Source organism: Gasterosteus aculeatus, chromosome 18 (genome assembly GCF_964276395.1).
Source record: "Gasterosteus aculeatus chromosome 18, fGasAcu3.hap1.1, whole genome shotgun sequence".
Lineage (NCBI taxonomy): Eukaryota > Metazoa > Chordata > Actinopteri > Perciformes > Gasterosteidae > Gasterosteus > Gasterosteus aculeatus.
The window spans coordinates 9,608,985-9,669,795 of NC_135706.1; the positions used below are offsets into that span (position 1 = coordinate 9,608,985).

At 48.3% G+C, this 60,811-nt stretch overlaps 2 protein-coding genes across 6 annotated transcripts; one reads left to right on the forward strand and one right to left on the reverse strand.

Moving 5' to 3' along the window:
- Positions 1 to 5,130: 5,130 nt before the first annotated feature.
- Positions 5,131 to 7,404, reverse strand: mrpl19 (mitochondrial ribosomal protein L19). The gene is made up of 6 exons (XM_040160845.2): positions 7,164 to 7,404; positions 6,812 to 6,935; positions 6,592 to 6,710; positions 6,274 to 6,408; positions 5,838 to 6,019; positions 5,131 to 5,636 (listed from the first exon to the last, which is right to left on the reverse strand). The coding sequence occupies exons 1-6, from the start codon at positions 7,339 to 7,341 to the stop codon at positions 5,415 to 5,417; spliced, it is 960 nt and encodes a 319-aa protein (XP_040016779.2). The 5' UTR covers positions 7,342 to 7,404; the 3' UTR covers positions 5,131 to 5,414.
- A 493-nt stretch (positions 7,405 to 7,897) lies between these two features.
- Positions 7,898 to 58,238, forward strand: eva1aa (eva-1 homolog A, regulator of programmed cell death a). Of its 5 annotated transcripts, none has more exons than XM_040160844.2 (8): positions 7,898 to 8,135; positions 22,164 to 22,387; positions 23,790 to 23,913; positions 25,101 to 25,253; positions 31,702 to 31,845; positions 53,603 to 53,737; positions 55,565 to 55,768; positions 56,219 to 58,238. In XM_040160844.2, the coding sequence occupies exons 1-8, from the start codon at positions 8,027 to 8,029 to the stop codon at positions 56,596 to 56,598; spliced, it is 1,473 nt and encodes a 490-aa protein (XP_040016778.2). In that variant the 5' UTR covers positions 7,898 to 8,026; the 3' UTR covers positions 56,599 to 58,238. The 5 variants fall into 5 exon arrangements, with proteins under 5 accessions (XP_040016778.2, XP_040016777.2, XP_077949269.1 ...); XM_040160843.2 differs by having other exon boundaries at positions 53,603 to 53,746; positions 56,219 to 56,733; XM_078093143.1 differs by lacking the exons at positions 7,898 to 8,135; positions 22,164 to 22,387; positions 23,790 to 23,913; positions 25,101 to 25,253; positions 31,702 to 31,845 and adding an exon at positions 41,393 to 41,895.
- The last annotated feature ends 2,573 nt before the right edge of the window (positions 58,239 to 60,811 follow it).

Sequence of the window (60,811 nt, forward strand, 5' to 3'; positions counted from 1 at the left end):
TTTTCTAAATGTTAAATCATGTGGATGTTTGACTGTTTGGAATAAAGTGTGCAGACTTTGACACCAGAATAATATTTTCACATGAATCTGCAGAAGGTGTCGCTGAGCTCACCTTAAATCATGAATGGAAGATGTGTTTACGGACCAGCATGACTCACGACATCACAGCCACTTTAGAGCCAATCGTGCTCAAATACGCAATCAATGTATTGGCTTTTCGTACATCAGTTTACAAGATAGCATATTTTCATACATCTTCAAAACCTTTCAGGGGAGGGGCGTTAAAGTTGAACGTTAAAGTGTCCATGTTACCTCACAAGCTCTTATACGACTTGTTTGTTGACCCTTTTGACCCCGGACCCGGCAGTGTTGGGTTTGCTTGAGTGCAATGGTTCCCTCCCACAGTCACACACACAACTCAATAAAAATATACACTCCAGACAATCTAAAGCGATTGTGATCCTAAACGCCGCTCTATCAAATCCCTCCAGGTAGATCAGCAGCAATTTGGGCAGAATTGCCTCTGAGCGGCTGTTTGATATGAGAGAGGAAAAAAAAATGAGGGGAGGCAGAAAAATGAAGCTGGCAGTACCAAGTCCTGTGAATGCGTTGTTCTGCCTGCATACTTGGCACCAGATCAAGCGAGGCAGAAAGCTAAGGAAAGTGTGTGTGTGTGTGTGTGTGTGTGTGCATTTGCAGCCCTCATTAGAAAACTCCAGCCCCACGTTCACAGTATGAACACACCACTCCCCCCCCCCCCCCCCCCCCCCCCCCCCTTCACTCTCAGCCTCTCTACTAAATGAGGTTAATAAACTCAAGCGTTTACCACCATCACCAACACCATCCCTTCTGCCCCGCTTTCTCCTTCACCCCCCCCCCCCCCCCCCCCCACTCTCTCTACCTCCACCGCGCTCAGCACTCCTCCACATCCCTTCTCCTTTCCTAAGCCTCCCTCCTCCTTTCATCTCAGCTGAAATGCCTTTTTCCCTCTTTTCCTCACCTCCTTTTTTATTGTCATTGTTGCGGGGCGAAAGCTCTGGGATTTCCTCCCTCTGCTTCCCAGGACAGAGCTGCAATTACAGCTCAGGAGAGAAGAAGACCAGCTGTAGGTGGTGGAGGAGGGAGGGGGGGGGGGGGGGGGGGGGGGGGGGGGGGGGGGGGATCACAAAGATGAGGGCGCCGCTCAGAGGAAAGCACATGAAACTGCTGGTATTTCTTTTCGGGGTTTTTTTTTTAGACCCCATTAAGATTTCCCTTTGTTTATGCGCCCGGGCAGGGTCATCGTGACAAAACAGGAATAACTACCTTCCATAAACGGACGGCGTTCTTTGTTGTGAGCGAGCTCCGGAGCGTTGCAACACAACGGGACGCACACGCCCACGTCGGGCGTAGAGGGGGGCCGTGGCTGGAACACGCTGTTACACCGGGGCCAATGTGAAGAATGCCTTAAACAGCCTTGGGTGCTCTTATCTCGGGCCGCATGTGGACGGGGACATACACACAGTGTGATTAAAGAGAACACGTAAATATAAAACACCGGCTCCAACAGCTGACTGTGTGAAGGTACGCTGTTGCTGTTGCAGAATCGCCATTTGGCAGCATGTTTGAATGACGTTTTCAAGGTACCCCCCCCTTCATCTCCATGCTTATGGCCTCCGTAGAATCAATTAAGTATACTGTTTCAGGCAATATAGTATTACCTATTCCCCATGTAGGGCAAGCGCTATAGCCTCTGAGACGATCCATCATGTGACTGGACTACAGCTCAAACAAAAGAATTATTTCCACCTCATGTCTGGTCACCGTGTCCTTGTGATCGGCCGGCCGATGGGCCTGCTATCCGTCAAGGTCGCGGGCTGTTGAAGTGGAAAGATTTCCTCCACTAAGGCGGTGAGACCTCCTCCAGTTTTCACTGTATTGTCTCGTACACAGCAGCGACGGGGAGATTAAACGGGTTTGGATCCCTTCATCTCGTCACTCATCCTGCTATATATATATATATATATATATTTGTTTTATCGTCAACACATCCTGATAAACAACTCTATGCCTTCTTTGATTTAGCTAAACATTACTCAAACGGAGGGGGGGGGGGGGGGGTAGACATTTGGGGACTCTTTTACTTCAATGGACATTTGGTATTTCCGTGAGCAGGCGGGTGTTTGAGGGACGGCCTCCCCCTGTAAAAAAAAAAAAAACGTGCTTTTCACGTCGGTCGTAAACGCAGTGAAGGAAGATGTCAGCCGGCTCGCTGACGTGCGGTTGGACGCACGCTGGAGCTCCAAACTACAACGCGCTGCGGCTGCACGGGGCAACGCTCCAGCAGGGTCAAGCCCTTCTTGGTTTTGCTCGTTTCCTTGACAATGAGAAAATACAAGAAAGAAAAAAAGAAGTCAAATACAAAAAGGGCTCACCTTATTTTTAAGAAAAGAAGAGTATCTTGACTGACAACATGTCGTGAATTAAAGGAGAACTCCAATTTGACTATCAAAGTATGCGTGCCAGGAAGTATGAGGTGTGAGGATCCAGTATTTTCTCCTTCTGTTTGTGTCTCTCTTAAATCCCTCAACGTCGTGGTTGCAGTAAAATCCTGACCTGCGGAAGTAGTCCTTGGACTGATCCCTTTCCTGCCTTGCTCACTCGTCCATGTCCCACTTTGACGGACACTTTTATCCGCACATTTTTCAGATGCTCGCGTGATCCCGTGACAACCCCCCCCCCCCCGCCCACGGTGCCAGGAGCCACCGAATGGCGTTATTAAAACGACTGCGACGTGTTTCCCCCTTCCCGACTTCCAGGCATCAGCTGCCGGCGTCGTAATGTTCCCCAGCAGCTGTCCCACCGTCGGCTCGTCTGCGTGAGCGCGGAAACAAAGAGAGAGTGATGGCAGCAGGAGCTCCCGCCGGGGCCCACGGGACAGTCGGGGGGGGGGGGGGGGAGGAGGAGGGCAGACGGTCGTGTCGTTTCACTGGAAACATATGGTGAAACTCAAGTGTGTAATTTGCCTAAGACTTACGGGTGGCCCCCGAGTAACACGTACACACAACACACACACACACACACACACACACACACTCTCACACAGTGACAGGGTGTAATTTACCTGGAGCCGATGGGTGGCCCAGTGTCCCGTTGCACTTGTCATACACACAGACAACTCAAACTCAGTTCACGCTCCCTGGCTGAGACCAGAGAGGAACTAATTTCCTCAGGCCTGCAGGGAGGATCGTGAGAAATCAAACAGCGACGGAGACGTCAGAGATCAACGCGCCCGAGAGGGCCGAGAGCATTCGGCCCAGTGGAAGACTTTGCCCCCGCCCGCCCCCTCTTCCTCCCCTCCCGGAATCTCCACCTGTGGGAGTCGCGCCGCGCGCTGTATCGCATCCCATTCAATTCATCAACCGGGGCTCCTTTTCAAAGACGCCGCTCTTTGCCTCCCTCGGAGAGAGAGAGAGAGAGGGAGGGAGAGAGAGAGCCGAAGGTCACGGGAGCACCGGCGAAGGGAAGGGAAGACAGATTGGAGGAGTGTGTCCCTCCCTAACATTCCTGCACTGACCTTCACAATGGCGTGGCACTGTGGCTATCATCGGCCCGCCATGCTTTAACGGTCTGTTTGAGGGGTGGGATTATGCCCCCCACCCATCCCATCCCCGAACCTGCATAGCCCCACCTCGTTTCCACGGCAACCGCAAATGGAGCACAAAACTCGTTTGACGGACGCGCAGTCCCAGACATTTACACTCGGCACTGTTTGAGGTGTCTGTCTGTGAAGGCTGATATGATAGCCCGTCTGCGAGTGGCTGTGTGTGTGTGTCAGTGTGTGTGTGTGCGTGTGCAAGAGAGTGAGAGCTGGTGTTTGATCTTCTTTCCCAGCCGAGGGGCTTTTACTTTACTCCAGGTGCAGCGAAGTCAACCTGAGGGCATGGGAGGCACATATAGTTGCGATCACCTACCCTGAAGTACACACACACACACACACACACACACACACTGTGAGGCAGGAAGTTTCCTTGAAGCAGTAACTCAAGACTGAGTAACTTTGTGGTTTAAACTGGTTTACCAGTCCAGTGGTGTCGCCGTGGAGCGGCTTCTGGAGACCCGGCGCCTCCAGGATGAAAACGGCCGTTGCCGCCTCCACGCGTGAGCATCAATCAGCTCCAAACACAAACACTGAGAGCGAAAGAAAAACGAAGAAGGTGAAAGGGCCGGCTGGTTGAGTGGGCAGCGTAATGACAACGCACAGACTCGGCGCTGCGGGTCAGGTCCGATCGGGCAGAGAGCAAACTGGGTGAAGAGTCAACGACGAACAGGCGCACAATATTGGCTACAATAATCAGCAAACTATTAACTGTATCCAATAAAAGGGGGTGGCGGTGTAGCGGCGTTAGAAGCTCTAAGCAGCATTCCTTCCATTCCATTATCGTAAGCGTAGCAGGACTCATTCCTGTGTATCTCCACATGGGAAATGTGTGTGGTCCATAATGAGCTGGGTAAACATCTGCTACTCCTGTATTAAAGAGCATTTTCTCTGCGTCTCATCCTGTAATATGGAGAAATTAGAGTGCAGGGACTCATTCGGCGTGTTTATATACACACACACACACACACACACATTTACAGAGAGCAGACATAACATACGCTTTATGACGCTCTAACATACCACCTTGACACCACAATTTTCCATCCACAAGAGTAAAACTCTACCGGGTGTCCTCGCTGTACGGCCCCCCGAATACCAGGGTTGTGTTTGCAAAGTAAAGTACGGATGCCTGATCGGAGAAGCAGGTTTACTATTTAATTGAATTCTTCTGGCAATCTGTAAACCCAGAAGCTCCTCGCATCTACAACATGCAGGTGTAAAAATACTTCTAAACAAATAACAATCTGGAAGCATTTGTTCAACTGAAATAATACATTTACATACATTTGTTTTTTTAGCTTGGCAACGTTTCCCTCAAAACAGGACAGAGACGTGGTTATGCAACTGCTGATGAATGCAACATTCACAGAGGAGCAGCGCCACCTAGTGTCAAGACTCCACAGCGAACAGATGGCAAACTGATCAGACAGTCGTCAACAGAAACAATCTCCTACGGCGCTCAGGGAAACAAAATGTAATTGAAAACCTTGGAGGGTTTAATGGTTTTATTATGGAAACCGCTTAATGGAGGTCACGTGTTGGGACTATGACGATGAAAAAGCATTTACAGCAGACTGACGAAACAAAAAGGCGGCGGCATGACTTCTCAGACCATTTTCCACGTAGGCTTCGTCTCCGCTGATACGCTGGCGTGGCTGAAGTAACTCAACCTGGCGTTTTTTTTTTTTTTTTTTTTTACATCCATGCCAACTCCGTGTTCCTCTTTCTCCCCCACTCCTAGAAAGTCTGTTGATCCCCTTGCGGAGGATCTTTCTCACTTGCTCATCTCCTGCTGGACCTCGCGGAGGATCCGCTCCTCCAGGTTGGACGTGTCGTACTCCCTCAGCATGTCGTACTCCAGCCACGGGTGCGCCCACTTCTGGGCGTGCTCCGTCTGCTCCGGGGTCAGCGCCAGGTCGAAGCGAATGCCCTGGATATTGAACTTGGGCCGCTCCCAGCGTTTGGACCAAGGTTTCGGACGCATCCTGACCCTGATCTGGTGAATAAACACAAAACGTTAACATGCTGCAGTTCTTTGAAATCAAACCCACTGAGGGAACATTTTTACCTAAATGACTAAAAACATTAGAAAAGTGATACATGCAGGTGCATAAAGATACAACGAATGAGCTCGGAGACGCCCCCCTTTAATCCAGGCCTCTGTTATAAATTAGGGTGCATCTTGAAGACCTCCCACCTTGTTGACGGTCACCTCCCCGGTGGGGGAAAAGGGCACAGGCTTCATCTCCGGGTCCACGGTGCTGTACTCGCTCAGAGCGTCTCTCAGGTACACAAGGTTGTCGTCCAGCCTCTTCTCAAGCTTCAGCACGTCGATCTTCTGGATACGGGGGCTGTACATCTCGTAGCAGATCTCCACCCCTGAGCGACACAGACACGATGGAAAGCTGGTTCACTCCTTGTAAATATCGAGTCCTGTATTCTTCCTCAACCAAGTTACAAATGGCCAACACTTCCACAGGGATGTGTACATGAGCACAGAGGGGGAAAACTCAGGCAGATTTTATACTAAAACGTAATATAACATTTACATTAGTAGAGACAGTGATGACACAGCGTGTGTGACAATTTCCAAACACAGAAAACACTCACACAGAAAATAAATAAAAGCTCACCTTGATTATCGATGATGTTCCTCAGGACAAATGTGGCCCCCAGGCCCTTCCCCCCCCTCTGGATGCAAATGCCCACGAAGCGATTGATTTTCCCGCTGGCGTTGGGGTCGGCCATGGTCACTGCCAGGATGCTCCCTTAGAACAACCAAAAGCAAGTTACACTTATTAAAAATGTGCAAACAAACTTTTGAAGCCGGTGCAGAATTTGACAAAGTTTAGGAAGATCACATAAAAAAAAGAGGATCCGAGGGGCAACTTAATGAGAGGAAACCGGAAGTTTCGTCATCTTGGAAGAGTCACGTGTGCCCGTTTTCTCACCTACGTAGAATTCGGGGATGTGAAGGACTTTCCTCCTGCGGATCATGTCCTTCCTCTCGATGGCGAATTTAAAAGGATCCGTCCTCTGTCTCGGAGGGACAAACTCCGGGCTCAGAAACCTGAGAAGCAAACGACAAAGACAGTGTAAGAACACCACGTTTTACACACACACACACACACACACACACACACACACACACAGACTGACGCGGTTTCATACTTCCGCAGAGACGCCACGGTCTGTGTCTTGTCTATGATGACAGGTTTCGCTGGAGGAGAGAACTTTGGCGGCTCCTCGCCGTTGTGACCCGGAGCCGGACGACACAGCGACGTCGATACGAACCCTGGAAGACACAAGAAAACGCGACGAAGGGTGAGTCAGTCGGTCATGAAGCGGCGGTCGCTCGTCACGTTGAGCGGTGGCTATTAGCTAAAAGTGTCGCGTCGGCTAACGGGACGTTAGCTCGCAGGTGCGTTTTACGTTAAACTACGAGAACAACACGCCTTCAGAGCCCGACGTGGAACCGTGAAGTTTACCGGAGAGAAAGGAGCTTTGTCTTGTATTTGCTTACGTTCATTTTGGAGCCGCGGGTCTCGTAATAACCTTAGGGAGAACGTGCATCTGTGGAGCCCTTTCGCACAGGCTGCCATGTCTGACCTTCCGTTTTTACACGGGAAGTTGTACGGAAGCCGCGTGGGGAAATGCGCGTCTACGAAACGCGATTTCTTATGAGCTGCAGTGACTTCCATCGGCCGCAAGATGTCGCAGCCGCGTCATTTACATCATTCACCGGCTTCCATTTCAAATGCAAGTGCGATGTAGGAAGTAGGTCGTAAATAGTATGCATGTATAACTAAATCCGAGCGTTATTTATGGATGATTCCAAACCAAATTTGTTAAAGTACATTTTACTTCCACTCCAAAATGTATTAGAGGTGTGGGCGATATAACACTTTAAAAACCCTCCAATACAAGAACAGGTCCTGTATCCAAAATTGTATTTCAAAGCAAAAAATATCTAACAACATAGTGCACATAAACAATTAAAAGAAAAATATGATGAGTAAAGGAGGGGGGGGGGGCAAAAGGGCCCCCGTCAGGGTGTTATATAATTGGATAATGGCCTGTGTCTTGGTAGTGAAATCCGGGTCTTTGAGACCATGCAGGGGGAGCGGCGGTGCTCCAGGTGGGCTGCCTTCAGGAACACGCAGTCAGAAGCGCACTCCGGGAGCGGGCCACTGCTCGACGCGCACAGGGGGGAGGATGAGGGAGGACTAGAGAGAGACCCGGGAGCGCACATCTCCCGCACGCGACGCGCCACCTGGAGAAAGAACAACAACAACAAACAACAAAAATAAAAAATAAAAAACCAAATGTGGCTGCGGGACTTTCTGGCGCTACGGAGAAACTCGCGCGCACGTTGAGGCTTCAAGGATGTTCCTCTCAGATGGGACTCTCTCGGCCGTCACTTCTGCGCTCCTGCTGGGAATAACGTGCCTGGGCGTCCTCGGCGATCTCACCAAGGGCTCTGCAGACTTTTCAGGTTGGGGAAATTCTTTTTCTTTTGTTCACCTTCTTGTTTTGGAGACAAAAAAGCGGTCTTCTTTGCACACTTTAAAAAGCGGGTCGATGTACGAGTAAACAATTGGCACCGGAGATGAAACGCATGCACATTAAGCCATTACGCACGCTTTTTGGAAAGCTGGCCACTCTGGAATAAGTGTGCGCAGTGATTTCGGCGCAGCGAGTCTCCCAGGACGACCCGCGGCGTGCTGCAGCATGCTCACTACTATGTTTGTTCCAGAATGAACAACTTTAACACGGGAGACGGGGGGGGGGGGGGGGGGGGCTGTGCTTATCTTATGGCCAATTCTGACTCACGTTATGGGCACTGCGAACAACAGGGGGTCCCCTTTCCCGAAGCCACCTGGCCGCATACGGGATTAAAGGCTTGGTCTGTGCACACACACACACACACACACACACATCTCATTGATGCAATGCAGATAGGTGGGGTTAATGTGTTACTATACATGATGGGAACCATCGTCGAGACCAAGTGCACGGATTTATGGCTCAGAGAATAAAAAGCAAACTTCAGAGCAGTGCCCCCCCACACACGCCCCTGCTCTCATACAATCAGTTTGCAAGGTGAAGTCAGTGTTAGTCATATCAGTGCCTGGATCCCGCCAATTACTTCAGGTTTATGTGCAATCCGGTGTGACGGAATCCACGGGCTTTAAAAGGCAGCATATTGCAGAACTAATTGGGTTTTTTCTTTTTCTTTCTGTGTTGCATTAAAGGCCTCCGAGCTCCGTTGAACCCTGAGCCGGCCTGCGGGGGGGGGGGGTTCTGTTTACTGTGCCATAAAGCGGGAAGGCAGCGTTGTGTCGGTGTTAATTGGCCTCTAATGGGTCTAATGGTTGGCAACAAGCGGACTAACACTCTGGGGAAAAGGTGCTAAAGAGCACATGTGTGTATCATGCCGTGTGTGTGTGTGTGTGTGCGTGTGTCCAGTGTCTGCTCCTAATGAGCGGCAAAATATATCGCGGTCCTGCAAGTCCACTTGTCCTGGAGGTGGGCAGGAGACGCTGCTGTCATTTGCGTCACCTGCACCTGAGATCGGTTTTGTCTGCCGTCCCCAGGTTCGGTTCGTCCGTCAAGAACCGTGCGCCTAGAGAAACGCTGACCAAGCGCGCCCCCGGGTGAATGACGCCAGAAAGACGACTAAGAATACCTCAGGGACAAAGAAATCCTTCAGTCCTCACATTCTTGGCCGGCAGAGTCTCCCTGGAGACCGAGGGGAGGGTGTTTTGATTGGCAGGTGCTGCCAGGCCGATGGAAGTGGTAAATTCCCCCGTGGCTCAGGCCTCTTCTTGGGGACGCCGGGTCGGACCGCTGGTGGTGGACAATCCGGTCAGGCGGGTGAACCTGAGGGTGAAGTCATCCAGCCGTTGATTTTTATTTTTTCCCCCTGTTCCCGCCTCTTTCTGCGTGTCTTTGTATTTGCACCGTTTGTTGACATCTGGAGCAATCGCACCAACCGTGCCGTCATGTCGCCGGGTGTTTGGATTCTGTGTCTCTCCCCCCCCCTGTTATCATGTTCTATTACACAGCTGCCCCAACGGGTAATTACACGTGTGCAGCGAGCCGAGCCACACTTCGCAGCCCCCGGGCCAGCGCGGCGGGGCGAGCTAGTTGTGCACAATGTTTAACACGTCATAGATTATTCGCCGTCGGTGTCGTTCGTGCGAAGATTTCCTGCTTTTGTTTCTTTTAAGCGAGAGCGAGTAGCATCGTCTTTTTGTGTCCGTTGGACAACAACTTAGTATTGTTGTCCGGGGGGAATTGGTGGGATGTGTTTCTTTTTTTTTAATGACATTAATGAATAATTGATAATAATCGCTGGTTGCAGACAGCAAATGTGTTCCTGTTCATCACTTACTGGGGATAGAATTGGTTCTCGGTGCATTGTTTGTCTCCTTAAAGCGCAGAACCTTTTTGGACGCATGTTGTTCGTTATATACGACGCTGCCGACGGGGTTACAGTGCAGCAACTTCTCTTCGGTTGAACCCCTTTAGGCAAAAAAACCCTATTTAAACCCAGTGAATGGGATGCGAGGCTGTTTAGGGGCCAAGGGGGTCAGCTGAGGTCATCCCATGGTAACTCTTGAGTGTGTGCTTAGGGGGAAGTTATCATCCGTCTTGCTCTTTGTTCCCCCTCCTGTCGAGCCTCATCACACATGTCGACCACTGTCGGGAAGGAGAGGTCATGAATTTTAGATTGAGTTCAGAAGGAGGGCTGGGAAATGTTTCCGGGATCACTTCTACCGAAAAAATGAATCACTATTTTAAGTCATTTATCGAGCGGAAATGGTTTGACTCTGATTGTCAAATGTGATGATTGGCTGTATCCTCCTGTAAGTCTGAAATCATTGCAGACTGAGTATTTAAGGTTTTTACCTGGGATGGATAGTCTTTTAACAACCGCTTGCACTTTTGTAGATGAAGTATCTTATCTGAGAGCGGGGAGAAATGGAAAAGTGGAAAAGTACCATGTCAAACAATGTGAATGGCGCGTGTCGTGTATTCTGCAAGACACAGCGCGCTGCCAGTCAGTCGGGAATGAATTCACACAAAAGCCCCCCCCCCCCCCCCCCCCTACCCCCACCCATGTGAAGCGGTGACGTGTGAGCCGCATCTCGCTGGTAGTTTGTTCAACGTCCCCCGACCCAAATAATCAACTCGACCTCCGGCAAAGAAGCTCGGGGAGCTCCATCCTCCGGACGGAGGCCGATCAGCTGATGGCTTCACTGTGGGCAAGTGACGCCTGACACTGCAACACACACACACACACACACACACACACACCTATGCTTTTACCCCGTGTGCTATCGTCCATATCACTGAGCGCTACCAGAGGCCCCTCACATCTTAATCCGCTCTGCTCTCAGCCCACGCTCTCCTGCCCCCCCCTGCTCACACACTCCCTCCTCTCCCCCGCCGCCCCCACTCCTCCCCCCGGGGCTCGGCTGATCACTGTTTCTGTGTCTGTGCGCGCCAGGTGAGCGCTGTCTAAACAAATCCCGCCTCCCACTTGTTTTGTCTACAGTGGGGGGGGCTGGCATAAGGCCGCCTTTCTCCGCGGCTCAATGAGAGAAGGGGGTGGTGGGGGGGGCTGCCGGCGTTCAAAGAGCGTTGATGTGAGTGAGTCCCGAAGGAGAGAGAAAAAGTCAAGATGTTGTGATTCGTTGCGCGATCGCTTCAAAACACTGAGTTGTTGGGCGTCAACGGATGATGGGGGCAGGAGGGGGGCTTTAATTTGACGTATTGTTTGGAGACGCGCTGTGCATATAAGGCACCCATTCTTGGTCTAGACTCCTTATTCATCAGTCAAATCCACTAAGTTCGCTTTGTAGACGGGGCAAATGTTGCAGAGGGATTTTGTCAGGAGTTTCAAAATGTTTTATCAAATCTGAACCTGGTTTTAAATCCGCTTATGAAATCTAAATCCTTTCAAATCCCTCCCGAAACCCATTTAGGTGATGCTTTTTTTTTTTTTTTACAATATTTCAGTAACACATAAGAGTTGAGAACCAAAACCCTGAAGGGCCGCGAGGAGCTTTCAGGTGCACGTCATGCGGATAACGTTGGCGGCACAGAGGTCGCCCTGCAGTGGCAGCGTGCGGTTGTGTAATTTGAAGCGGATGTCTGGCACGATGGCGATGAAAGGCTGTGTTAGTTCTTCCCCCTGGATACAATAAGCACATAAACAAACGCGCACACACAACAACGTGGGGTTGGTGAGGAGAGGTGGAACCGAACTTCAGCGCGAGGAAGTGACGTCACTTTACCGCGTGAGGTACGCGAGCTGCCGCTTTTTGGACTTCAACAACACCTCGCTGGAGGGGATTCAGGACAAAAGCTTTTAATACAAACGTGTTAACAGGATTCGTGTGGAAATGTGGAAACTTAGACGTGGCTTTAAAAGCGAGCTTTTGTATCGACTGAGTCAAGTCTCGGCACACATATGACACGTTAACGTGCACCAATAGAACGTCTTTGTGTCTCTGCCAAGATGTGTGTGTTGCTGACGTAATGCTTGATTCATGATTTAGTAAAGTCCCTGTGTTGGCACTACTGAAGTCTGTTTGTCATTATGAAAACAAATACCATTTTACAAGCTTCATTGCAGAATTTGATTTGAATTTGTGGACCTCTTTTCGGGCGCTTTTGCGGGCTAAACGCCTGCACCGAGACCTGCAAACGTCGGGTGAGAAGGGCCGTGAGTGCAGAGAGGGGTAAGCTTAGTCTGTACTTGCGCTGGTGGAGCGCGATGGCAGCCGCGGCGCGTGTTTGCGCGTTCGGGAGGAGGCCCCGCACGTGGGTCGTGGCGCCTGGTTGTGCAACCTGGAGATTTGCCTAAATGGTCTCGCTCGATCACGGCTGTCAAAAATAATTCCCTGCTAAAAGCTCAAATTAAGCCTCTTCGAGATGCTTCAGAAGCTTCCTCAGATTATACATTTGGCCAAACCAATCAAATTGTTTACAGGACATCCAACCTCTGCTTCTTTCAAATGGCCGTGATGCTGAGATGGAGTCTTTCAGAGGGCGCGCACACAAGCAATGCAGTCGGCCGTGAATGTGGGACGAGCTTCCCTTGTTTGTGGCCGTGCTATTGCCTTTTTCGCTGTACTATTTGTCCGTACGCCGGTTTACAAACGGAGTACAAAGCAGCCCATCTGCAGAAACGCTCGCGCCGTGTTACTGTAAGCGAAGCTTAAGTGTTTGTGTATCGGCTTTGCCCGACTGTGGTTGAGACAAGGAAGAAGAAAAGGGCTTCGTAAATCCCAGTTATGGTACCAGTCCTTTCTTTTCCTCCGGTTTCCTTTTGGTTACAGTCCCTAACGTGTCCGAGTGGTCATTTCATTTGATTTTACGACGCGTGCAATTTGTAAAGAAGAACAATCAAATAGAAAGTCAACAATTCAGCATTTTCTTTTTTTCTCTAAATTAAATAAACCCAAACTACATGTGTGAAGCCGCCAATGTGCTGTATTTACGGCGGCGTTATCACTATGTTGACCTGGGGATTTACACAGCCTATGAAATATCACTGCAATCTGGGGGAGAGCAGGCGTCACCTTTTCCAAGTGCGTCTGTCTCCAACTGGAATTTTAGGGGGAAACTCCCAAAATTAACTAAAAGTGACCTACGTGGGCAGTGGATAGACTTCCAACCACCAGCCGAACAAGGCATTATGCCTTAATGGAGGCTTAAAATCAGCCCATAATTTGATAATCATCATTTTAGCAAAGATCACTGTCAATCCCTAAAACCCCCCCACATTTCTGGTAATGACTGTAATTGGGGAGAAAAGAAGGGTCTCATTCCTAAAGCAGTTAACTGCAAAGATGTATGTGTTTGTGTGTATGTGTGTGTGTGTGTGTGTGTGTGTGTGTGTGTGTGTGTGTGTGTGTGTGTGTGTGTGTGTGTGTGTGTTTGCACTTGCCCGCTCTCGCTCTCTGGCGAGGTGTGAGAAGCCCCAAAGAAAACACCCATGAAACATGTGAGGGCAATTCTTGAGTGACACCCCGAGCTCAGTGAGCTATTCCCACCTCTCGGCTCATGCAACAATTGAGAACGCAGCCCCATTTGTCATATTCGGAGCACCGGCGGTGTTTTCTGGGGGGGGAGAGTTTGTTTTCGCGTCGGGCGGGGGGGATCTGATAAGTGGCGATACCTGCCGCAGCAAGCACGAGAGGGCTGCACCAACCATTTAAAGGATGAAGCTAAGCCGTAAACAGAAACAAGTGTTGAGAAAGAGGCCGGTGGGCGTGTGCACATGTCCTCCCCACTTATGTGCAGGCTGCTAAATTGTGCTCTCAGCGGGCCACATGACACACACACACACTGAGAACCAGCGCACGCACACACACACACACACACACATTTTTTGTTCCTGCATCTCGGAGAATGTCAACCATGCTTTGATGCCCCTCCTCTCTTTTTCTCCCCGTTTCCTGGGATCTGATTTATGTTCCGTTTCGGAGTCAACTTGTCCGCCTTGATCTGGCTTCCTTTTTTGTATCCTTTGTTCCTCCCTCCCACTGTCCCCCTCTTCCGTCTTCACCTCATGCTTTGTTAGGGAAGGAGCGTTTTGAACGCCATTAGTTTTTTTTTATTTTTTATGGTTAGATTAAACCCTCCGAGAGGAGGGAGGGAGAGAGAGAGACAGCGGGGAGCGATGGAGAGGTAGAGAGGTGGGGCATGGAAGGGCCAGTCTGAACAAGGAGGCATTGTGTAGCCCCCCAACTGTGTCGGACTGACAGTCTGCATTACAGCACGCTACAGCGGCCCGCTCCCCAAAGCACCGCTAATCGGCTGCTTACGGGCCTCTGTGGCCAGCTCAGGTAAGGGGGGAGGGAACCAGACATTTTCTCTCTTTGTCCATAGTAACCTATTAACCCCCCCCCCCCCCCCCCCAAAAAAAATGGACAGTTTTCTTTCCAGATTTATCTTGAAAAGTCACCGTCCTGTTAAACTGCACTGTTACGTGGCCCCGGAGCTGTTGGCCGATTGGTTGGTGGAACTCCGGACCAGATGTCATTGGTGGTTTTTACCATGACAATAAACATCCTCGTGCATGTTGTAGCTATCGCCCGTTTGAATTGCATCACGAGGACATTTTGGTTGGTGGGCATCGAGCTAAAGGCTAACCTCAGCATGCTAACATGGTCACCGGGACATAAATAGGCTCATTGGCAAGTCTAATGTCTTCTGATCACAATGTGGTTTAGCATGTTGGCATTTGCTTGTTTGATTAAAACGACACTACATAAACTGAAAAGGTTGGATGGCTCAAAAAGTCGCACAATTCATCGTCAATGTGTGCACCAAATGTAACGGTAATTCATGTAATTACAAGTGTGGCAGTGGATGTTATACAAAATCCAGACTGTAGAGTCCGCGGCCCCTTGGTAGCTACAAAAACAAACGGGCACAGTAAGCTCTCACATCCAGTCTGTTCACTCCTGAAGATGTGTCTCTCCCTGCTAAGTCCCATTGGACACACATCAGGCAGCTTTTCCCTCCCTCGGCTCCTAAGGAGCCGTTCTATTGCTTGTTTTCACGGAACAGTCCTCCGATAAGCTTGTTAATTCCCGAAAAAAGCCCGGCCTCCCGATGCCCACCCACTCCTACCTTTTCTTTTTTTTTTTTTACTCAGAGGAAATACCTTTATTTTCTCACAGCACATGCACGAACCTCCATAGAGGTATGCCGCCTTCTGTTATTGGATTAAAACCCATTAAATTAAGGGAAAGAGGAGAGAGCAATAGAATTGCTGCCAGGGTGTAATGGAAAAATAGAGCTTGCATAGTGTGAGAGTGTCGGGTTGTGGGAGGTAAAACAATGATTTTTCTGCATCAATAACGTTTGCTGACTAATTATAAGAAATATGCTACTTTAATTTATAACTTAATTATGAATCATACGGTCAAAATTCTTAATCACCATCATTATCCTGACATTTCAGGATTCTTCACTCTGAAAACAACAAGTAGAATTAAAAGTCTACAGAATGTTGGACTTTGTGTGAAACACATTGTAGATTGTCAGATGATTCTCCAGTGACGACGGATTCACGTTCTGATCCTGGTTTGCTCCCTCAAAGAGATCAGCCTTCTCCGACTTCAAATGCATAATTTACAGTGCGAATGAGTATTCGCTGCTCGTCTGAATTAATTGCTCAGCAGCAGAGAATGAGAAGTGAAACGGGATCCTTCCGTCTTGACCCCTCTCTGTCCCCTCTAAGCCTCAGACTACCACCGCCCCACCCAACGATCACTTAAGCCCAATCTGCTGATGAGAGGACGCCTAAAGAAAGGTGCATCTGCCCGTCACGTTGGGACACTAATTCTCACACACTCGTGCGTCTGTCTGCGGTCTGCCAGACTGCGGCCAGTGATGAGGCCGTCTGGGTGCCACCCAACTCTCCCAGGCCATAAAAGTGACCATTAAAATGACAGATTCCCCTCCCTCCGGCTCTCTGTGGCCCCATCTCACTCCCTCTCTCTCTGGGCCTTTCTTTTTGACTCTTGTGAGCGTCTGGACTGGCATCCAAACATCAGGGAGGCTGAGCCCCCCCCCCCCCACCCCAGACCCCACCTGAGCCATGGCAAGGAACGCACACCTTCAGAGGCTGTGAGTAAAAGCGTCCTCTCACCCAGTGCCCTTTGACCCCCCCGGGGGTCGTAAGGAGAGGCACGTGCTCACGGAGGTCACGAGAGGGCTTTGGGTGGGACCAGTTTTAAGGGGAGCCGGTCGGTTAGACTCCTCCGTCCAACCGTGAGGCCGGCAGATGTTTAGTACCCAATCACCCCCCCCCCCCCCCCCCCAGGATGGTCTTAGACAACAGACCCACAGGGGGACGTCCTCCCATTGTCTGCAGCAGTAAGCCGACGCCGATATCCACACATATGTCGACCGCTGCCTTTTTGCCACCGTGGCCTCAGATTCTCTTTCATCCAGGCCAAAAGGATTTATTTATGTCCACTTTGGACTATTTGTACCTGTCATTTTGAGTCCAATGCAAAGGCTCATTACATATATATACTTATATATTATATAAGTTGTGATTTATTGTCTTGTCTGTGATTTATTGTCTCAAATGAAAATATAGATTTATCCTTTCAAGTTCTATTTGTGCTAATACACCCGCTCCATCAGAAGCCCGGGAGACTCAAAGAAAGCTGAGGCCTGAGCTCAGGGTGGAAGTTTGTGGATCGTGTCCAGCAGATTGACATCTGTGGGCCTCTGCATGCCTCCGTGGGCTTAAGTGCATATACACATGTGTTTGTGTGCATAGGTGTTCGAAAGATAAGCCATCGGGCAAGGACAGTGTTTGTGTCTCCGGTTTAATGACTTCAGCTGCTCGGGCTGCGGCCCCCCTGTCTGTTGGGAGAGGAAGGGGCACGTCTGTGCAGACTAAGGAGACCCATCACCTGTGGATCTTTATGCACAGCACACGACAGGCCCTGTTTAACAGAAAAAAAGCGTTGTAATGCACTCACGTTCGACGTCTAGATGCGTATGAGCTGCTCCTTTTTTCGTTCGCCACGCTATTCGCAATTATATGAGCTGTTTGTGATGTGACGTTTTAGAGCCATGCTGGTCTACATCCCGGAGAGGAGGGGAGGAAACTCTTCAGTGTGAAGTCAAAGAGGAAAAGCAATGCTGGGGTTAAATCCAGGGGACCGACCTCACGTCATTAAGCCCCCTCAGCTGAGTGTGTGTGTGTCTGTGTGTATAGTAAGTAGTCTAGGAACCCTGCACCTCGCTCACTTCTTCAGCCGTCACGTGCCACCCAACGATGCTGCCAATGCCACACGAGCCCACTACTCACACACGCTTCCCCACTGCGCCTCGACGTGCTACCAACGACTGAGAGCGCATGAATTCTGAGTTATCGCAGCTCCCAAAACTGTGTAGGCGCTCCCTGCTCTGATCCACCGGCAAAACAGCCTGGTATTCTCATCCAAATCCAGCTTTTTCCATCTAAATCCTGCTTTGTGAGTAAGGCAGAGACCAAAAACAGAGAAAATAATTAAACTAAACAACAGCAGGAAGGCCGCGTTCATAATCCTGCACCATAACAAACTGAACGATGCTGCTTTTCTGATGTGAGCAGCATGTTCGTTCGTTCACCCAATCTCCAGATCACAACATTTCATTAAATATCATCTCTTAGCCAAAAGGGCAGAGGGTGCATGTTTGTTCAATTTCATGCACAAAATTGTCTTTTTAGTCGCTCAGCACTTATTGCAACACTTTAAAAAACGGTTCTGCTCAGCTCAAATTTAAGGTTTGAGCAAAATATCTCCGTGCTCTTTCTCTGCCTTTTAGCCGAATTAAGTAGGTAGAAAGTAGGTTAATCCAAAACATGACTATAGCTGCACGACTAATGCATTGTAAGCAGAGGAATGCAGTGCATTTTAGGAATGCATTTTTTTTTTTAAACCCAAATCTAAAAGGCTTAGCAGTTTTACAGCAGCCGTTGGCCGTGGCTTTCTCTTGACGTTGTGTCCGTCGTGCAGCGGTGTGTCCTCCGCGGCGTCCACGTCTCTTCACGGCGGCGGTCTCATTTCGCGTCGAGGCACCTCGTCAACGCGGCGAGTCTTCAGCTCAAGTTCAGGTACGAAGAGGTTGAATGCGTTGAGTTTTGACGACGTGCCGTTTAGAGTCGGTGGTTGTCTTGTCCAAGCGCCATGTCCCCCTGTGCCGCCTCTGCGGTTGGAGGAGGAATGTAATTACTACGAGGCCTAAAGCCACCAACTCGGGCCTTTTTAGACCTCTGCTGCCACATCCTGTGAGCATTGGCTTCCTTTTTATACTTTCCCTCAGCTTTTTTTCATTCAGAACAATACGCTGGTTTCTCTCGTCCAATCGAAACCAATGCCCTCTTGACCTCTGGATTATTCAGCATGTCTTTATCTTCCGCCTTCTTTCTCCGTCACTCGTCGTCTTCTTTTCATAGTCCCCTTTGTCTCCTCTAGAGTGTTGCCAGAAAGCGTCTTTGAGGGAAAACCTTCGCTCTTCCCAGTAATCACCAGTTGGCGGAAAAGGCTCCTCCTCCAGCGGCAATCCTGCATCTTTGAACATTTGATGGCTGTAATTTGCCTGAAATAACACCAATAAAATCATGAAGCTGTAAATGCCTAAATAGCTAATGTAGCGAGATGAAACGTGATCCAGCCTTTTGATTTGGTGATTCTTAAGAAGGTCTTGGTTTTCGTTCTTTCTATGGAATGTTCTTTTGATGCATGATCTATTTAAAAGTAGCAGTTACAACTCTTATTCCGTCCTGCTGATCATCACTGCAAAACAATGTGAACTGGAACCTTTGAACCACTAGGCTAAGATTGAATTTTCTACACTTCCTGCAAGACCTCATCATTCTTTCCACATTTCAACAGGCTTTACGAACCTCACAAGCGACATAAATGGTTGTTTATTTTAAGTAGTGGAATAATAAGCAGAATCAAGCATGTGCTGTTATAACCCCTCAGTAATGCATTGTTCCTGCTCCAGCCAATAGGAGGAGGTGGCATCTTTCAAATGCAGGGGAAAGCCCTGACTCCACCAGAGCTCCACCTGAGCACCTCCGCTCAGCGGACCATGAAGACCTGGAATAAAAGAGCTTCCCTTTGGTCTGATCTGAAAGGAGACACCGGTTCTATTGCATTGGGAGGTCCGGTTGGGGAAATGCACGTTATGTAGAAGTAATAACGAAGCATACGTACCCACAATCTGCAATGGGACGTGACCTGCACCGGGGGGGGGGGTGTCTTTGCCAAACAGGCCTCTTTGTTTGTCATGTTGACACAACACAGCAACCCATCACTAATCCCCATCATACCTGACCTCTCAACCGGCGGGTCAGACTTCAGGGTCACCACATGACCACAAATGAGGAGCCGGCGATCACAAGGGGTCTCCCATTCCAGCGTTGCTTTACAGAAAACCGTTGCCTCTCGCATCGTATGACAAGCTCCCACCGGAATCACGAAGCAGCTTTCCGTCGCCTTGCGTTTTCAACCAACCGCCAAGCTGCTTGTGCGGAGAATTAATCGGGCCGCTTCCGAGCCGCTTCGCGACAAAAGCCTTTTACCGCTCGTTCCCGGACATCATCATCGCGACCGCAGCCTCCTGTCTTTTTAATGAGGGAATAAAGAAACCAGCAGACATAATACAGCGGTGCCTTTTGTCAAGGCAAAGGGCACGGAGCTAGTTAAGGGAAGGAGTCTGGCCCCACATGAAAAGGAGCGGGGAGGACAAGAGAGACGCCTGGGTGTTCCTCCCCCTGCATTGTTCGGCCTTCTGCCTCTGAGGGACACCTGTCATTGGCTGGCCGAGACACACAGGTGCCTCAACCTCGCCTGATTTGTTCGGCCTTGAAAGGAGTCTTCAGTCAACAGGTACAGCGGGAAGGGAACAATAGTGATGATCCTGAAGAAGACAGAGAGAGAGAGAGAGTGGGAGGAGGATTTCTTTAGAAAGCACCTGAGGGGTTTGTGTGAGGTAATCTGTTTGGCTTCACCCACCGTCTCACTTTGTGCGGCAGGAGGGAGGCGGATCCGTGTTTTTTTGTCGGCGCTCAGCGATCCCTTTCCCCGACGACGCCTCCCAAGAAGCGGCATCTGCAGAATCCACCCAACCTTCATAACCCGGGGGCCATTTCCACGGTCACGCCCCTGCAGCCGCGTGGTTTCTCATGGCACGGGCGCGCTGCCAAGGATCAGGTCTTAATAATGTGATAAAGCGCGTTACCCCCGGACGCACCGCACACCCTGGCCTCAGGAACCGAGCGCCATGGCTTGTTTGTTTTCACGTTTTCTATGCATGTGTGTGTGTGTGTGGTCTAACTGCCGGGGGGGATGCCTAGTTCCCTCTCGCCCCGGGTGGAATGTGGCAGACCTGCGTGTGTGAGCCGGCGATCGCTGTGGGAGGGAGAGAGACTAGTTAAGTCCACAAGACTGTAAGAGAGAATCTAAATTTCAGTAAGTGACGGCATAAGTGCAGCGGGAAAAGAAAAAAAGAAAAGGGTTGAATTGGGTCACTCGCACATGAAGTCGTGTAAAGAGTGTTTCATTGTTCAAATACAGACAGCCGACATGTTCTCTCACCAGATCTTATCTCAGGGTTCCAACTTCTTTGATATTAAACCAGTATGACGGATCGGACCTAGTTTGGATCAAATAAAATAAACAATTTTGCTGGTGCACCTGTCGTCCATTTTCACAACCCATAATTCCATAACAGGTGGAAACCTGCTGCTGTGAGCTTTAATACGCATCTCCGTTCAGAGGCCGACCTTTCAAAGCCTGAGAATGTTTCCCTCCTTCTGTCTTTTATCCGTTGTCATGGTGATAATGTGTGTGCTTTGCGTCCACGCGTGTGTTTCCTCTCACTCTACCCAAACGCTAACCAAATACAGATAATTGAATCACAGTGTTTCCGCTTTCTGTGTGTGTTTGCGTTCACTTCTCTTTAAATGTGTTTGCAGAGCACTTAGAAGGAAGCTCGAGCTCAACCAGGAAGTGGTTTTCAGTTGAGAAAATGGTACAAATCGTTGCACTTCTTTGACTTGTCTCTGTAGGAGTTCAATTCATTTACAGTAACCTTGATGAATTTGGAAAATTAGACAAGAAAAGTATTTCCTTCTGCTCTTTTAAAAGAATGAGCGCTTTTGTGTGATTTGCACAACAAGCAGCTGCCAATGCTCTTTCCATTAAATGGTTTATATAATGTTTTTTTTTATTGACTACGTATATTACCAGCTGGTTGTGTGGGCAAGACAAATATACTGTAGTTGCTGGCAACATACTAAAAGAAATAGAAAATGTGAGCATGAAGAAAGGCCGCTCCATGATGTGGCAGGTGTATCCGAGGCACCCGGTGGCTTCGTAGTGGCAGCGCTCTGCAGAGCTACGCCTCAGAACTGTGCAAAGCGCCCAACGAGGAGGCATGTGTGTCTCCCGGTAACGAGAAAGTGTAATAAAGTCGGGCTTTAAAAATCCTCCCTGTCAGGTATTCAGGTAATATCAAGGCAGATACGCGTGGGTTCCACAGGCATCACCGCCGGGCCAACGACCAACGGCAAAATAAGCTCCGGCTTTTACCCTCTCTGTGTTATTGGGGCATTCTGGGCCTGGAGGGGTCTTCTAGATGTAAGCAGTGATCTGTCGGGGCTCGCTGAAATGCAGCTGCTGCAAATGTCCGCGGAAACACGTGATTTTGCAACAGAAAGATCACCAGAGACCCTTTAAAAGATCACACATATGATGCAAATGAGGGAGAGGGTGTCGCGGGGGAGGGGGGGGGGATTAAAAGGTTATTTAGCTTAGGCAATGCAAAGCAGTGGTGAGCTTTAACTTGCTAAGTAAGGATTTTCTCCTTTATTGGTTCCACTTTAGTGAAATAAACGCGCAGCTTAAAGATGTCTGTTGATGTCGATGGGCTCCAGAGATCCGACGTAACGGCTGATTTGGCGTTTCTTGCTGTCTCCCAGGTTACCTGTCCAAAGTGTTGAGGAACTACAGCGAGCAGGCGTGTGACGGCGACTTCCTGTCTGTTCGCTGCCCGCCCCGCACCACCATCACCGTCCAATCGGCTTTCTACGGGAGGAGAGGCGCCTCCGACCTCCCGCAGTGCCCGCCGACCTACCAGGCCCTCCTGAGTTCTTACACCGCCTGGGAGGATAAGCGATACTGTTCTGTGTCCACCGCACTGCAGGTCGGTGACCTGAAAGAGTTTGTGTCAGAGAATAATCTTTCTGTCATCACTTTGGTTACTTTTTCTTATATTCCTCATCATTGGTGGACTACGCCTCTGTTAATTAGTCCCTTGTGTCCCAGACCCTTTCTCTCTCTGTTATTGGCTTTTATTCTTCAGTTCGTCCACTCTTACACACAAACACACACCTTCAAAATAAAAGCTCCTCTTGAGAGAAAGTGTCCTGTAAAATTGAGCATGGGTAATATTTTCGAGGACCACGCTGATTGCGTAATGCTTTGTGAGGACGTTTTCCGGCAAATTACACCCGCTAAAGAGGAAGCATGCTTGTTCCCGTGAGACAAAGAGATTTCACGGGGTCTTTGCCTCAGCATCCTCTCCCAAATTGGGATGCGGCCGGAGTAGAACCCTCCCTTTTCAGCGTCAACACAAAACGCACATACAAGCACACAAGCATCCTGTTCAGCATTCACTGGGTCCTTTGGTTTATTCCTGGTGCCCCTGCCTTCCAGCATCGAACACCCTCCGTTTCCACAAGGGGCAGGGCGGCCATGGACGCACAGGCACAGAGAGAGCTTTGTGCTGAAGTGAGAGAATGACTGACTGCTGCGCCACACACACACACACACACATTAGTACGACCCTGAAGAATCCCACCATACGACCTGTTTGTGACCCCGGGTCGGTTGGTATTTTATGTATCTCTCCATAGGAATATATATATAATATTCTAGGGTATCCCAATTTATATCCCAAAATGCACATCTAAATATTGTTTAAATAGGCATTAAAAAAAACACATACTGTTCTGTAAGTTGCATTATACAAAATACAAATAGAAAAGTGGTTGCCGATTGATGTTTGGGAAATCTAGTTATTCATTAATTGACGAATTGTTTCTCTATTACAGGTAATTCTTAATGAAAAGTCAACTAGAAGCGGTCAGCATTGTGGTACTTTTATATGATTTTATATGAACGATGTCTTTTACCTTAAAATATTAAACCTGCTTGAATCGATTTTTTTTCTTCATTTTCTAAATCATTCTTCATTCTAAATTCCCCCGTTTCTGTAAAATGGTTTTATAGTATATTTCATTGAGTCATTCCCATTGAGAGTGGGATTCCGGCAGCGGGGAAGCTATTGTGTTGGAATGTGCTCACCTGTGTTTCCAGCCGGCTGAAGATGATGAAACCAGAGAAGCCAAAGGATGCCAGGAAATGAGTGGCGGTGCTTTCTCTTCAGACGCTCCTCTCCTCCTGATTCCCATGTCTGTACGCAAAGCCTGTTTGATGTGGTTTTAGAGTTTTTTCTGATCTTGGTCTCTTTGTTCTCCCCCCCCCCCACCCCCCCTCCCACACACACACACACCTACCTGCTGTCATCTATTGTCCTGCTTTAGAAAATGCTGGACGAGTGCCAGGACAGAAGGAGCTGTCAAGTCCTTGTCAACAGCCGCGTGTTCGGGACGGACCAGTGTCCCGGCAGCAGTAAATACCTCATTGTGTGGTACAAATGTCGACCTAGTAAGTCCCTCGCCGCCTCGTATCTTGACAGCGATACATGTTTGGGTCTGTTCTCCCTACTGGGACAACACGCTTCTATGCTTCTCTTTCCTCACACACCTCCACATGCAATCAGAAACGCACCGGGGGAAGGTTCATTTAGGATTATTATATATATATATATATATATATATATATATATATATATATATAATAATCAACGACAATTGTTATTGGAGCTAGAAGTTCAGTTCTTCATTCTTTGCTTTCAGTATTTGAAAAGAAAAATGTAGGAATTTGTCAATGAGAAGAAAAATATTGTGTTTTGACAGCTATACCTTTTAAAATTGGGATTGTTATATAATTTTCTACACCGGATTAAGCATTGCAGTATCTACCTGACTCATTTCGGTTGCTTCACTAAAAAAAAGTCCAACTCCTCACTCCTCTCCCTTCATCCCTCCCCTCCCCTTCTCCCTGTGAGCCAGGAAGCTAAGAGTATCACTCCAGAGGGGAGCCACAACAGTGCAGTAATCCCACCCAGCTTCTGCTCCCCATTCACGGCTCAGTGCCGCTACAGCGACCAGAAGTGGGCATTAACCCCCCGCCCCCCCTGTACCCCCACCCTCCCCACTTTTGCTTCTCCTACCGGACCCCGGGGGCCAATCAACAGATCTTTGTTCCCCGTCACTTAACCAGTGACTTGTCAGTGAAAGAGAGAGAAAGGCCTGCGTGGGGTGTTAGCGAGGTGCAGCGGACAGGTGTCGCTGCCTCTGAAAGGAAAGGGCAGGTGGGTGGAGGACAGAGGAAGGAGAAGGAGAAAGGCGGTGGGGGGGGAGAAGGGTAAACCCGCCACCAAGAGATGCAACAAACTACGCCGTGGCCCCTTTTCTTTCTTTTTTTCTGTCTCCTGCATTCCTGTTCCCCTGCTCCCCACGTGGACGCGGAAGTGTTTCCGTCCGCCGGCCGGTGGAGCAGCTCCTGCCGGTCACAGGTCGCTGTGGCTGGATGTGTGTGAGGAATGCACCCTGCGTGGCTCTACACGTCCCACTGAGCAACTCCACCTGCCTATCAATGGAGCCTCGTCTGCCGGTTCCTCCGCTTCCAGAAACGCGTGCTGCTTCGTTTTGTTCTTTTCTGTTTTTTGGGGTTTTTGTTTGTTGTTGCTCTCAATCAACGCGTGTGTCCTCTGCTCTTTCTACCACCAGACGAGTATAAGAGCAAGGTGGTGTGTGAGGAGGAGCGCATGAGGCTGAGCTGCAAACCGGGTATGCAGATCGCCGTTTACTCCGCCATGTTCGGCCGAACTCAACAGGGCACCCTGGAGTGTCCCCCGCACCACAGGAGGGCCCCGTCAGTAGGTGAGGCACCTCGTCACTGGCCCGCCGGTGTTTGGCGAGAGGGGAGGCTGCTGTCACATGATCGGTGATAAGTGGGAGGGGTAAAAGATTTAATGTGAACTGAGGTCAACGTGACTGTTGTACCAGCTGTCAACCATGCACACGTGCACACACCCGTAACCAGTAACCAAGGTGACCAAGTTGACACCATGTTTGTGATGCTACAGTGACTGCGTGTTCACATGCAGGTCGCCGCGTGCGACACTTTCTTTGACAGCTTTTCAATTTTAATGCAGTCTTTTTAAAAATGATCTTTGATTGAGCTCAAAAGACCCGTTTTCTCTTTGTCATGACAACTAACTGTTCGCGTACTGACAGGTTCTGTCAGAAAGAGCTGAAAGCCTCACAGCAGAAGCCGGCGAGACATTCCCGCAGTGCCTGAGGCTCAGAGGCCTCGGGTGTTTTGTAGTGAGAGGGAATCATAATATCATCCATACTATTGACATTAGGAGCATTTGCTCCATTCACAGCTCCGGTCTCGGGGTCAGCGTGAGGTCAGGAGAGGAAACCGGTTTCTGAAGACACCAGCTGAGGATGCAAATCGAGCCAATTTGCTTTTGCATGATGTTAAAATGAGTCTCATTGTCAGGCTAACGTTCTCATCTCAGGCTTCAGGTCCTCTCGGCTTTGACTTTTTTCTTGTTGCTAAGATTAGTCGTAGCGAATACAATAATCAAGCATCCATCCGATCTTTATTTATTCACAAAAAGCCCGAACTCCAAAGGCTGCCCGACTCATAACTAGTTACATGTCCTGTGTCATGTCATGTGACTCTTTAACACGTATTCCTCTTGTCATCAAGAACGCCGAGGGACACGTGTGGAACCACCACTGAAGCTCAGGTCGGTTGGGGTGGGATGTAGATCAGGTGTCTCTGTCGCCCAAAGCACAGAGATCGGCCCGTAGAAAAGCGACAGTATTGAGTTCCCTCCAAGTATGTGAGTGTGTCTGTGTGTGTGCGTGTTATTTTGGGGAATGTTACAGGTTTTAGTAAAACCACAGCTCCTCTATTTGGCCTTAACTTGTTCTGCCTTTGTTTCATTAACGTGCAGAAGGAAACGTGAACTGATGTTAGTGCTTGTGAATATACACAGGCGTCAGCCACCTAATAATCAGACCCATATAAAGAATGGCATTGTGTGCGTGTGTGCGTGTGTGTGTGTGTGTGTTATCGTATACTCTATAAGCATCCAGGTCTGCTCTGCAGGAATCTCTGCCCTCCTCCTCATGCAGGTGGACCAGGAATGTCTACGTAGGGGAGACAATCGTGTCCTGATATCTGGTTTCACACTCGGGATTAAATACAGTATAGTAATCCATCGAGGGAAAACTCTACTGTTACAGATAATGATTGTGTTTGCCATCAGATCTCGTGTGACTTTGTGACTTAAACTGTTTTCGCAGACTTTACGTACACAAACGCCTCGTTGTTCCTGTTGAGCACGTTGTTATTTTTTATTCACACACTCCAAACGCCTCCTCAGGCGCTTCCAGACTGTCGGGACGTCCCTTTGTGGGATTTCCCCCGTCCACCGTGTCTCTGATGTGGCTCCCGTGTCACCAGGAGTAGGAGGTGAAGCAGCACGCAGATGGTTTCATATGAAATGACTCGCAGGCCGAGGTGGTTCGGCGGTTCGGTTCCTCACTCGCTTGTTTCCATTTGCCGTTCGCGTGTCTTGTCGATGAGGTGAGAGGTCCTCGGCTCAACGCGCACCGCGTGGCTGCACCTGCCCAGGTGAACTGTGCGTGTATGCAGTCAGATGGACGTTACCGTGTGCAGCAGCAAAGCGGGGTTCATCCCGAGGTTGCAATTCAACACCAGCCGCCTGTCGCGTACAGATAGATTCTGTTTTTGTGGCCTGCTGGCGACCGTCTGTAAAGGAAGCCTCCTTTTTTTTTTTGCACAACAAAACATATTTAGCTTGTGAATTCTGCAGCATGTTTAAAAACACGGAGAGCCATAGAGAGCGGTTAATCTTGCTTTACCGTATCCAAAGGCCCTACGGAAAATATGACCAGTGGCCACGCTGGCATGTGTCCCCAAAAGTAAGACCTCTTTGATCTCCTTTGCCCGGTTCTAGGGTGGAGGGGGGGGGGGGGGGGGGTTAGGGCAGGTCTTGGCGGCGATGGAGAATCCTCAAAGCAAAAGCTCCTCTCTCATCTGTCCCATTACCATCACACACACCTCTTGACATCTAAATAGAGGTGCTCGGCATGCAGGGTCTCAGGTGGCTTCTTCTTCCTTTTTTTTTCTTTGAAGGCCATCGCGCTTTCACTTTTGGGTTTGTGCTCCGGACAACAAGGCTCAAGATGTTTTGAAACCGTGAGCACGGACGGCCCGCCGTCTCATGTGATCACAGCAGCTTTTAAAAGCCCAGCATGCACAGCTGCAGGTCAAATTTAACGCCTTTAGGATTCTGCTCCAGTTGTCGGCGTGAGCGCTGCTTCTCGGTTACTCTATCTGCATTTCTTTCTGGCTGCGTACGGAGCAGATAGGACTCGATTAGATCAAATACAGTTGGTTGGGTTGAAACCTGTCGCGCTAAAGCAATAGTTATAGCTGGATTCTTAGGTGGTCGTTTTTTTTCTTCTAAAACAACAACCCTGACGTTTATATTCCAGGTACCAATGACTTCGGTCTGTTTTCGAGGATGACGCGTTGGTTTAAGGTGTAGGGCAGCGGCTCCCCACTGGTTGGAATAGAGATGTGGTGTTTGAATGTAAGAAGACTGTTTTTGTTCCAAGTGCCTCTTACTCTAGAACAGCGGTTCCCAAACTCAAGAATGCCGCGGCCCACTTTGAAATCTGAAAATCTTTTGCGGCCCACCCAAACCTTTTATCACAACTCTGATGGTAAATGGTAATGGTAAATGGACTGTACTTGTATAGCGCTTTTCTAGTCTTCCGACCACTCAAAGCGCTTTAACACTACATGACATCATTCACCCATTCACACCCATTCATACACTGATGGCAGGAGAACCATACACAGTGACACCTGCCATCATTAACTAACATTCACACACTGTAGTCGCAGCTACAGGAGCAATGTTGGGTTAAGTGTCTTGCCCAAGGACACATCGACATGCGGGTTAGCCGGGCCTGGGATCGAACCGACAACCCTCTGATTGGAGGACGACCGTGCTCCCCACTCACCCACAGTCGCCCCATGTTATTATGTTATGTTATGTTATTCAAAACATAAACTAGGGATGATTAAATGACCTTAAGAATTGAACCAATTAAAAATGTATTAACCGACAATGAACGTTTTGCATACCATTTTCTCCGGAGCTCATATACTTTTATTACTTTAATACTACAAGAGGGCGCCCTGTTTGACATTATTTTGTTTGGCGGCGCCTTTGGTTGAATAACGACAGCGAGAGCCTTATTGTTTTATTAATCTGTTTGTGCTTCATCAATTAACGTTTCACATAACTAATGTGCCGCTAGAATTGTTCAAATAATCTAAATATTTTATATTAATTTCAAACTTTTCAAAATTGAAAATTAAAACCATTTTATTTATTTATAGTAACTGACCTCTCGTGGCCCACCTGCAGTACCTTCGCGGCCCACATTTTGGGAATCGCTGCTCTAGAATAAACCTGATCAACTTACAAACAGCTGAAGAGGATCTCTGCATGTGCTCCACGTTTAGACTGCGTACGGTAATACTTAAATTAATGCAATGCACCCCTTCATATCACAGCATCGAAGGTCTCTTTTATGTCTCTCGACTTAAGCCGCCCCAGCAAATGATACGCATCTCAGGTGAGTGGCGGTAGAGGACGAAACCAGTGCTTTTTTTTTCAGCCCGTTGTCTTGTAAATTCCAGGTAAGTTGTGAGGAATGTTGTTGAGCGTCGCCATGAGGATTTTCTGGGAAAGGTTGCTTCCTGCTCCTGTTTTTATATACAAAATCAGGGCTCGGTGTCAAGGTAGAAAGACCGGAGGATTCATTGAGCTCTGTTGTTCGATAGGGTTTAAATGATCATATGTGTTTTTTTTAAATAGACTGTTAAATCTCAATTAAAGCTGTTTTAGTTTTTAGCATTTTTTTGCCATTTTTCATACCAAATATTTGCCGGTTCCAGCTCGTCAAATGCGAGTATTGTAATGTAATTTTTTGTCGTGTGCCATCAACACATGACAGTATGGACAGTGAACTGAGTATCTTTGTTTTTTCTGGGACTAATAAATAAAAGGTTATTCAGTTAATGAGAGAAAATGCTCGAAGCAAAAGCGGCCTGCAGTTACAGTCAGTTACAACCTTGATATCGGCCTACGCCTTTTTAGAATATTAGACTTATAAACACCCAGACGTCCCCAGTCTGCAGGGTTAGGATGCTAAGCAGAGTGATATTACAGTGATATAACGTTTTGCGCTCTTGCAAAAACTGATGCAGTGACGTTTTAAGACATGTTTCTACTGCACTAAGCAAGCAAGCAGAAAGGTGTGTCTGCATGGGGAGGGGTGCACCGCAGTAACCACAGTAACTGGAGACAGACAGAGACAGAGTGGGTTTTTTCCCTGCACCAGAGAGTTAAGTTGTCCCTGTGGTTGTGTAAAGTGACAGCGGGAGCGGTGAAATCGCTAATCGCTGTCTGACCAGTCATCCAGTTGCACCCACTGGTTCCCACATCACCACGTCCCGGTGGTGAATTCCAGCGCGTCCGGTGGCCCCTTTCGGACCACATCCCAGCGGACAGACGTTGATTCACGTTCTCAAGAAGCTTTCTACGCGCGTTCTTTGATCTGGTTTCGCTACTAACAAAGAAAATAAAAGGGTCGCCCTCGATTCAGGTGGTTGTAATCCAATATGACGGGACTGCACAGTCGGACCGCTCAAGGAGTTCCCGCTGTTGACACTGTGCATGACCACTGGATTGCTCTCTTTTCTCTTCCCTGACTGAGATATTTGACCCTTCTGACCTGTGCCATAAGTCACTGTGGCCTGTTGACGTGCGAGCCGAGCTTTGACTGGCCTTTCCTCTCTACCTGTCTGGTCTCTGCGTCTGTTTCGGGGGGGCCCCACCGGGGCAGACGATGCCCAGTGTCCACTTTCAAAGGCTCATCTCCTTGTGTTGTTTTTAGAGGGGAACCTGCGGGAGTCGTCCACGTGGAACCGCGGCACATCCACATTCCCGCAGGATTCAGCGGGAGGTTCTTTAGGGCCTAATCAGCGCCAACCAGCGCGCCTCAGTTTAAAATGCTGATTCGAGGGCGCCAGGCTCATTGTTCAAGATGTCAAACAGAATCTGCGGTAGTAAAACATCCACTTTGCAGCCACAGATTGGAGGTCTTTATGAACAACACATTACACTACACTGAACCACAGCTTTTATACGTGGACTACGGGATGTTTCATGTCCCGCCCCCTTTGCCCGTGTAGTTAAAGTTAAATTGTATTTGGGCCAGCGACACAACGCTGGATTCAAAACAAAAGAGTTTTTTAAAAGACAAAAAAAACACCTAATTTCAAAATCATTTAAATATATTATCTCTGTAGATTTAATCATGACCTCAGGCTCCCCCAGAGGATCAGACCTGCTGGTGCTTAGCGATGACGTATTAAAGTTACAACCGTAACTAGTTGTCCGGTCTGCACACACACACACACACACACACACACACACTGGATCAGGTAACCTTTAGACAATGCCAGGCCCCGTTGAGGTTTCACCTAGGAAGCTGAGGAGGCTTTCGTGGGAAGGAGTGTGTGAGATGTTCCTGCGTGTGTGCGTGTGAGTCTGTTTGTTTCTAAAGTGCTTTTTGTCCATCAAACCATCTACAGTAGCAGCAGCCAGACCCAAAACAAAAACATTTCAATGGGACAAAATGTTCCTATTTAATAAATCTTTCATTAGTGGGTCATCCCTCTGTCTTGTGAATAAATACACTTTTAACTTGTTTTGTGTTTTTATGTTGATGCATGTATTTTTGAGCACTATTCTTTTCAAATTGGAAAATGAAATACATTTCATAATACATTTTAAAATCCCAATTATACAGATACGGTGGCAGTTAGTAGCAGCTGGAAACTTTATTTTTCATATTTCTTGCCGGAAATTTACAACTTTTATTTTACAACTTTTAACTTCAAATTTATATCCATTTAAACATTAGTGATTCCTTCCAGATCATTTAATTTACTGATAAATCTAAAGAAATCCCACGGTACAATATACAATTTCCCAGAGCCTATGATGAACTAGACATGAGGTTAGTTTTGTCTGACCAAAAGTGTACTATGATACCTAAAAAAACACATTTTTAAATTTAAGAAGCTCATACCAGTGAATATTTGTGTTGATTCATGCATTAATTAGCCCATAATTATAGCTTTTCAAGAAACCTTTTGCTATTCCTGACTAATACTTCCTCCTCTCCATCTTTCTGTCAGACTGCCAGTCGTCGGTGGCTCTGCAGGTTCTGACCGCCCGCTGTCAGGGAAAGAAAAGCTGTCTGGTCCGAGCCTCCACCAGAGACTTTGGAGATCCGTGTTACCCCGGCACCAGGAAGTACCTCAATGTCATCTACACCTGTGGTGAGTCCCCCCCCCCGCCCCCCTCAGTCCCCTTCCTGCCACTAGGGGGTAATGTCCTCTCACTAATATGATCTCCTTTAACGGTGCACAATAAAGGGGGCAAGTTTTGTGGTGCCAGCAGTGGGAATATTGCTCCATTAGTCATTTGAAGGACTTTTCTATTTACTTAAAAATAATATTCAAGGATTTCATTGAGGGTCGTGATCCCTTTAAGGGCCGTTGATGGTTTCTGATCAAATGCAGGGTTAGTTTCTTGGCAAGTGAAGTAGTTTATTTAGGAGGATTCTGGTGCTATATCTTCCATGTTGACCTAATGTCTGAAGAAAGATAGTCTTCCTTTTTATCTGTTCCCCACCCATGAGCTTATCCTGACTTGTCAAAGCTGTAATACATTAACCTCTTCCTGACACACACACACACACACACACACACATGCCATCCAGACTCCTCCAACACCAGGCGTTGATCAATCAGCACCACGGCCTGGAGAGTGTGATACTGGCACATAGACCTCGCTCTATGGATCACTGTTACGCTTGACGTTTTATTCTGATTTTTGAGTTCTGAATTTAAATCGTGGATTTTTACAAGATATATTCTCCACTCGGCTTGAAAAATCAGTATTATGTTTCTCGTACGACTGTAAATGGACCAAATCGTGTGTGTGTGTGTGAGTTGCTATTTGCGCTCCCCCTCCGCAGCCCTTTTGATGCCTGAATTTGCGCACAAGCTAAACTATAACTCTGAACCGGCGATCGCACTTTATGGCCGCAGCGTCTGGTTTTAAAGATCCACCGCCGTAAATCCTCCGACTCCAAACCCCCGTGCGCTGCTCCCGAGAAACCATCCGTCCTCCATCTCAGCAACAACCGCTCTGCACCCACGAGAACTCACGAGACTCCCCAGCTGTCGTTTACTGAGTCGTTTTTTGCGCCGACTGACCTCCGCTTATCGCTTACTGATAACACCGCCCGCTCTCCTCGCAGCTCCGGTGCTGAGTTGGGTCAGTAAATGTGCCTGTAGGGCGATGCGGGATGGTGTGTGTGTGTGTGTGTGTGTGTGTGTGTGTGTGTGTGTGTGTGTGTGTGTGTGTGTGTGTGTGTGTGTTTGTGGGGAGGGGGCGGGGGGTTCGAGATGGAGGTTGCTGGCGTTGGTGGAAAAAGGCCGAACGTGAGTAAATCACGTCCGGCTGCCGCAGACACAAAGTCACCGGTCGCTCCGGGCTCCGGCAAAGTGGTCGTTTTCAGGAGGGGGGGGGGGATCCTCTTTCATTGAGTGTGTGCAGAGTTGACCCTGTTTGTGTCGGAGTCGGGGGACGCAGGATGTCTGTCTGCACATGATTGGTTGCATTACTGCATGTGTGTGTGAGGTGGTTGTTGGAATGTTTCGTTCCGACTGATAAAAGTGGAACTTACACAAGGAAATTGATGGTCCAAGATTCATGGACTTTTTTTTTGAAAAACATGATTGAGTTTTGCTCTAAAATGCGCAAAGTAAACTTTGAGTGGATGGGTTGGCGTGATTTGCTGCAGCACTAAATTAACCCTGCTGCCCGAAGGATGTGTTAACCCTCCCAAACTGTCCCTGTCTAAGTGCTGTTTTAGGGGCTTTTGCAGGCTGCCAAGTAGACAATAATTTAGTCTGATTTTGTGTTTGCACAGCACGCACACTTCATACTACTACTACTACTACTACTAGTACTACTTGTTTGCTCCACATTTTGAACTATACTTATAAAGCCGTCAGCCCTCTGAGCTCCGTCTTTTTCTTTACACGGCCTCGGGGGTAGACTCGCTCTTGAGCAATAAGACTGCAACAAATGGCCCGGAACACGTGCGCCCCCCCCCCCCCCCCCTTCCCAGGAGGAAGTCTTTATGGTTCGTTTGTTTGTAGAAATAAAGCACTTCAGCCAAGAATCCGATCATAGCTGGAGATATTTGACATCTCTGTATTTTAGCATGATGACGTTGAAAACAAGCTCGCAGCAATGAGTTATGTTCTCTGTAGTTTGAACCTTTGAACCTAGTTAGACCTTCAGGGGGGGTAAAAAGGTCATGGAAAGCCTAATGAGCAGGTCTCATTTCTACGTAGGAAATGGATTGATTGTGGGCTGTTAGCTGGTTAACGCGAGGCCTGGTTTTGGAGAAGGGGATTCTCGACCGGCATTTCATAGTCTGGGGTCGTAACCTCAAAATGGAAGTGGAATCTCCAAGAAAATCCTCATGAAAGTATAATGAGCCCAATTGATATCCTATGTCTGTCTTCAAATACGAGACTTCTACCACTACTATGGCTTTTGGATAGGATGCAGGAAAAAGATATGCAGTCTAGCTGCTGAACCTCAACGTGTCACGGTTTCACTAGCCTTTCTGAGGCCTGTGGTGTTATCACGAAATATAATCAGCCAAGAGATATTTATTTCCTCTGGTAATAAAACTAGGATATTAACATTTAAACATGATTATTTTTATTAATTCAGTTCAAAAGTTCAAATATTATGCTATTGCATTGACGAGGCTTGTCAGTGCTGCTCCTATGATGAGTTGACTTGATTATGTATGCCTTATTATCAACTTGTGATTGGAGAAGTTTCCAGGAAACAATGGTAAAAAAAATGAGGGCTGTCAAATTAACACATTAATCTATGCGAAATTATAGTGATAAAATATTTTTTTTGCGCCGTTAACGGATCTTAGCTGGAAATCTGAACAATAAAGATGTGAACAGTGACCACCGTCTTTCTAGTGGACTGAATTCACCAGGAGGAAAATACAAAAAATTCAATAAAAAATATGAATTTAACTTCTATTGTTTATATTTTGAAATATTGAAAGTGTTTGTATTTTTTACTCATATATCCTGATATATATATGACTTTTGAAGCTTAAAAAAACTGATTTCTCTTTCATGACCCCCCTACCTATGACATAGGTAGTTGCCAAGGCAACCAGCCAGTGACATCATCATGTCTAACATCAAAGGAAATAGAATGTGATGTCACCGTAATCTGATCTGAACAAGGTTCCACTTGTCACTCATAACTTCACTGGACTTCGTGAGAGCTGCATGCTTTCTCGTCTCAGTCCTCTATCAGTTCATAACCTTTGATCACTGACAATACAACGTTTTTAAGTTGCATCGTGTACGCAGAAGTATTTTAACCAGCATTTAAATCAAACAGGAGAAATGGCTGAAGGACATTCAACGAATCTGCCGTTTTCAAACCAAGGACCAGAAGAGTCATCTGAACAGGTCAACGCTGAATATATGAGCCTGAGGGAAATCAGCGAAGTTCTTAAGTCTATGCGAATGAAAATTCACATGAGCGGAATAAAGGTTGCAGGATGGGAATCGTTGAAGGTTAAAAATGATAAGTTTGCCGATCACAGGAAGGAGGAAGGCATTGCTAGGAGAAAATGTGAAATCCTTCAAAAGGAGGTGACAAGTCTCCTTAATAAGGTCAAAAATCATCAACATTTTGACTCAATCTACAGAGACCAACAAGCATTAAACAAAGAAACGTTGTTGAAACATCAAACGCTACAAGTGGAGCTGAACATGCAGCAGAGAAAGCTGGACCACTTAAAACGTGTGGAGTCTGACGCTACATCCATTACAAAGGAGAACGAAGAGTATGACCAAAAAATTAAGCTCCTGGAGACCGCACTGCAAAAGGTAACCTATGAATGTGACATTTTATCTGAGGCCAGTAAACGAGGTGCCCAACAGCTTGATGAGATGAAGTCTTTGGTGAAGAACTTGGAATCCAAAACCGCTTTGACTAACTTGGATTACACACTTCTGCAATTCGAGAATAAGGAATTGGTTGCAGAGACACAGGAGTTAGAAAAACAGGTTTTGGCTCAGCGGGAAGAAAAACGCCAAATAAACCTGAAACTTGTAAACCAACGCCATCAAAATGAGGACGCAATGCACCGTAAGGACGCTTTGGAGAGAACAACCAATGATTTAAAACAGCAAATCCAGGACCTCAACGAAGAGCTCACGTCCAGAGAATCTTTGGCAGCGCAACTGAACGTCCAGGAGACTGTTCTGGAGACGCAGCAGCGACAGCTAATTAAGGCCCACACGGAGGCCACCAACAAGCTACTCAGTGAAAAAGAATGGAAGTCTGGCTATGACGCACAGAGGGAACTAAAAGACACCTTGGAGCTGAAGAACAACGACTGGAAAGAGAATATCCTCAGTCTAATGAACAGTCTCCAACATCTGGACGCCTGTAAGGCAAACTACAACTCAATGAAGACGGATATAAAAGTTGCAACCAGACTGAATAAAACTCTCAAAAAGCAACACAAGGCCCTGGAAAACAAGTTCTCAAAAGAGCAGAAGTATGAGGAGAAAAACAACGCAATACAGTCAGAGAACGAAACCCTGATGGGTGAAAACTCCACTCTTCAGCGTCAGGTTGAGGAACTGCAGAGCAGCCTTCAGGGAACGCATGGTAATTAGCGTCCCATAGCGTCCGCGTCCCCCCCGTACCCCTCCCCCTTGACCGGAGCGCCCCCCCCCCCCAGTTGACCATAGCGTCGGCGTCCTCCCCGTACCCCTCCCCCTTGACTGGAGCGTCCCCCCCAGTCGACCAGAGCGCCGTACCCCTCCCCCTTGACCGGAGCGCCCCCCCCCCCCAGTTGACCATAGCGTCGGCGTCCTCCCCGTACCCCTCCCCCTTGACTGGAGCGTCCCCCCCAGTCGACCAGAGCGCCGTACCCCTCCCCCTTGACCGGAGCGTCCCCCCCCCCAGTTGACCATAGCGTCGGCGTCCCCCCCGTGCCCCCCCCCTTGACCGGAGCGTCCCCCCAGTCAACCGGAGCGCCCCCCCCCCAGTTGACCATAGCGTCCGCGTCCCCCCGTACCCCTCCCCCTTGACCGGAGCGCCCCCCCCCCCCAGTTGACCATAGCGTCGGCGTCCTCCCCGTACCCCTCCCCCTTGACTGGAGCGTCCCCCCCAGTCGACCAGAGCGCCGTACCCCTCCCCCTTGACCGGAGCGTCCCCCCCCCCAGTTGACCATAGCGTCGGCGTCCCCCCCGTGCCCCCCCCCTTGACCGGAGCGTCCCCCCAGTCAACCGGAGCGCCCCCCCCCCAGTTGACCATAGCGTCCGCGTCCCCCCGTACCCCTCCCCCTTGACCGGAGCGTCCCCCCAGTCGACCGGAGCGCTCTCCCCCCAGTTGACCATATCGTCGGCGTCCCCCCCGTACCCCTCCCCCTTGACCGGAGCGCCCCCCCCCCCCAGTTGACCATAGCATCGGCGTCCCCCCCGCCCCAGTCGACCGTAGCGTCCGCGTCCCCCCCTTACCCCTCCCCCTTGACCGGCTCGCCCCCCCCAGTCGACCGGAGCGTCCGCCCAGCATCCGCGTCCCCCCCGTACCCCCTCCCCTTGACAGCCCTGATATGAAAATTGAAAGAATATTGAACTCGGTGGACCAAAAGGAAGCACCAGGACCAACCACAGAAGGACCAGCAGCCCAGAGCCGGACCAGAAGCAAGACCAGCGTCGTTCTAGGAGGACCAAAAGCAAGACAACGACCAATCTAGAAAGTGTCCCAGCAAATCTCCCGGTCTCCCTTTTGAAGGACAGCGCAGTTCCCGGACCACCTCACACTAATAGAACGACAGCCCAGCAGAGGCATCAGACCCATGGGTCACATCAGAGCCATCGATTTCCAGTGCAGACCCTTCCGAGCCCCTAAGAGATCAGGTCAGGTTGAGGAACTGCAGAGCACCCTTCAGGGCACACAAGGTAATTAGGCATCCCATTGCAGTAACAGCTATGGTTTTCTCCCGGTGCATCGGGTTTTCCTTAAAAACGACCGTACATGGGTGTCTACTGTGCTAATGTAGCGGCATTTGACATCACATTCTCCTAATCGATTCACACATTTGTGACATTCGTAATGCACATTTGGGCAGTTGAGTTGTCCCCTGCAGCAAGTGTTCACACCAAAATCACACTTGACAGAGGAATACCTAAAAACTCAAAATCGCTCCATTAGGAGGAAAACTAAAAATGCTATGAAAAGGCTCAAGCTTCATTCTTAAGAAAACTGATAAACAAAAATTCCCTCGTAAGGTGGCGGGGCGAGGCAAGGAGAGTGTTGTGTTCAAAATGAAGAAACGCCGGACGGACAAAGGACATCGAAGATCGAAAGGTTAAAATCAAATGTATTTAATGAAAGAAGTTCTTAAGTCTATGCGAATGAAAATTCAATTGAGCAGAATAAAGGTTGCAGGATGGGAATCTTTGAAGGTTAAAAATGATAAGTTTGACCATCACAGGAAGGAGGAAGGCTTTGCTAGGAGAAAATGTGAAAGGCTTCAAAAAGAGGTGAAGAATCTCGATAAGAGAGGTGAAGAATCTAGATAAGGTCAAAAATCATTTTGACTCAATCTACAAAAAAGCATTGAAAGAAGAAAAAGCGACGATGGAGATAACTGGAGAGGCGTGATTGGGAGGAATGGCCTCTCTGAACCCGAGCGGGTGTTTGTTACTGGACTTCTGTGGCAGTCACGGATTGTCCATAACAAACCCCATGTTCGAACACAAGGATGTTAGTGTACGTGGTACCACAGTACCACAGTACCCTAGGCCAAAGATCAATGATCGATTTTGTAATCGTATCGTCTGATCTGAGGCCGCATGTTCTGGACACTCGGGTAAAGAGAGGGGCAGAGCTGTCAAATGATCACCATCTGGTTGTGAGCTGGGTCAGAGGACGGGGGAAGACTCGGAACCGACCCGGTAAACGACTTTCAACTCACACCTCAGTGATCAGCGATAACCCTGAGGTTACAGCTGCAAGTTGGCTGGTTAGTGTACCTGACTCGATGAGCACATGTGAGCACAGTTATTGGGAGGGATTGACTCATGCAGCGCCTATTGCCATAGTGACTTTGAACTGCAAAAATGTTGTGGCATTATAATTGTTGGAATGCATTAAGCATTCCAAGTATTGTTCTTCTATTCTTTATTCCGCCTTCTTCTTCTTCTTCTTCTTCTTCTATTTCTTCCGTGGCACCTTTCAACTCCTTCACACTTTCAGCTATTAGCTAGTGATGAGACCTACCAATTAATAACTTAGTTTGAATAACAAACATTCTGTCTCCCAACCCCCCCTCACCCAATTCCATCATTTCAAAATAAAAGCCTCAACGATTATCTGTACCATGAAGCTCAGAATGAAGCGGTTTTTGTTGAAATACATATTTCTCAGCAAATCTATTGAAATTCCTTTCAACTTCTCCCATTTCTATATTTTCAGCAATTTCAAAGTAATTTCAGCTTTTCTAATATCTGTCAGCAAATTTATTAAAATCCTGTTCAACTTTATGTATTTTCAGCAATTTTCTGAAGTTCATTTTAGCTTTCAGCTTTTAGCATTCCAACGCATTTTCAGCAGGAAATGCATTTTCTAGTTTAATAATAACTAGCAGACGGCCGCAGTACAGATATTTCTTATCTATGTGTGGTAAACAAGTGTAAAATAAAGTCCACAGAAATAAAGTCCACATCTCCTCAACAAATTCCTTAATGTGAACTGAACCTGTTCTTGTCTCTTCTTGTCTCTTTTCCTGCTGATTGTTTGGGATCCATCACTGTTCACTTTTTTTTTGCTGTGTCATGGTGCCAAAACTTAAAAATGTCCCCTATCTAATGAAAAAAGGAAACTAGGCTGCGTGCCTTTTAATTCCACCCTCTGCTTGGTAAACACGGGGAAGCGACAACAGAGAGCTTTGCTGATGCAGACGGATAAAACAGGTGACTGCTGGTAGACGACCAGACAAGTATGATTAACTCCATTATAACCTTTGAGGCAGTCAAAAGGCGCTACCACATCATTTGGTCCATGCTACTATTACTAGATTATACTACTACTGTACTAGTATTAAACTAATCTACTAGACTAGAAGTTTTCTTTACTGTTCATATCGTTTGCTAATAATACTTTTCGACCTTGTCACGGAGTCTTATTTTTTCATATAGCTAAATTTATTCGAAGGAAGAATGTGAATTTTAGGTCATGTTAAGCCCGTCTGGCTCCGTGAGCATGAACCATTTCGTTTTGGCCTTACTTAGGAGACAGAAGTAGATTGTTGAATCTCTTACCGGTGGATATAAATATTGTGGTCCTTGCTAAGTGTGTGCTCTCGGCCTCATTATGTCAAAATCTATAGTAATCCCTGATGATCTGGTTCCAATTCCAATTAGCAGAAATGCTCCCCGGTTAGATTTCCTTTTCCTACTGGCCTCCCTTTATCTTCATTCTGCAGAAGGCCTCCATGACATTGCACGGAATCAAAGTCTATATTTTCCCTCGGCTTTGCCCTGCCGGCTCAGTACTGACCGCTCACCCTCTCTGCCCCTCCTTTAGTTCTCATTAGCTCTGGTCTGTGTGGGAATTGGAAAAAGAGGGGCCCCCTGATGGTCATTTCTGGGGCCCGTCGCTCCGCTGCTGCTAGTTAAAGCCACTTATGTCCCTGTAACCGTTCCAGGCCCCAACATAGCGAGCGCTTGCCTTCCAGAGCCGAGGAATGTTCTGCGCTTGGCTGTTTGTCTGCTTTTCGAAATGCAACTGCCTCATTGTTGGGTTGGAAACTGCAAAACAAGCAGAATCTCCCGGACGGGAAGTTGCTGCCTACTTTGTCGGACTCGCAGAGTCGTAAACCGTGCACGCAACCCGTGTCCCCGAGTCGCTCTGCACTCGCATTGAAAACTCAAACAAACTTATCCATAGTTCTTATGATGGGGGGGGGGGGGGCGTAGAGTAAAGCTTTCCAGTCTGTGGCTGGTTTCAGTTTTCCTCCTGCGGTGGACGGGGGGGAGGAGGGGGGAGAATTAGTGCAGGGGCGGCCCAGCAGGGGGTGGGAACCGCCGGCAGAATTTCCCAGGACATCATAAGCTAGAATTATAGTTCTGCGGGGTACATTTAAATGTTCCTGTGGGTCCGAGCGGAGAACGGCGTTCTGGGTATATGACTTTAGGTTCTGAGACGAGTCAACGCGGGAACCTCGCAATTATACTTGATTCCTGGAGAGGGGGGTTTTAGTGCGCGCGCACGCACGCGCGCCTGGCAACGCAATACACATTCCTGATGGTGATGGTTTCCCGCTGTTCCTGTTCACAGCCAAATAATGCAAAGAAAAGGGAAGAAAAAGACTGCGAGCTACCCAGGTGGATGCAAACAGATTTGAATAAATACAAATGTCTTTAGTCAAGCACAACCTGAGCGTGCACGCTGCCTCATCTGCAGCATCTGGAGCAGCACGTTCTGAATGAAATCCTCAGGTCATTTCCTGTAGCTTTCTCTCTCTCTCTTCCCCCCACTCTTGCATGCACTCATAGCCCCCTCCTCCTCGTTGGCCTGCTCCCTCTCTCCCCTTTCTCCCCTCACACACACACACACACAGTACTGGGCTGTGTAGGTGGACACAACATGTCCCGGCTTCTGTCTCCCTTCTCGCCCCCTGCCCACCCCACTCTCTCTCCCTTACCTCCTCGTTCTCTCTCCCCCTCGCTCTCTCCCGCTGTCACATTCCAGTTGTCTAAAGCCGGGTTTAACTTTCTCGCTGCCTGGGAGCAGGAAGGAAGGAGGACCTAAAAGAGGAGAAGCATTAGAAAAGCGTTGCTCTCTGTGGATGAAAAGAAGAAAAGGGGAGAGGAAACACTCTTCATACCTCATTAGGCTTTAAAAGGGGGGGAGTCATCCTACAGGAGCATGCCTTTTAAAAGGGGCTATCCTCGTTCTTTTACTCCCTCCCTTCCGCTCTCTTTTCCTTTTTTGGGGTCGTAGTCGCTCGCTCGGGTCGCACACGCGCTGGACTATTCACGTGAGCGCCCTGTTTCCACGGCGGAGCTACTCCCACCTCTCCTGGCGGGACGGAGAGGAGGAGGAGGAGGAGGAGGAGGGGGGCGTCGGCAGCAGCATTTGACAAGACAGACACACGCTCAGAGAGAGAGAGCGAGAAAGAGAGAGAGAGCGAGAGTCCTCGCCTGGACCCCTCGGAGGATTTCCCGTTCAGCGATGTGTGTGTAAGTGTCCCCTCGCCTTCCGTCTCAACACGCTTTGAAATCTCCCTGCTTTGATCCAGCTGCTTTGGCCCCGTTGGTATCGGCGCTGGTGTTTTCTAAGGGCTTTTGTGTTACTCGGGGAGTTGGAACATCCATTCCTGTCGTCGCAGCTTTTAATGCTGAGGCATTTAAACTTGAGTTTAAATGCCTCAGCATGCGTTGCCCCTCAGGAATGTCCTTGCTTCAGCTCTCGCTGTGGAGCCTGATTACTTATGAGTGGATAACGTGGTGCCAGTGTTTGTTAATTATTTGGTAGAGTGTGTGTGTGTGTGTGTGTGTGTGTGTGTGTGTGTGTCTGTGTGTGTGTGTGTGTGTGTGTGTGTGTGTGTGTGTGTGTGTGTGTGTGTGTGTGTGTGTGAAACGTGAGAGGGGAACTGAGCGGGATTCCAGCAGGTTGAGTGACTGGAACTGACTGCGACACCGATCTGTATTTTTCATTCGTGGACAGACTCGGATACACACAACACTCGGATACACACACTTGCATACACCTGAATAGAGCGATACCTGACCACACCTCACTCACTGTGTGTGTGTGTTTCCCCAGAGACGGTCGGTGTGTGTGCTCCTAACAAGCTGCTGGTAGAGGGGCGGCTGTGCTGACGGGAGTTTGACTCCACTGTAATTGACCACCGAGTGCAGAATACAGTAAAACCAACAGCGGCAGCACGCATGCAGGCGGGAGCACTCCGAGTCTGCTGATAGTTTCTGGATTAATTGAATGTTTGGTACATTCAGTTTTTTTTTTAACCAATGCAAGGTCGGCCATTCGTGGGGCCAGAGGTGAGCCCAGTGTCACGTTCATCTCCAAACCCTAAAAATTAATAATGTGTGTCTGACAGTGATGTTTCCTTTCTGGTGCCGTCGTACCTCTTGTATATTTTAGTTTGGAAGTAAATATTGTAAGGACAGTTAAATATTCTGCACTTCTGGGCCAGAAATTCGGCCCGCATGCACCATTGTAGCGCCGTGTTTTTCCCACCTTGAGCTCAACACAACTGCAGCCGCACAGCAGCTCCCAACAGCGCGTGACCACCACCCTCATGCGCACACGCCGCTCCCCGTAAACAAGATGGAGGGCAACCAGCGGTTCCTGCGCTCCCAAATGACAAAATTGCTCAGATGGCTTCCAAATGGTGTGTGTTGTAAACATGTGTATGCGTGTGTGTGTGTGTGTGTGTGTCTGTTGCAAGTGTGTGAGCCCGCTTGTGTTTCTGCGTCCACACCTTCGTCTCCCCGTCGGCCCGGTTCCTCTCTAATGGACACGTAGCCGTTCCGCTGCAGCGCTCCCTCCCAAACCACAAGGGACTCTTTGTTTATAACTCGTGAATTAGTGTGCGGTTTGGGTTTCGAGGGGGGGGGGGGGTGCGGGGACGGGAACGTTCGGATTAGCCCGGCGTTGACATTTAGTCGTACCGGGGGAAAACCGCTCCAGTGCCATCGCATCCACACAGAGACTTGACTTGATGTTTGACAATGACGTAATGGTCCATGTCAATGTGTGTCGGGGGGGGGTCAGGGTTGTAGTCTCTAGGTCCTCTTTCTAGGTTGGTTTGACTTCAGTCCCCCTGCTCGGGGAACTCTTTCTGAGACCCATTGGCTTATGTTTTAGTCTGTTTCATCGTGTGGGTTCATCACTTGGTCTGGTCTGAATGGGACTTGGCGCTGCGCTAAGCTTTGGCCTGGTTCTCTCACAGAAAAGCAAAGCCCCCATTTCCTTTCCAAGCGCCATTTTTTGTTGTTTACTGGCCTTGATTTGGTTTTGTATCCTTTTCTTCTTCTCTGTTTTCTGTCTTTGACGCATGCATTCCCAATGGTTCAACTGACCTGCGGGGGACTTTCTTTTTTCCTTTTTCCCCAACATAATACCTATACATCATCCCAATATCTGCATGGCTTTGGCCCCAGTTTCCTTCTCGTCCCCTGAATGTCCCCAGTTACTCTACTCCCAAATCCTCGCTGACGGGAAGTGGCAGTCTCATTATTATAGACCACCAATTCTGTGTAAGCTGACATTACAGACTATAGTTCCGCTTTCCTTGTTGGCTAATTGTTTTAAAAATGCATCACTCCAATGACATCTGTGTTACTGCCCGGAATGCTCCTGGATGGAGGGATTTGAGGAACTTCTGTGGCGAGTAAGTCATGTCCAAGTGAGATGGTGGGGTTAAGTCCCATGGATCAGTGCTGCAATCCTGCTGGATTTAAAAGGTCAGCGAGGTGTGAAAGTTGAAAATCTTGTGTGTGCGCATGGACGAGATGTGAACACCTGAAGACCCAAAAACACACGCTTGTATCCAAGCTCGCACGCTGCTGTGAAGCCACGTGACTGACTCTTCATTTTACACCAGCAGTCGAAACAGCTCGAAAGTCAGTGACGGGTTAAATATCTCTACCATACATTTAAAGTAGTTAATCATCGGCGTATAAGTTTGGATGTACGAAATGTTGTCGACAGGCTTTGGCCATGAACTTGAAGGGCCTTTTAAGACGTCATAGATTTAAAAGAGAAAGAGACAAAGACAGATGGTGAGAGGAGAAAAGACAGAGGACTCCTGTCGTATCAACACAGTGTTTTATGTTTGGCTTGGTTGACTTGTTATTAGAAGTCTGGAGACTAAACAATCCTCGGCAATCTACAAAGACTTCCAATTAAGGTTGAGATGTTATGCAGCAGGATTACTGGGTGCAAAGTTAATGACAACTCAACATCTCAAACAAGACTCTGGGAGGAGGTTTCTTTATAAACATGTGTTTTAAGTGCATATACTTAGACGGTTTTAATATACAATAAACATGTGCGTGGTGTAAGAATTAGCAGCCGTGCTTAATGATGTCTGTGGATTATACAGCCGAGGGTTTTTGAATGAAGCGGCAAAGGACCAGATGCAGCTGTGGCCAAGTTTTAAGATGTCAGCCAGTTGAAGAGAGAACATCTGCTGTGAAGTGTAAGTGATATCTCATAAAGCCGCTACTGTTTGTGGCTGAATTCTGTCTGAACTTCACGACGTGTAGGCAAAAATGATACGTAACAAATAGCTAGTGATGGTGACAAAAGTTTGGAAGGGACTATTGTTACAGGGTATTGGCTTGATTTAGATATTCATACTACATTAGTACCTTATCTGTATCTTTAAAAACATTTCTGTGCTTTTTTGAGCCTTTTATTAAATCCTCCAGTTGTAGTTTGCAGTACGTACTCAAATAGCCCGACATCAGCCACATTAATTGACTGAAGTCCTTTAGGGTTCCTTACTGAAGACTTTTTCTGACGTTGTAGATGATCATACATGCTCTCGGCATGAAAAGCTGCACAATGATTCAGAGTCAGACCACCAGGCAGGTTTTGAACCTTACTTTCAGGTCGGAAAGAATGTTCTGCTAAATGCAGTATCCATCGGTGTGCATGTGGAGGGACTGGCATGATGTCTACGGACTGTAAATTTGTGATTTTCGGCTGTACAAAAATGGAAAGGGCGGGGATCTTCTCTCTAGCTTTCTGCAAGAAAGCTGTTTGGGCATTTCTCAAAATGTCAACGTTAAAAGCACCACTCAAATGGAAATACTATTACTTGGAGGCTTAAAAATATATTCTCACTGATTGGCATGTGTCCTAAATAGCCGGCGGGCTCTGCGTCCCAGCCTACAGCGGAGCCATGCTGGGTTGTTATTTAAAAGTCTCTGGGAGAACTTCATCACTCTGATCTCCAGCCAGAGGCCTCGGATCTGGCCTCACTCTTCCCTTCCAACCGAGGATGAAGGGAGGATAGGAAGAGGGAGAGAAGCATTCTCTCTGGCCTTCTTGGGCATAGTCTTCTTTTCTCTTCTTTTTTTTTTACCCAGCACGCCATCTGTTTCCTGTCTGCAACATGACACCAGCGTCCAATTGGGTTCTGCTACTCTTGAGGTGTGTGTGTGTGTGTGTGTGTGTGTGTTAGTTTGTGTGCGTGTGTGCTAGGCTTTATGATTACTACTATCCCAATACAGCTGGTTTATTTATGTTGGTACAAAGTGGCCCATGCAAACCCATGTGATTTGAAGTCTGACCCCCGTATCATTGATTTGGATAGTATTTTAGTTCGGCCAGGTCTTGTGTAGACCTGAATGGGGAAGTCTCTGTTGGGATCTTATAGAGGTGGAAGAATGAATCTGCATAAACTCCACTCTCTTATTTCACTTCTTATAAAGTGTGAAAGTCATTCAGCTTAACTGTCATTTCATCTGCACTTCAATTGGTGAATTGGCATCTTGGTATTCAGACAGCAAAAAAGGGACATCTCTGTCCATCAGCTAAAAGCAGCCTTAGGCCTCAGTCTGCCTGTTTTTTGTTCCCTTTCTGACCCATTCAGATGGGGATTTTCCACCTCTGGGCCGACACCGAATGGTGGGATATCTCTCCGCGCCAGCGTGTTTGTTTTTAATTGACGTGCATAATGACGTCTGTCAGCTAAAGCGAAGCCAGACCTCCAGGTTGTGTTTGTTTAGCCAGGCCACTGTGGATCCAGGCCTCCAAGGCCAAACCAGACACATTTTGGGATGCTACTCATATGCCATCCTAAATGTTGGTAGTTTGCCCGGCTGGGGAGGTCTGCAAGCACACATCAGGGCTCTGTTGTTGTCCATGCCCAGTTCCCTGTAGTTTAGAGTATAGGCAACAGCTTTATTTCCATTGCTTTTCCATAGCGTGTTACAAATTCAGCCAGCGAGAGAAGCAGTTGTGATATCAGAACAAAGGTTGCGTGATCAAATAGTTAGGAGACCCACAGATTCAAACCCCGTGCTCCATGTTGTGATCACAAGATTTCTACTCCTTCGTTTGCCTGATCTGTTGGTGTTAATGGGACAGAGGCGGTGAGGGCTTGTTCGTTTGTGGGTGGTCCTGCAGCTCTGGAGAATCCTTTCAGTGTGAACTGTGGCTCGTCAGACGTTGGCGTATCCTAGACGCTGCACGCGCGATACGCCACACTAGAATAGCTGTCCCATAATAAAGCATTATGGAGCTGTGTGAATGGAAGAAAATCCACTCGCCACATAATCCACAGCTCAGTAAATCACCTGTGCTATCTCACTCTTTTAATCCGTGATTGCCAGTCAAAATAAACTCAGCAAGAAAAGCATGTGCATTTATTTTGCCAGGCTACTGCTTTAGATCGCTGCCTGCATGATTTCCCAGCGTGTATTCATCAGGTCAAACTATTGGTCCTTAGTGGTGCTAAGGACCAATAGTCCTTAGCACCACTAAGGAGAAGACCAGGACCAAAACTCCTGGTCTTCTCCTCCGTTACATCCCACACGTCCCCCTCAGCTCCACCGACGAGCCCCCTGTTTGCCCGTTTTCCCACCAGCCACATGTTTAGCTGCGTTGTCAGTGCCGAGGTGCCGACGGCTGGAGTCTCCTACTTTGAGCTTCACAAGTCGGTGCCTAATAAAGGGTGTGATTCTCACCAGAGCTGACGTAGCATTGGTTCTATAACGCCCTTAATCCCTCTATTGTTTGTGTTGGCAGGACGCGAAAGGTGTCGTATCGGTCACAGACCACACGGTCCTAGAATTTGCCAAAGAAACTGAGAGGCAACACCGTTTAAAGCCACTGACCGGTGTAACGATTGCGTACATCTTGGGTGGGGGATTGCATTTTAGAGGAGGACAAACCGCTTTATTATGCTTTCAGTAGAGCTGACATGTGCATTTGTTGAGGATATCCAACCAGGACTTTAGAGAGTTTGTAACGTTGTAACTGTGTTGGCTCAGTTCCATCATCTAATTACGGCCGTGCCGGCACAGACTCTCTGAGGGTCTCTGAGGTCCCTCTTCAGCGCCGGCAGCAGGTGTGTTTTGTTTCAAAGACTGCCGTAAAAGTGTCTCTGGCAGCGTCCGTGTCTGTCGCTCGTCTCTCAGGGACAAGCCGGCGCATCCGTTGTGGCTCGAGCTCTTTCAGGACCATCGCTAAGTTGACAGGGGAAGAAGAAGGAGACAGGACACAGGAGGGGGATCTAGAGACGGCGGGACAAACGGATAACCAGCTGTATTCAAACGCCGAAGCTTTGGGCCTCACAGCTCAAACCCTGAGGTATATCGTCATCCGTGGTCCCAATGAGTGTGATTGCAAAGGAACAGTGTGTTTTTGTAAGGAAGGGAAATGTTTAGGGAGCTTCTCGTACTCTCTCCTCTCCTCTCTCGATCACAAGCTGCTCCGTCTAGCATGTGATGGCACTAAACTCTATTTTCGGAGCCGGTTTTCTAATAATAGCCCCGAGCAGAGAAATGTCAAAAGACTGCACAGAGGGAACAAGTTTGGTTGAAGTTTGGCTCGCTACCTTTTTTTTTTATTATTCATGGGACGTTCTGGAATGGCTGCTTATCTTTAGACGGCATTGATTTCTTCTGCAAATTAAATACTGATTTGTTTTGGCTTCTTCAGCAAGTCTCAGTCCTGAGTCCAGCTCTGACGTAGCGTGTGTGCCGCGCCCAGGATGACCTTGACCTCACCGTCTATTCTCCGTCCAGGCCTGGCTGCTTATATGGGCCAGAACGCTGTCAACACGCGGAGAAGATACATATGAGACCACCCCAACGCACGCACACACACACACTGTACAGGCTTTGTCTCACTTGTCTAATTACCTGACAATGACGGGACTCACGCTTATGATGGACACGCGCTGGATGAGGCAGGTGGGAGTGTTTTACTGAAATGATAAAGAGGGGATGTTGCCGCGTGCATCAAATCACAGAGCGCGTAATGACACACACAAGCTGAAACCAACTCTGTTGTCATTTTTTTTTTTTGCGGGTTTATTCTTCGGCATTTTGCACAATGGCTTCCAATGTAATGTAAAAGTAAAGTCAACGTGTCGCGGAGCTGTCGTGGCTATCCTTCCAGTCATAGACTGGACCAGACTGTGTGGTCTGTGACCGATATCATTCCAAATTGTGAAGGGATTGTGAAGCTGTTTGCCGTCTGCTAAAGATAGCACCATTGTTTAGACCGGCCGGCACACATGTTGGAACATGCTGGCTGAATGTGACAGACTCTCTAGAACAATTCGGCCACGAGCTGTTCCTCTTTCCGTCGGCAACAACAGATCGCGATCTTTTCACCACCTCAGCAGCTCTCCGAGCCAATCAAAAACCCAGCATCCCGTTACCGCACGACGCCGACATGAAGGAGTGCGTTCAGGCGGTTTGATGATTCAGCGTCGGTCACATCCTTGTTGACCCAACGCGACGTCAGATAACGATGAGGCAGCGCTGACTTCCACAATGTACGCGCCTCTCCCCCGTCCGGCCCATTTACCGGCGTGGAAATACAAACAGCGGAGAGATCTGAGGGCGGCATTTCGGGGTCAGAGGTCAAGCCCGGCTAAACAGCTTCATTTTTTAATGAAGAAAACGGTCGACGAAATGATTTTACTTCTTGACTTTGTCCAATGTTCAATGCGTCAAGGCTTTGTGCCCGTTGGGCACTAGGTTGTGTGTCAGTGGCATCCTTGTCTGTGTGGGGTCGGAGGGAGCCCCCCCCCCCGCCCTGCAACCAAGGGATTTTCTCACTGATTGTTATGATCCCCCGTTCTGTCAACACAGCGTCTATTCGCGTCCCTGCGTCCATGTTAAACACGCCAACTGTGTGTGCACGTGTGCATGTTTTAAATAGTCCAAACAGCTGGGATTCTGGAGTCGTCTAACTGACGGTTGTGTTGAAGCGAGAGTGGTTACGTTCGCTGCCCGTGTTGTGGCATCTGTGTGTGTCTGTGTGTGCGCGTCTCTTTTCTGGCAAACGCAACCTCCTCCCCGGCTGGATTTCTTGAGACCGCTGATTTGATTACGCATTCAAGAGACTAAAGAACAATGCTGAATTGTTCCCGGGCCTCCAGAATTGGAGACTTAGTTCTCATTACTTCCTGTTAAGAAAAGGAAACCACTAGTGAACTTTCTAGTCGGTTTTCCATCGTAAAGGACACGTTAATGGCTGTTTGTTTTCTGCTAATGTTCCCAACTCATTTATTTTCTCTAAAGACTTTAAAAGGCAACCACAGGGATTTTAAACTGGACCTCTTGAAAGTCCAATAAGTTGAAACATCTTCCATATCTGTTTTTTCTGTCGGTGCTATTCAATGAAAAAGGAAAATCATCCAGACGTCTCGCGCGTAGTTTAGTAGAATGACTGTAAATCAAACCGTATGTGTTGGGAAATTGTTGTAACTCTGTGGCAGACACACACACGCACGCACAAGTAAAGCTAATACAGAAAGAGGTTAGACTGCCCACACTAACATTAAAATGCAGCAGAGCCAGAAAAAGCCCACAGCGCAGACCACCGGTCCCTAGAGTTCACATTACAAAGTCTGGTCCCTGCACACGAGTGTGTTAATCCGGTCCTACGGCACGCATGCATTTAGATATGGTGCGCTGATCAACGTGACTGTAACGGCTCGGCTCGGGTCGGCTCGGGTCGGGTCGACTCGGGTCAGTGGGGTTTGCGGCTCTCTGTGCCACTCGCACGTTTGCGTCCTCACATATGTGTCATCCGCATCCGAGCGATACACATTTGTATCTGTCCGTGGACGACACAACCCGTCTGTAAGGCGATGAAATGAGCTCATGGTTGCGGTCAGCCGGATACTGTGAGAGGGGGAGAAAGGAGAGGAGAGGAACCTCATCACCTTCAGCCGGGGTCGATAGGCCTGTGAATGTGAGCTCGCCTGAGTGGGAAGCAGGAGAAAGAGCGAGAACAGAATACATTTTGCGAGTCTTAAGTGCGTCTATAAACAGTGATTTTGAATTCTTGAGGCGCTGCCTGTATGTGTGTGTGTGTGTGTGTGTGTGTGTGTAAGTGGTGAATGTTAGATCTCCGACTGCGCTCTAATGCCGTAGATTAAGTGAGCTCTGGATGTGTGCTGATTGAAAGCAGACGCTTTTGCTCAGACGCGTGCCCACATACGCCAGCACATTGTTTCACTGCACCTTTTTTTTTTTTCCAAAATGCTCTTATTCCATTGGGAGAAAATAATTACCCAGAGGCGATTTAATTTGTTTTTTTTATTCAGATTTTGAACAATACCTCTATGTATGTTTGCCATCTCCGGTCATGAGTGTGTGTTGGAACGCACTATTTCACACTCCTTCTCTCTTACAGTAAATCTCAATGACTAGTCAAGTTGCAATTCTTGATTCACCCAAGATAAAGAATCATTTAGACGCCCCCCCCCCCCCCCCCCCGTTGAGACTTAAGCTCACAGAGAATTGGCTGTCTGTTTTTTTGGGCTAAAGCAGATCAAGCATCAGAGTCTTGCCCTGAAACACTGACCCAGGTCTAATCTCACCTCGGGTTTAGCTCTGTTTAATATTTCATTATACCCATGGCTGGTCCATGGCTTTGTCTCAACCCTTTTCTGCATGGGTCAGCACATGTCCCACACACACACACACATGCTGTGGTCTGCAGAGCCCAGTGAAAACAGAGCCGGGCTCTGCCAGTGTAAACACGGCCCATTGTTACGGCCGCTCTTTTCCCGCCTCGTATCTCCGCTCCCCGTGGCGGCCCGGGGCCCTGCGAGGCACGGCGCCGGCACCGGTCCCGTTTTGGCCCGTACGTTTATGTGACCGTGTCATTGTAATGCAGTGCTGCAGAGTGTGATTTATGTGCTTTGGTTTCTCTCCCCTTGCACTCCTCCGTCTCCCCTCCCACTGCTTCACATTTTTACAGCTTGGCGCCGTAAGTGGGGTTGGCGGCCTTGTTGGCTTCGAGAGGTTTTTTCAGCATTTTTTGACAACTATTTTTAGACGAGCAGAAAGCAAGTCTTCTGTAATGTACCAGCTTCTCCCAACAACGTAGGAATAGAGAACAGGAACCACACAGAACACTTGGGAAATGGCTGTTTAGAAGGATGGATATTCTAATGCGTGTGTGGGTGTGTGTGTGTGTGTGTGTATGACGCATGCGTTCGCATGTGCGCGTATCAGGTGGACTTGAGTGTCTTAATTCTAGGTACCTTATTTGTGTTAAAATGCGAGAGAGCGTCCCGTCAGCTGTGACCCCCGGGGCCACATGTGCAGCCAATTAGGGCCAATCAGAAGGCTGTATTCGGGGTGGGGGGGGTGGTGGGTGTGGGGGGGTTTAAGACCCGTGATTACTGTGTCAGACTGATGAGGAAGGACAGGGGAAGCTGCCGGGCCCAATCCCATTGCAGCATTTCTCTGCGTTCTTCACGTCCACATATGGAGCAGCTTTGTTTGTTTAGTTTGTACCAACTGGATCCGTATAAAAGGGGGGGGTCCAAATGTGTGTGTTTTTAACCTATTTAGGCAACAGATTGGTGTGGTTTGCCACATGAGCTGATGGAACTCCAGAAAGGAATTTAAATGGCGACGTATAATTTTTTACAGCTGGCAACACACCTAACGCCATATGATTTCTCCTGAAGTGGAAAGTCAATGTAAGCAGATTAAAGCAGCCCGGCATCATTCTGCTCCCTGTGGTGCTGAAGAGGCAGGAAAGCAAAGGACGCAACCACATTCACCAGCTATTCTCTTATCTGTCTCTTATCTGTGTGTGAGTGTGAAGGACTCCCATTTACTCGATAATATGGCAATCAAACGGGGGGGGGGGGGGGGGGGTCAGGGCTATTATGATACCGACGGGCACCTGCCGTCCACTCGTATACACTCAAGTTCTCTCATCTCTGTCATTCATTTTGTTGTTTTGTTTCGGCAAGATGCAACATCTACCTAGTCCCCATTTTTAAACCGCTCCGTGATGAACGTGGTCTCATCCTCCGGTCTCTACGCTCACCAATCCACCCAAGCGTCGGCTTCCTGCACGGCGTTTCCATCATCGCTTGCATTTGATAATAACATTACATTACATTACAGGTCATTTAGCAGACGCTTTTATCCAAAGTGACTTACATTACACTTTAAACCCATGGCTATTTCACATGTTTGCCCAGGGAGCAATTAGGGGTTAGGTGTCTTGCTCAGGGACACTTCGACATGGAACATGGGGCAGCCTAGAATCAAACCAACAACCTTGTGCTTCCCGGCACACCTTCTCTAACCCCTGCGATGCGGCCACGATGACCCCAATGGGTAATAAATGGGTAATGTGTCCGGGGGTGCAAGTAGTTTCCAGTGTGGGAGGAGGGGGGGGGATCACAAAAACGTGGCCGACGGGGCCCGGCGAGCTGTAAGTCGCCACGGTGACCGGAGCGTTGCCCCCGGGCCGCCTAAAAAACCCCACATGCGAGCGGGAATGCGCGGCCCACTGCATTGTGGGGTTTGCGTGTGTGGAGAGCAACGCACTACCTGACTCACGGGACGCTGGGAAGTTGGGGGGGATGGGGAAATGGGGGGAAAAGGAGCATGACATAACTTTCGGGAATTGGACTGCAAGGTCGGAAAGGAGTGTGAATCACGGCCATCCAGAGTCTCATTTATTGCTCCTCGCTCCTCCGTCTGCAACGCGCCGTCAGTGAAGTACAGACCGTGCAGCTGAGTGCACACCAGGGAGGGAAAGGTCTCCTCACCTCCCGTTAATGCCAGTGTATTTAACACGTACGGACTGCTCATTCTGATATTGTGTAACACATGTGTAGGCGAAAACATATTGGTGAAATGAAGATTAGACATCGCCTAACTACGTTTTCTTTGAATCCCTTTTCTCCCACAGTCCCAAAGAAGTTGCTCCAGGAGCCGGGGCCCCGGCCGCCGGTGTACCCGCGTCCGCCCAGCGCCCGTGACCCCAACGTAGTGGGAGACAGCCCCCCGGAGGGCAGCTCAGTCAGAGGCCCCGACGCCGTGCCAGGTGAGCAAAGTGAGGAACGCCACCGCTCTTCCCTCCCCCCTCAACCCCCCGTGGAGAGCAGTTAACACTAAACAGCCTCGGTAATGCAGCTCTCACATCGGGGCATTTCTGTCAGTCTGTTTGAAAAGCCACGCGGCTTCAAATGTCTTCCACATGTACATCCAACCGCATCCGTCCGGTTTGCCGCATTTGTGATTCTTTGTGATTTAAAAACAGCGACACGACCGGCATGTAAATCCGTCCGCTCTGCCGTCTCAACACGGACAGAAAGAGGGACGAGGGAATGAAGTGGAAGAGAAAAGGAAAGAGATAAACAGGGCTTCATTCGGGAGGGGGGGGCGGCACAATAATTACTCTGCTCAGCTACCGGCACCGTGCTGATTAGGAGGGCAGACGGATGGATGAGGAGCCGAGAGAGGGAGGGGGACGGGACGTGCACGGCTTCCCCTCCTCGTAACCCATTCAGACGCTGCACTTAAAGCTCATCTAGACAAACCTGCTTAAGGTTCGACGGTGGAACACGGGATATTAAACTGTAGCCAGATCGTCTGATAATCCTTTGTCTGTGGAAAGATCGGATCTTTCTGTTAGTTTATAAAACAGCTGCATCACCAGTTGCTCTTGTTGTGTCGGTTCTTGACACGCCATGAAATACTCGATATCAATCTCATAAATCATGTTTAGTTCAAGGTTTAAATGTCTTTGAATTGTTTTTTGCTAAAATACATAAATGTATTATTAACATATATTTCCCCTGGGGGTATAATGATAAAATATTCCATAAAAAAACATTTCAATCATTGTGATTCTGTTTTTTCTAGAAATCTTTGTCTTACATTGACAATTTCCCAATTTGTACATTTGTTACTTAATGTCTGTGGGTTGAATGTTCGCCGATGTGCAGCCGAGGGTCCAGGTGAAAACATTTACCTCCTCAGTGAGCAATTCCCGTCTAAGCTGCATTTATCAGATAAAGAGAGCCTGACAAACCTGAGAGACTCTGCAATTAGAGGTTGTGTGTGTGTGTGTTTGTGTGTGTGTGTGTGACACTTTGGCAAAGCAAACCTACAGTGTCAAAAAAAAACCTTTTAATATGACGACGCACACGCGCACAAAGGGTCACGGCTCCGCTTGTTGGAGGGAATACTTCTGTTTCTGTAAAAGGGCCGTTTTTTGATTCGTATTGCTTATTCGTAGAGCCAAATCTACATTAGTGACATCTCCAACCTAAACACCTCCTCGGGTTAAGTGGATGCGACTCCGCCGAGAAAGATTTGTTTAAGTCTAACCGACCAAAGCAAACCAAACCCTGCTGAGCTCGACTCCACGGCGCGTAAACACAGAAGGAACGCAGGCCGCCGTGAACAGTTGAATCTATGAATAGATTGTTTTCTGAGATTTGGGGGAAAGTTTTAAAATGTTGCCAAAGTGCACCCCCCCCCCCCCCCCCCCTACCCCCATGTGGGTCTGTTGAGAATGAGTTTGACAGCAGCGGATGCGGTGTTATCTTCTGAATCACGTGCCTGTTTTTTTTTTTGTTTTTTTTACACAAGCGCACGTTTCCTTAGAATCGAAAAACCGCCGGGAGACCGAAGATGACTCAGTGGGTCTGAATGCTGGAGTCACAATAAGCTCAGAGACAATACACCCTGGCTTTACTGAAACTGAGCTCACCAGCGGCGAAGTCACATGACCTCAGAGTGGAGGCATGTGCAAAGGAAACTTAAATAAAAACAAAAAAAACATCTGTGCCTATATAAAGAATGGAATGTAAAATGAACGCAGTCTACGTCGCGTTGTTGAACTGAACTGTTTCTGCTTCTCCAGATAGAAAGAAGATCAGGGAGACTAACCCCGACGAGGAGAGGTTTGCAGAAGCTGGACGTGGAGGAGGAGGAGGAGGAGGAGGAGGAGGAAGTGGAGGAAAAAGTCCACCGCCGCCCCCGGGCATGAATCCCGTCATCAACTCCACCTCCAGCGCCAACATGGCCCTCATCAGCAACGCGCTGGCAGCCTACAACTACATATCAGGTAGGGCCGGATTCCTAGTGTGACATCACGCGAGTAGACCTCAAGCGGACCTCCTTTCCCACCACGGGGAAATACGCAATTCCACCACAGGGAGCGTAATTAGTATTCGAGTGTGCCGTTTCACGCCAACTTTGGGGTGAAGAAAAAAAATATATATATGGTGAATGTTCATGTTTAATGACCTGAAATAAACAGGGTCACGTTACTCGGCGTGTGGCTGAGTCATCGTGTGATGCTGCCAGTGGAATGAATGTACACAAACACACAATAGGAGTAGTAACAATCCACAATCTGGACGAGCTGTAAAGGAGCTGAGAGCCACTGATCGAGCCTGAAAATAACATTAGATTTCACTAAACGCACTGTTGATTTTTTTGTTTTGACGCTTTTTCTCAAACGAACCAACTAATGGTAGCTGCTCGTCCTCTGTCCTCCCCCCCGTTCCGACAGGCCACCCGGAGCGGGCCGCGCTCTTCTTCGTCTGCGGTGTGTGCCTGGGCCTCTTCCTCACCCTCTTCGCCCTGGTGGTCCAGATCTCCTGCCGCACCGACTGCCAGCCCCGCCAGCGGCCCCCCGCCAAGAAGCGGGCGCGCCCGGCCGAATCGTCCTCCGACTCCAGCGACTCGGACTCGGACTGGGAGACCACCTCGGACCTGTCGGCGCGCCGCCACCGGCGGTTCGAGCGCACGCTCAACATGAACGTGTTCACGTCGGCGGAGGAGCTGGAGAGGGCGCAGCGGCTGGAGGAGCGGGAGCGGATCATCCGAGAGATCTGGATGAACGGGCAACCCGACATCCCCGGGACGAGGAGCCTCAACAGGTACTACTGAGGACCGCCGATTGGGGATTTCAGAGAAAGCCTACTTGACCCGAGCAACTTTTAGGACGGGGGAAAGGCGACGCGGCCCTCACGCAGCTTCACGAGCAAGCGCGCAGGCCACAGACTCGACCTGATGAGAAAGGTCGGAGGTGTCGCCGACTCGGGGGCGGTGGGGGGTGGAGCTGCGTCCCCCATTCAGTAAGAGAAAGGAGCTCCCCGGTCCAGCACGATGCGTGCAACCCGTCCGCCCCAGGAAGACCGGAGGTGATGGGCCTGCGGCGCCTCGGCCCTGACCTCAGCGGCCCCTTTTGAAGTGTGGATTTTATGGGTTGGCTGCCTTACGCACGCACGCACACACACACACATGCGCGCACGCACACACACACACACACACACACAGGCCTGTAGAAACGACACAACGGCGAAGGGCCGAGGTCCCGGAGCGGTCTGTTTCTTCAGAAGACCGTGACACTCGGAGCTTCCTCCAGTATTTAAGTGTGGACTTTACAGAGGGCGGGAGGGGGGGAAGAGGGGGTGGGGGGGGGAAGAAAGAAGGGTACTATGGGATAACGTAAGACAATCTTTCCACAGTGAATAACCGCGCTGCCTTTTGAACTTTTAAAAACCAAAATATATTTTGGGAGAAATCATCTCAAACCCTATGAAATCTATTTTATAATATTTAATAGTTTATTGATGTTGTGCATTTTTGTTTTCAAGTATGGTTTATCGTGAGATTTCTTTTTTTTTTTATACTCGGCAACGGTTGTCTGGCACCTCAGGGATGCAATCCTAGTGTTTCTGTGTTTGGTTGATGTATTTGCTTCTTGGAAGGCGTTCAGCCCGTTTAAACAGCTAATGTCAGCATTTAAAGAAAATAATTAGAAATATCATATATATATATATATATATTCAGCCTCAAAGAGGTTTAGTGATTTAACTTTATTTTTGATACAGTATGTTTAATTCTACAGCGCAGTGCCTTTTCTAGCTATTAAGTCACTGTCATGATTGCCGAGTGTGTAATCAAACAACTTGTCTAATAATTTATTATTGGACATCCCAAACGTATCTTACTGTTGCTTTGCTGAAGCGGAGCCTCCATGACACGCTATGCACTTGCTGCTGTCCCCAGATGTAAATGTATGTAACCAGAATATGCCTATTTTGTACCAGTGAATTTACTAGAAATATTTTTCCAGTCCTCGCGACATTTCCGATGTTGTGTGAACCGTGCCCTTATTTCTAAGACAGCAGTGCTGAACCGGATGCTCGGGGTGATCGCTGCTCGTGGCCGCCTGGAGAAGGAACCAGCACTGAAAAAAGGTTCACAGAGGACATGCAACCTAAACCATCTTGCCAGTTTGTTCAAATAAGCTATTGTAAATCCAGCTCTGTTCATGCTGCCTTGTATTCAAGCGTGGAAATAATGATAGTTTTCATGAAAGCTTGGTATTTTCCAGACTGAGAGTTTAATTGAGAGTACAGAGGACAAATTAGGGTCATCCACATAAAGACTGACACTCTATATAGTTTTTATTCAAAAAAAGGCTATTGTACTTAAATTTGAATGGGGTCACAATGTGCTGATAGCTGGTAGTGAGACCAAAACATGACCTCTGTGCTTGGAATAAACTGTGTTCAAAATAACGTGCCCACTGTTTTGTTTAATCCTGTACATTTTGTTGTGAAATTATTTTTGTTTTGATTTAAAAATGCCCCCTGTTAATGCGCAGTACAGCCCGATACTTTCACTGTACTTATGGATAAATAATGATCTGCTCATATATCTAATATATGATGCCATACTACTAATATAGAGTTGACACACTGTATAGTAAGGCCACCACTAACTTTGCCGTTGGTGAGATCAGTCAGATTTCTTGGTGTTGATCGCCCCCTGGTGGAACATTTGGACATCTTCTCTTCACTAAAATTAAAGTATTCCATTTATGATATTTCTTTTATGGCTATTGCAGATTAATTTCTGATACAACCACTATAATTAAATTTAACATACGAGCAATTGCTGTATGCCGTGGAGGATAGGCTATTGGTTGGTTCCTTTGTGAGTCTTTGATAGATAGATAGATGATACTTTATTGATCCCTCAAGAGGGAAATTGTGGTATCACAGCAGCATGTACAGGGAAGAAAATAGAATAAAAAGATACACATTATATACAATATAATAAGATAGAAATATTAAATTAAATTAAATAAACTAAAACTGAAACAAAAGAATAACCTTCCAAAAGAGACAATAATAATAATTTGTAAAAGGAGAAGAGGAAGAGCAGCAACATCACAGCAGTACAGGGTTATTATTGTCATTATTTGGCCAGGGATGCCTGAAGGAGTCTGTTGGAGAACGTGCTCCGCTGTCCCTGTAGCAGGTGGTGGAGGGGGTGGTCAGGATTATCCAATATGGATAACAGTTTCTTCAGTGACCTCCGCTCCAACACCTTTTCCAAGCTGTCCTGTTTGCAGCCAATGATGGAGCCGGCCTTCTTAACAAGTTTGTTAAGTCTGTTGGTGTCACCGGCTCCAATGCTGCTCCCCCAGCCGACCACGGCGAAGTACAAAGCACTGGCCACAACAGACTGATAGAACATCTCCGACATCTCGCTGCACACATGGAAGGATCGAAGCTTCCTCAGGAAAAAGAGTCGACTCATCCCCTTCCTGTAGACGGCGTTGATGTTGGTCTTCCAGTTCAGTCTGTTGTCGATGGAGACACCCAGGTACTTGTAGTCCTCGACCATGGCCACCTCCTCTCCCAGAACCCTCAGCGGTAGCGGAGCCATCGTCTTCCTCCCGAAGTTGACCACCATCTCTCTGGTCTTGGCCACATTCAGGAGCAGGTGATTTCTGCCCGCCCACAAGTCCTCCACTACTGCCCTGTACTCCTCCTCCCGTCCATCCCTTATACACCCAACCACTGAAGAGTCATCAGAGAATTTCTGCAGATGGCAGGACTCCGAGTTATACTGAAAGTCAGTGGTATATAAGGTGAACAGGAAGGGAGACAGAACAGTTCCCTGTGGAGCTCAAGTACCACTGACCACTGTATTAGACAGCACGCTGCCCAGTCGGACAACTGTGGCCTGCCTGTCAGGTAGTCAGTGATCCAGGAGACGGTGGACGAGTCCACCCCCACCACCCGCAGCTTCTCACTCAGCAGCAGTGGTTGGATGATGTTGAAGGCACTGGAGAAATTAAAGAAAGTTATTCTCACAGAGCCACCCTTTCCATCCAGGTGCGACTGGGCTCGTTGCAGCAGGTAGATGATGGCGTCATCCACCCCCACACGAGGCTGGTATGCAAACTGCAGCGGGTCAAGTGAAGATTTCACCTGCGGACTGAGGCGGGCCAAGACCAGCCTCTCCAGCACCTTCATCACATGGGATGTGAGGGCGACCGGTCGATAGTCATTAAGGCCAGATGGAGTCGTCTTCTTGGGGACCGGAACCAGGCACGACGTCTTCCACACTACCGGGACCTTCTGCTGCTTCAGGCTCAGGTTGAAGAGGGGTTGAAGGACCTCAGCCAGTTGGAAAGAACAGGTCTTCAGGACCCTGGGGCTGATGCCATCAGGTCCTGCAGCCTTGCGTTGGTGAAGTCTCCTCAACTGTCTCCGAACCTGGTCAGTCGTCACCGAGAGAGGGGGAGGGGGGTCACGGCGTCAGTTGGGGAAGGGCCCTTTGAAGTGGCCTCACAGTCCAAATATGAATATAGTTAATGTAGTTTTCAGACATGTGTGTACACTAATGTCTGAAAACTACATTAATTAATTTTAATGAAAATACTGGTAACTCCTATTGTATACCGACATTTCATTGTAGACGCGTCTTGATGGCACCCACCCAGTGTTATTGTTTGTTAATATAATCACATACCCATTGATTAGTTCTCAAAGTAGAGATTGTAACCAGGGCGACAAGTGATCTTAGTCCATATTAGCTTAGCTGCACTAAAATGGGAAGCCGTTGTATCACTTATTGACATTTTATTAGTGAAATAGTAACTACCAAAACCAGTACTTTTAAAGGCAAATTATAAAACAAAAATATCAAACATATTTGGCAAATAAAACGGGAGCTGTCGAGGCACCATCGGTGCAAAGTCGAGGCAGCTGTCGTAAAGTTGTGGCAACTGCCTCGCGAAGATATGTAGAGTGAACATTTAACATTTAGATTTAACATTTACATTTAACATTTACAT

Bases quoted from the DNA above. Each gene is read 5' to 3' on its own strand.
- mrpl19 (XM_040160845.2), bottom strand. From the start codon at position 7,341: ATGGAAGTCACTGCAGCTCATAAGAAATCGCGTTTCGTAGACGCGCAT. The intron at 6,711-6,811 runs GTATGAAACCGC...TTTGCTTCTCAG, and splicing joins ACCGTGGCGTCTCTGCGGAA to GTTTCTGAGCCCGGAGTTTG. The intron at 6,409-6,591 runs GTGAGAAAACGG...GGTTGTTCTAAG, and splicing joins CATCCCCGAATTCTACGTAG to GGAGCATCCTGGCAGTGACC.
- eva1aa (XM_040160843.2), top strand. From the start codon at position 8,027: ATGTTCCTCTCAGATGGGACTCTCTCGGCCGTCACTTCTGCGCTCCTG. The intron at 25,254-31,701 runs GTGAGGCACCTC...TCTTTCTGTCAG, and splicing joins CAGGAGGGCCCCGTCAGTAG to ACTGCCAGTCGTCGGTGGCT. The intron at 53,747-55,564 runs GTGAGGAACGCC...CTGCTTCTCCAG, and splicing joins CGCCGTGCCAGGTGAGCAAA to ATAGAAAGAAGATCAGGGAG.